The following is a 62,610-nucleotide window of genomic DNA, read 5'->3' as shown; positions in this document are numbered from 1 at the left end:
GTTCAATTTAAGTTAGAATTGAGTTCTTGCAGCTGGTTTAGGGTTGTGGTGTAGTGGATGCACAAGTTTGAGTTTGAAAACTCAAGCTTGGTTCATCCATGCCACTTTTTGATGTTGTGTGAATTTCTGGGTTTTATTGCTTAGAATTTGTAGTAAGTATTCTAGAAATTTTGGTGCGGTTTGGACACGTTTCGGACATGTTTTGGATTGCTTGGGGAAACCTGGTGCAATCTGGTTAACCGGTTTGCCAGGTCCTGTAAAATCGGTTTGCCAGGTCCTGTAAAACCAGTTTGCCAGGTCCTGTAAAACCGGTTCTGGGACAGGTTTCCCGAGCAATCCATTTTGTCAATTCGTGTTGTTTTCAGAGCCTTGGTTGGGTGATTCCTTGTTACTTAGGGTATTGTAGTTTTAGTAGTCAATAGCAGAACCTTTAGTTGAAGGTTTGAGTTTCCCGAATTAGGATTTTGGCATATTATTTACTCGATTATGTTATGTGATTAGGACATCCATCCAGCACGAGATTTTCTGTTCAGGTCGGCCAACTCACATGAATTTGGAAACAAGGTAAGAATAGCGTAGAACATATGATATATATGCGAATGTATGTATGTGTGATATATATATGCATGCTTGTTATGGTTAGTACACTACCAACACTTGTACGGAAGTGGTATAGAGTGCATTGGTGTAGTGTACAATGTTTAAAGAATACGTTATCGTGTTACCAACACAAGTACGGAAAAGTACAGGGTGTGTGTGGTACAACAGTTAGTGGTACTCAGGGTACGAAACAAACCTTACCAACACTCGTACAGTGTTGGTACGTAGTTTATATGGTACAGTGGTTGTACCCTAGTAAAGAACGTTCTTACTCATTTGTTAAGCCTTGTAAATAGGTGTATGGGCACATAGATACAAGTCGATATTATATTATTTGTTATATGCTTTTCTTACTGAGTTTGTTAACTCACAATTGCTATTTCTATGTGTAGGTAAAGGAAAGACAAAGGCTGAACATGAGTGGGCTTCGAGCTAGGATGGTGTTTGTACATGTCATGGCGACGCAACCTGAAATGTTCGATTTCGGGACATCTGGAGTTTTATTTTGTAGTCGCTGTGCGACTAAACTAAATATATTTTGATAATGTTGTAAAAGTTTAAATATGGGATCCCAACTTTTGTAAATAAATGTATAAGAAGTTTGTAAAATTTAGTAATTAAATATAAATTTTTAATTTGACACAATTTTCAAGAAAAATCCTTTGATTAGCAAAGGTGGCACTGTAATTGAAAAATCACTATAGCGCACCTAAGTATCAGGGTGTTACAAGTATCAGAGCCGCCAGGTTTGTTTATTAAAGATCGTCAAGACATGTACAATCATTATCAGAGACAAGCTCGGTTCACGGTTTAGTAAGCCTTTACTTGTTTAGTTGTGTATGTGATTAATAAAGCATGTTAGGAAGCATAGTAGTTTATAATTGTTTATTTTAATATGTTGTTGTTAGGCTATTTTTAGCCTACGTTTTTGGTCACTTTTTATAGTTGTTTTCCTTCTTTATTATTATATTTGGAATATAATTATGCTTGTTTTCTTTGGTTTCAGGTTTCACACTTGGAATATATCAATTGATCAAATTTCAGAAAACAACAATCTATAGAATAGAGAAAATTTTGCAAGAAAATAAATATGAAACTTCAAGCCTTAATTTGACTATGTTCTGATTATATTTTGGAAAAAGTCAAAACATAGAAGTTTTAGATTTCTTTTTTTTTTTTCTTTCCAACGCATCTTGAATCAACTCATTTAGAGTTCGTATGTGAAAGTTATGCATATTTTACTGAAAGATACTGAAGCTGTCGAATTTGCTTCAGTAGTCGCGACCAACATTTTCCATGGTCGCGACTAGGAGGCCAGGCAGCGAGCTTAATTTTTGTATTTTGCCTATGGTCACGACTAGGCTTTATTTAGTCACGACCAGGGGCAAAACACAAGATTTTTGGCCAGATTTTGACTTTCACCATTCAGAGTTAGAAGCCCTAATTCCTATATAAGGGTTGCGTGTTTTAGAGGCAATAGAGGCAGAAATTAAACCCTAGAGATGAAGGAGGAGGCAAAGGAAGCAATTGTGGCAGCCCGGAGGAAGATCACCAACTAGTTCTTTCTTCCCCTTTTTATGTCTTTATGTTAATTTCTATTTCAATTTTTATGGATGTGAACATGAGCTTTTTGAACTAAATTCCCAATTTAGGGATATGATGAATGTTAGATGATGTTTCTTTATTTCAGTTAATGTGATTATTAGTTTTTCTTCCCTATATCGTGTGATTTGTTCTTATTCATTTTAATTACATATTTCAGACTGGCCATCTTGAATGTGATTTATGATCCTAATATGAAATCTGAGAAGTGAATATTAGGAATGCTCTAATAGGACAAACATAAGTTTTGATGTAAAACGAGAGTATTTACATAGCTTATGTAATTTTTAGATTCTAAATTTAATGTAAGTTATATGTTAATTTACTTCAGAGATGCAAGTAGATAATATATGATTTAGGACCTTAATGATCTGAGAAGAGTTAGGGTTAATTTGATAATTTGTCATCACCAAAAGGGATAGAATTAAATAATTAACATTAACAATTGAGAAACTGAACTAACAAGATTCATATTCCTAAATACTCATCCATAATTAATTACACTTTTTATTATTATTTTCCTGCTTTTCAATTTTTAGTTATTTAATTATTCAACCTTATTATTGATTCTACCAAATAGAAACAAGAATTCAATTGATTGGTACTTAGCTACAGTCCTCGTGGGAACGATCTCACTTACCTGAGTATTACTTGTTAAAATGATATGTATACTTGTGTGTTGGATTTATCACAACAGTTGCCTTAAAATCCATAAGAGCGATATTAAGTCTTTATGATCGCTGTCTGACATGCCTGACTTATGGGTTCATAGGCTAAGTCCTACTAATGGACGCCTAGCAAAATACAAGGAGTCAGAGTAATAGGGTTGAGACCGGAGGTGGTCAGGGAAATGAAATTCCCAGAATCCCCGTGGACAAGGCAGAGGCAGTGGAAGATTTTAGGGTGGTTGACATGAAAACCCACCTCAAGATCCTCCGGACTGGAAGCAAAGATTCGTGGAAATGCAAGATCGTATTCGCTAACAAGATGAAGAAATTCAAAGGTTGAGGCAGCAGGGTCCTCCTACAGCGCCTCCACCACAAGTTCAGGCTGCTTTAATTCCTACGGTGCCAGCAGAACAACCTGTTGCTGGCAATCGTATGGAGCCACTGTATGAGAGGCTTTGCAAGCAAGCACCTCCAATTTTTCTGGGAGGTCCGGATGTAATAAAGGCTGGGGGTCATTAGAAATGACCGGGTGACTTGTGCTACTTTTTCAGTTCCAGAAAGATGCGCTCGTGTGGTGGAAATTAGTATCCCTCACCCGAGACGTCATTGTTATGACCTGGGAACAGTTTGAGACTTGTTTAATGCCAAGTATTACAATGAGGCAGTCCGCAGTGCTAAGTGAAAAGAATTTACCGAGTTGGTTCAGAGTGAGGGTATGTCAGTAACAGAGTACACAAAAAAATTTAATCGTCTGGCCAAGTTGGCTTCGGGTTTTGTGCCTACGGACTTCAGTAAGAAGGAGAAATATCTGACAAGTCTAAATGCAAAGATTAGACACGACCTGGTAATTACTACGAATGAAGCGACATCATATGTAGAAATGGTTGATAAGGCTCTGCGAGCCAAAGGTTCGGTAAAATTTCTTCAGGAGCCCTGAGAGACTCTAAGTGTTGGTGGAACCCCCACTCTTCCTACTCTTGCTTATGGTAGGGATAGTGGTGATTCCACTGCTGATTAGAAGAGAAAGGCTACCCAGCATCTGGTGGTTCGGGACAGAGCAAGCTATTCTGGGGGAACCAAGGTAGAGGTGGATGTTAGGGTTATTCTTACCCTAAGTGCCCACGTTGGAAGAAACATCATTCGGGAGAGTGCAACTGGAAGACATGCTTTTAGTGTGGCATGGGTGGGTATTTCAAGAAAGATTGCCCACATGCAAAGAAAGAAGAGTAGAAGCCAAAGGCAAAACCCGTACCTGCTCGGGTGTTTGCTATCACTCAAGCTGATGCTACAACCAGTCCTTCTGTGGTGACATGTCAGCTTTTTGTTAACAACTCCTATTTTATTGTGTTATTTGACTATGGGGCTACACACTCATATGTGGCAACATGGGTAATTAATCAATTGGGTAGGGCTTGTGACTTTATTGAAAGAGGGTTTGGAACCCTATTGCCTAGCGGGAAATTGGTTATCTCCAAAAGGCATTTTAGGTCTACGCCAGTTAGGGTTGAAGATAGGGAGTTGAGTGCTAACCTAGTAGAGCTGGAATTAGCAGAATTTGATATTATACTTGTTGGAATATATTTTACCAGGATCTAAATTTACTAACAAGTATGTTTTAACATCCTAAACATGAAATTTTAAAACGATATAAAATAAATACATAAAAGGTATGAGAAGCCTTACAGTGGTTACACCAGAATTAAATGACTCCTTCTGCTCAGATCTCTAACCGTTGTATCCTTTCTGTAGCAGAGTATCACCAAGATCTGAGCCTGATTCTCCTTCTCTTGAATTTGGTTTCTTCACAGCCTTACACACTATGATTGAGTACCACTTGATGTGTGTGGGCACTTACTCTATCACTATAGGGGTCGAAATTGAAGAGAGAAAGAGAGAGAGAAGGATTCAAAATTGGTAGAGAAGATGGCTCAAATTTTTGACTGAAGGAAAGTGTTTTCATCATCTTTTCTTCGAGGCCATCACTATCTATTTATAGGAATCCAACTAGGTTTAGGTTAGAATTCTTTGGCATTAAAATATTGAAAAAATAAATGGTAAATTAGCCCTTAAGTGGCCGGCCATGGATATGTGCCTCACTTTACAATTTTGCCATTTTTTTTCAACTATTTAGCTTATTTTCTCAAAAATGCTATTTTTCCAATTCAACCACTTAAATTCCAAAACTAATTATTGAATAATTATAAAAAATTAATTATTAAATAAAATTATCATTTAATATATTTATTAATTAGACTTAATAAAGTCTCTTAATTAACAAATAAACTCTAGAATCTCTTTTCTTCACAATTAAGCCCTAGCTTAGTGAAAATTCATAAACTAGACATAGTCTAATTTTAGAATTATAATTGATTAATTAAAATCAATTGACTGAGGCTTACAAGCAGTATTGTCTCAACTAGTATGGGGACCATGAGCCTATATAACCGAGCTTCCAATAAGCAGATTTAGAATTTACCAAGTAAATCTACTAACTTATTAATTTCTCATTGCATCCACCATAGAACTTGGAATTGCACTCTCAGTTACATAGAACGCTCTATATGTTCCACGATATAGATACGCTATTAATTATCCATTGTTATAATCCCAATAATCAATGATCCTCTATAGATGATCTACATTGCATAGGGATTAATTTACCGTTACACCTTTCAATGTAATTAGCCACTTATAAATGATATTTCAGTGAACTAATATAATCAGTGAAATGAGTACTTAACCATTTATCTCTATTTAGCCAAGCTCGAAGGAAATCATCGTTTCACTTCTATGTCCAGATAGAAGCTATAGATTCATATTTATGATTAGCGTTCTCACTCAATTGTAATACCATGTTCCCAAAATGTACGTATCACCCAGACCAAAAGGTAGGCTTAACTAACAAATCAAAGAACACAAATAACACTCTTGAGATCAAATCTAACCATGTCAGGATTAAGATTATTTGATCTAAGATCAACTAGGTGATATTGAATTGAATCGATATTACGGTAAATTTATCATATCTAATCCAAGTTCAATATCGATCCCTTCCAATGCATACTCCATGCATCCAACCCAAGCTTACTTTAACCAATGCCCTGGAAAAGACAAAGCACTTATCCAAGGTGCAAGTAAACTATGTTGTAGATTATCATATCAGTTAAACCCTGTGTACTGATAAATCTAGGAATACATTTAATCACATAATCTTGATTACTTTCCACTGTGCTGACGACACAATAAACAAGAATATCAATGTGATAAGGATTTGGATGAATTTATAAATCAAATAAACATATAGATGATCACATGAACCAAATGACATACTAAATAAGTGATGAAAATATTTTTGTATCTTTATTGATAATTGAATGACAAAGATTACATTGAAATAGAGTTTTATTTAGGTACAAAGCCCAACAATACTTGGGATGGATTTCATGTCCAAGTATTCGACCAGCATTGATTGTAAGTAGAAAATGGAAACTTTTTAGCTGAAGGGCAAAGATCCATTCGTCTATGTTAGATTTATTCAGGGGTCTCGAATCTCGATTATTTCAATCTTGAGGGCTAGAGATTTACTGCACAGTGGATGTGTAGGATTTTTAGCAGTTGTAATTGACTTCAGCAAACTTGAAACATTTGGGCCTGAGGTAGTCAGGGTTGTAAAAGAATTTCTCGAGGAGTTCCCTGGAATACCGCCACAACGGGAAATAGATTTTATGATTGAGTTGGCACCTGAAGTAGAACCTATTTTGAAAGCACCATATAGAATGGCTCCAGCAGAACTCAAGGAGCTAAAATACAACTTTAAGGGATGCTTGATTTAGGGTTTATTTGGCCCAGTATATTGCCTTGGGGAGCTTCGGTTCGATTTGTGAAAAAGAAGGATGGTTCCCTCAAAATGTGTATTGACTATCGGAAATTAAACAAGTTGACATTAAGAACAAGTATCTGTTGCCTAGAATTGATGATTTGTTTGATCAGCTTCAGGGAAAGACTGTGTTTTCAATGATTGACCTACGATTCGGTTATCATCAGCTCAAAATTCGAAAGATATACCAAAGACTGCGTTTCGAACAAGATATGGGTACTATGAGTTTTTGGTAATGTCATTCGGATTGACAAATGTTCGAGCAGATTTTATGGATCTCATGAACAGAGTATTTAAGGATTTACTCGATAACTGTGTGATAGTGTTTATCGACGACATCCTTGTGTACTCTCAGACTGAAGATGAGTATGAACAACATCTCCAATTGGTGTTACATCGACTCAGGGATCATAAGTTGTATGCAAAATTCAAAAAGTGTGAATTCTGGTTGTCAGAGGTGTCTTTTCTAGGGCATATTATCGGAAAAGATGGAATCATGGTTGACTCAGGAAAGATTGAATTAGTGAAAAATTGGCCGAGGCCAAAATCTGTGACGGAAGTAAGAAGTTTTCTCGGTTTAGCAGGGTATTATCGACGTTTTGTCGAAGGATTCTCTAAGATTTCTACGCTATTAACCGAGTTAACTAAGAAGAATCAACGGTTCGTATGGTCAGATAAGTATGAGGCAAGTTTTCAGGAGTTGAAACATCGATTTATAACAGCACCAGTTCTAGCTTTGCCATCAGATCGGGAAAAATTTGTTGTTTACTGTGATGCATCCAGACATGGTCTGGGATGTGATGTGATGCAAGCTGACAGAGTTATAGCATATGCCTCCCGTCAATTGAAGGATTATGAGCAACACTGTCGAACGCATAATTTAGAGTTTACCGCTGTAGTGTTTGCTCTAAAAATATGGCGACACTACCTTTATGGTGAAAAATACGAGTTTTATACTGATCATAAGAGCCTCAAGTACTTCTTCACTCAAAAGGATTTAAAAATGAGGCAAAGACGGTGGCTGAAATTGGTTAAAGATTACAATTGTGAGATTCTGTATCACCTCGGGAAAGCTAATGTTGTGGCAAATGCTTTAAGTAGAAGAAGTCTTAGGAAAGTTTTCAACACCGTGATGATAGCTCCTCAACTAGCTTCAGAAATGGTTAAGGCTGAAATTGAGTTTGTAGTTGGAAAGTTACACAACCTGACACTTCAATCAGATTTGTTAGAAAGAATCTGAAGGGTGCAGTTGGAAGATCCTGAGCTAGTCAAAATTCGAGATGAGGTATTGGCCGGTTGACCTAAGGACTTTTCAATCTTGAATAACATAATGTTACTATATAAAGCTCGAGTTTATGTTCCTGGAAATGGTGAGCTTAAGAAGGAAATCTTTGATGAAGCCCACAATACACCTTATTCGTTGCATCTGGGAACCACCAAAATGTATCAGAATCGAAAACCTTATTTTTGGTGGTATGGGATGAAAAGAGATGTGGTAGAGTACGTATCTAACTGTTTAACCTGCTAGCAAATCAAAGCTGAACATCAGAGACCGACAGGGTTATTGCAACCATTAGCCCTTCCTAAATGGAAGTGGGAGGATATTGTAATGGACTTCGTGGCTGGTTTATTTAGAACCACGAGAATGTATAATTCTGTATGGGTCATAGTAGACCGTTTCACAAAGTCAGCTCATTTTCTGCCAGTAAAGAGTTACTAATTATACAGTTACACTTTCACAAGTGTTTAATAACCATTTTCTTTCAATGGATTTAAACTGTATGAGTTTAGTATTCTGTGACCAGAACCCACTTGCACTATTCTAAGAACTCTTTGATGTAACTAAACCTAAGTCATCAAAAGATACAACCACATATTTTATAAATCTATGGCATTTGTATCTTGTTCATAGTGGTTTTGACAAGATCATTCTCTGCAAAGAGTTAATATGCCTATATCCACTGAAAGTAATTTCATCTCATTCGCAGATGGATGTACATTCAAGGGTGGATATGAGTTTTCGTTGTGTTCTTAAAACGATCACTCTAGATTTTACCTTATGCAAAAGAAATTTGAAATGTTTGAAAAATTTCATGAATTTCTAGCAATGGTGAAGGTAAGTGGTTAAAGATCTTGCGAACTGATAGGGGTGGAGAAAAAGTTAGTAGATATGCAGTTCAAAGATCATTAATTTGATTTTGAATAATATCCAAACTTACCTCCCCAGAAATTCGAGTTGCATATTGATGATTAGTTTCTAGTCGTTGCCTAAATCCTTCTATGGAAATAAAATTTCAGAATGATGTAATGGTTGTATACTTAATGCAAATCATTACTAGATTCATGGATGACCTAATCGAAATCTTAAGAAAAGCTAGAACTGCTAACCCTGGTTTGCATGTTTGTTAGCTATTCTAAGTGATTAGGGGTGGAGCATCCCATAGTCATTAGATAAGAAAGTGTTTGTTTAAACAAATACTAATTTTCTAAGAAAATGACTAAGTCTGAAAATAATGTAGCAAATAAAGGAGATATTTTTTCTTGATTCCAAAAGTGTTCTATCATCTTATTTTACCAGATGATCCCACTGCCTCTGTTGTCTTAACACAACTGAAGAGGTCTATACCATTTAGTTTTCTTAGACATATTTCACGGTACCTTGTCGTAGTGGGAGAGTTTCTAGGAACTCACTCTTCTTATGACTTGGAAGACACTAGTGATTAAAGTCCATTGTAAGTTTAAACAAGTAATGGATTGTCAAGATAAGAAACTAAGAAGAAAGCCAAGAGAACTATAGTTTGATCCATTCATATGGAGTAACCTAAAGTTTTCTGTTACAAGGACATGATAGGAAATTTCGTTCATAAGTCTATTCAATGGACTTAACAAAACTTCCTGTTCCTAGTATTGTAGGTTTGAGTTTATCTAAACCTATGGCTTGTGGTATACCTGGTAATTACTTACTCTAATGCAAGAAACTTCCTTTAGTAAGATGCTGGAGCATTTTCTTTCCAATGGCAATCTATAGAAGCTTCACAACTTCTTAGATATAGATTTTATTTATCTAAGGAAAAGTCTCAACTATTCCAGAGAAGATAAAGCCATGAAAGAATTTCTTAAATCAACAGTGAGAGGTCTCAGATATGCTTTAGTATGCCTTAGACCAGACACCTGCTGTTGAGTGGGAGTAATGAGTAAGTATCAGATTAATCCAGAAGAGGAACATTGAAAGACAATCAAGTAAATCTTAAGATTAAGAAGAGGAACTATATGTTAGTCAATAAGAGTGTTTGTTTAAAACTCTTAGACTACACCACATCAGATTTCAAGACTTGCCTTTGTGCTAGAAAGTCTGCTGATGAGATGGTGATTACTTTGGGGGTGGAGTAGTGATTTTGGAGAAGTGTAAAAGCCTATCTGAAATCTCTTGGTCTACCAGAAAGAGACTGAATGTTAAAAGTTGCAGGAAAGATACTTATTCAGTCTAAGGAAAGTTCTATACATTTGTGGCAGTGTTCCAACTTGCCTTAACTACTAGGGTTACTTCCTGTATAACAAAAGAGTAGTTGCCCAAAAGTATAGAATCCAGTATCCCAAAAGAGTAGACATATAGAGAGGCATTTCACATTATCAAGGATTTTGTGATTAAGGAAGAGTAATGGTGGAGAAGAGGTTGTGTTTAATTCAACCTGTCAGATCCCATTACGAGGAGTATACTACTATTACACTTGATTGGTATATCAAGGTGTTAATGATTATTTGAAATACACTTTTTGTTTTATATTAGTGCAAGTGGGAGTTTGTTGGGTTTTATGCCCTAAATAAAACTCATTTCATATAATCAGATTTACTTATTAATAAAGATCAGAAATAACATTTTATGTTGCATGGTTCACATGATTTATTTCATGATTATATGTGTATATAATGTATGAATTCTTTTTAAGTCCAGAACATATGAGTTGGTTAAAGATTATAGTGTTGTCAGCACAGTGGAATATAATCTTTATTATATGTTCAAAAGTAGATTCGCTGATTTGTCAGAACACTGGATTTAGACTGACATGGTATAATCAACGATAGGTATTCTTACACCTTGGAAAAGTGTTATGTCCTTTCCAGGACATTGGCAAAGTTTACCAGTATCGGATGCATGGAGTATGCATTGGAATGGACCGATATTGAACTTTGAATTAGAGTTTGAAACTTACCGTAAACATCTATTCAATTCAATATCATAAGTTGATCCTAGATCACATGATCGAAATCCTGATATGGTTAGGCTCAATTTCAAGAGTATTATTCGTGTTCTTTGATTTGTTAGTTAAGCCTAATCTTTAGTCTGGGCAATACGTACATTTTGGGAACACGGTAGTGCAATTGAGTGGGGGAGCGCTAACATAAATATGGAATCTATAGCTTTTATTTGGCAAATAGAAGTAAAGGATGATTTCCTTCGAGCTTAACCAAACGAAGATAAATGGTGGAGATCTCATTTCACTTAGGTGAAATATCATTTATACAGGGTTAAGTGTTTTAAGGATAAAATACATTGTAGGGTGTTACGGTAATTTAATTCCTGTACAGTGTAAATCATCTATATAGAGGATCATTGATCACATTAGGGTTATAACAATGGATAACTAATGACGTGTCTATATTGTGGATCATATAGAGCGTTTCTATATGACTGAGAGTGCAATTCCAAGTTCTAAGTGTGGATTCAATGAGGAATTAATAAGTTAGGGAATTTACTTGGTAAATTCGGTTCGACTTATTGGAAGCTCGGTTATATAGACCCATGGTCCCCATACTAGTTGAGGCCATACTGCTTGTAAGACTCAATTAATTGATTTTAATTAATCAATTATAATTCTAAAAGTTAGACTATGTCTACTTTATGAATTCTCACAGTTTAAGGATGAAATCGTAAATAAAAGGGTTTCTAGGTTTAATTATTAATTAAGAGACTTTGTATGTCTAATTAATAATTATTTTAAATGACAATATTATTTAATAATCTATTTTAGTTATTAAATAATTAGTTTTGGCATTTAAATGATTAGAATTGGAAAAATGGCATTTTTGGAGAAATTGAAATAAAATTGAGGAAACTGCAAAATCCAAGTGAGGCCCATATTCCCTCTATGGCCGAGCACTCCTTTGTGTTTCCCAATTATTATTTTTATTTTTTAATTGCCATGTAATTGCTAATCAAAGCCTAGCAAAAATAGGAAAGTGGTGGATCACACTAAATAAGGCAGTTGATTGATTACACAGTAATTAAGGAAACTGTTTTATTTGGAAAGTTGTGCTCTCCCTTCTCCCTATATATAGCAGCCCTTGTTTTCTTCTCTTGCACATCATATGGATGAAAAGCCACGAAATTAAGAGAGAAAAGAGAGAGAATTTTCGAAATTCTTGTGAGATGAGTAGTGCCCACACACATCAAGTGGTATCTCAATCATAGTATGGAAGACTATGGAATTTCTGCATCAAAGGAGGAGAAAAGAAGATCCAGGTTCAGATCTTGGTGATGCTCTGCTACAGAAAGGAATCAAGGGCTAGAGATCTGAACGGAAGGAGTCATATTATTCCGCTGCACCCACTGTAAGGTTTTCTAACTTTATATGTGTTTATTTTCATTGTTTTAGAATTCATATTAGGTTGTTAATCCAACATACTTGTTAGTAACTCTAGATCCTGGTAAAATAATTTCCAACAGTGGATCGGTATGCTGAACTGTATGTGAAGGAGATAGTTCGTCTGCATGGAGCTCCTAAATCCATTGTCTTAGATAGAGATCCAAAGTTACATCAAAATTCTGGGTAAGTCTTTAGAGAGCTATGGGCACAAAGCTAAAGTTCAGTACGACTTTTCACCTTCAGACTGATGGGCAATCGGAAAGAACAATTCAGATATTAGAAAACTTATTACAAGCTTGTGTCACGGACTTTGAAGGTTCATGGAGTAAGTACTTGCCTTTGATTGAATTCTCCTACAACAACAGCTACCAAAGTACAATAGGGATGGCTCCTTATGAGATGTTGTATGGTAGGAAATGTCGCTCCCTAATCCATTGGGATGAAACTGGAGAAAGAAAGTACTTGGGTTCGGAATTAGTTCAAAAGACCAATGAAGCTATAGACAAGATCAAGGCTTGGATGCTTGCTTCGCAAAGTAGGCAGAAAAGTTATGTTGATCCGAAATGCAAAGACATTAAATTTTAGGCAGGAGAACATGTTTTCCTGCGGATTTCTCCAGTGAAGGGTATTAGACGCTTTTAAAAGAGGGGCAAGTTAAGCCCTAGGTTCATTGGGCCATTTCAGATACTGGAGAAGGTCGGGCAGGTAGCATATCAGCTAGCCTTACCACCAGTGTTATTGACTGTCCATAATGTATTTCATATTTCAATGTTGAAGAAATATGTTTCAGACCCGACTCATGTCTTGAGTTACGACGCCCTTGAACTACAGTCAGACTTGTCCTATGAGGAACAATCAGTTCAGATCCTTAATAGGAAGGAAAAGATTCTTTGAAACAAGACCATAGCTTTGGTCAATGTGCTCTAGAGAAACATCAAGAAAGAGGAAGCCACCTGGGAATTAGAGTCTGACATGAGGACTTAATATCCAGAGCTATTTAGGTTAAATTTCAAGGACAAAATCCTTTTAACGGAGGGATAATTGTAATGACTGAGTTTATAGAATATGGATTAGTAAAGGCAATTAGCATTAATTATTAATATTTTTATAGTTATTCATGAATTTATTTAATTGTGGGTCCCATTGTTAAAAGTGGGCATTAGAGTTATAATTTCTCACATCTGGAGATTTTATTAAACTCTAGAGGTATTATTTGTGTTGTATGTGAATTATGTATTTTTTTATGATTTTTGATCAGCGACGACGAAAAATGTGATAGATAGCCATTTGAGTTACATGGGTAAGTCTAGAAGCTTTTTTTTTAGTAGGATAAACATCGGAGATGAGTAGAATACCGAGTTTGAACGGGGTTATGATTTTTGACTATTTTACCCCTAGGCTTGTATTTGCTTAAGTTTAAGCATCAAGGGTATTTTGATCATTTGGAATGTGGGTATAGGTCGCTGTTTTGGAGTTTGACAGTTGCCCGTGTTATTCCTTTTCTGAATATTGAGTTAAACTTTATTCATTTCAGAAAAAATAAAGAAAAAGAATAAAGAATTGCCCTTTCTCTTTCTTCCTTGCTCGACCATTACAAGAACCAGCCAAGACCTGAGATTTTTTTGGTGTTAATTGAAGTAGTGTTAGCTAAATTCAAGTGGTTTTAAGCGAAGGTAACCCTAGAATTCTAAACCTTGAGTTATTGAAGCTTTGATTTTGGTTTGAATATGCAAATTTGTGAATTTGGGGCTCTTAAGATTAGATTTGTTTATGATTTAGTTTGTAAGTTCAATTTAAGTTAGAATTAAGTTCTTGCAGTTGGTTTAGGGTTGTGGTGTGGTGGATGCACAAGTTTGAGTTTGAAAACTTAAGCTTGGTTCATCCATGGAACTTTTTGATTTTGTGTGAATTTCTGGGTTATATTGGTTAGAATTTGTTGTTGGATGTTGTAGTAGGTATTCTGGAAAGTTTGGTGAGGTTTGGACACGTTTTGGGTAGGTTTTGGATTGCTTGGGAAACCTGGTGCAAACTGGTTGACCGGTTTGCCAGGTCCTGTAAAATCGGTTAACCAGTTTTGGGACAGGTTTTCCGAGCAATCCATTGTGTCGATTCGTGTTGTTTTTAGAGACTTGGCTGGTTGAGAGAGAGAGAGAGAGAGAGAGAGAGAGAGAGAGAGAGAGAGAGAGAGAGAGAGAGAGAGAGAGAGAGAGAGAGAGAGAGAGAGAGAGAGAGAGAGAGAGAGAGAGAGAGAGAGAGAGAGTACGCCAAGAGTTATAACTGTCGACTATAAATTGTTACCTATACTTTAGTTGATGATTATAAATTGTCAAGGATTTTAATCTTATAGCAATTTCAAACTGACGGATATACTTGACGACTCTATAAAATCGATGGAAATTTTTATTATAGGTATTGGTTTTAAACACTCTTATACTTTAATTAGCGATAGTCCTTAAAAAAAGTTAATTTATGGATCGATGTGAATAATACTTTTTGTATAATTATGGTAAAAGTTGTTGAGTCGAGTTTGTTAGAATTTTGGATTCAACTCTTTTGTTGAGTAGATTCTTGCAAATGTATTTGAGTAAAATGGTTTGTGTGCTTAGGTGGCGATCCTATTACAATGACTTATTTCAACAATTTTCATGTGAGATTTATTAGATTATGTAATTGCAAATCTCGACACACACATATATATATATATATATATATTAAATTTTGTGTGATTGGATTGTCTCATCATTTTATAATATGTAGATATATAAAATATAGAGAAAGAAATTATGTGACATTTGCTTGTTGCATTTTACTTATTATATAATGTGACGTTTTTTTAAAGGAAAAAAAAAAGTAAATAGGAAGATCACTTGGTGTCAAAGAAAATGTGTAGGTGAATCTCAAATTCTCAATCATTATTTACATTATATAATTAGTATTTCCTTTTGAGAAAAATGAAGAAAAGTTTTCTTTTGATAAATGTTTGATTTGTTTTTCTTTTGTAAGATGTTTGATTGGTTAGAGTAGGGATATTTACTAATTAGTTTGGTATAAATTTTTAATTTTTTCAAAATAAATTAACATTATGATTTTTTAAAAATTTAAAATCAAATCAAACCAATTAAATGATCAAACCAAATCATAATTTATATATTTTGTAATTGTTGTAATTTTTTTTTCCAATAATTATTCATTCTTTTAGGACCTGTTTGGCACAAATTTTAGAAAAGTTAAAAGTTGCTTTTTAAAAAAGCTGTGACAAAAAGGTGTTTGGTAAGCAGTTAAAAAACAGTTTATTAAAGAATAAAAGGTAAAGCTGGTACAACTTAACTTTTAGAAAAAGTTGTTTTAATTAATAAACTCTATAATAAATTATTTTTTACTAAAAATTTATTTAATTATTTATTATATATTATAAAAAATAAAAATATTTTTTTAAAAGAAAAAATATTTAAAAATAAATAATATTTAAATTTTTATTTTATTTTAAAAAATATTTTATACTATATTTTTATTATTAACAAACAATATCAATTTATGTTTTTTATAAACTACAATAATATCTTTTACAAGTGATAAAAATATAATTTAAAAATATTAAAAATTATTTTTATCAAATGCATATAAATTTATACTATAGAAAAAAAATAATTAAAAATAAAAAAATTTATATAATATATTTTTTATAAATATTTGTGATTATAATGAACTAGATTAAAATTTTATCATTATTATAATAGAATCTTAACAACTTACAGCACTTAAAAAATTATAATTTACCAAATACTCAAATTTCGCCTTTTTTTCACAAGCTTCGTTTATCGCCGTTTTTTTCCCACAAAGATGTATACTGCTTTTTCTCACAAAGATGCCTATTCCAAACTGGCCCTTAGTAATTTTTTTTTTACTTTTAATAAGTTTATAAAATTATTTTTAAATATTAATATTTCTCCAAAATATATATATTAAGTATATATAAAATAATTACACAGATTGGTTTAGTTTGAACTACTACTAAGTTTTTTAAAATCAAAACCGAATTGACTAAATCATTCACACCAAATTTATTTGATTAGGCCTCAAATAGTTTGGTCCAAATTAGTTAGAGTTTGGAGATATTAGAGATTACATGAACACGTAGATAAGTAATCAACAGTTAAGATTAGACAAGAAAATGTGAGAGCGAGCGTCCCCACATGGAGAAAAAATTACAGTATTAGATGGGGAAAATTCCGTACGGGCAGAGGAGTAGGGGCAGTGAGGGAGTATGGCATGGGTGGGTGGTGGTGGTGGGGCTAAGACCCACGTGATTTCATACAATCTTTATAAGATTCCCATAATCCCTTTTTTCTCATCTCATCTCTCAACTACTTTTGAACATACGATGCCCCTTCCCACCCGGGTCTTGGTCAAGTCCCACACCACACACCACCAAATATTTCTTCCTTCCTTCTTCTTCTACTACGTGGCTTCAATCCTTACGCTCCATCGCTACATCACTCTTTACCCTTTCGTGGCTCACCTTCACTCTCCCACCCATCCCTCACAAACAACACAAATGTTTTTCTTTTTCTTTTTCTTATTCTTTTTTGGATTTATAATAAGTTCTCCTACTTTGGAAACGAAACCAACGAATTAATGTAGTTACACATCCATTTCAAACCTATGCACACTTTTGCTTTTTTCTTTTAATAAATGAAAAAAAAAAAGAGAAAGAAATGATCAGTTTAATGCCAAAATATTTATATACGGGTCCTGACCCCACTCTGGAATTGTAGACACCTGTAAGGATGTGACCTGTGCACCGTAATAATAATAAAAAAAATATCGTACGAGTAATTAGGGTGAGGTGTGGTGAGGTCCATGCTTAAATGGGTGGACGATATGAGTTGCATGTGTGTATTAGCAACCCAGGCGGAAATTAATGGGGCTATAAATGAAGGCTATACCCTTTGGCTTTTGGTTGACTATTATGATATCAGCACAACTCTCTCCTCTCTCTCATCACAATTGAGTCAGTTGTTACAAATCTATATACTTTGTAGCCAACGTTCAGATCGATCTCCGGCACCTAATTAAGCACTTGAATTTGATAAGAAGGAACCAGGTGGTGTGGTAGAGGTGGGTACTGCTAATCCAAACAATATATATATCTTTCTTTGATGGAAAAATTATTAATATAACTACACCAATACACTCACTACTCCAATCTAGTCTGCTTTATTTTGTTTATATTATGTATTTATATACTATCCTATATATCCTCTCCTAAAGCTCCCATGGGTAATCAACTATACATACATAATATACATATGTGTTGTAAAATTAATATGATATATATAGTTCTACGTACACATGCATGAACATAACATAAGCACTTGTATCATAGATCATCAAAACGACCTAGCTAGCTGGTACATATATGCATATATACATCATTTTTATCCACCTCTTTTTTTGTGTACACATTAATCTTACTAATAGTAGTAGTTCATATTAATCTTATTAATTAATGTGTGTGGATTAATATATAGGTAAACAATTATTAGTGTGGAAGCTCGATCGATGGATACTAGTGGGTTTGTAGAATTGGTATGGGAAAATGATGAGATCGTGAAACGACGTCCGTGTCCATCAAACTTCATATCAAGTCAAAGGTATAGTGATAATAACACTACTGAAGTTCCTCATGTTGTTGTTGGTGGTGGTGGTAATAAGAGAGCAGGCAATACTGCTACTGCTGTTCCCACAAGGAACGTGTTTGAGCTATTCTCATCGCCAAAGCAGTTACCTAATAAATCTAATGGCGCCTGTGGCCGTGGTGACTATGATGATGATGATGATAGTGATAATCATCATCGATCTAAGCCTAGGCCAGTACTTTTACTTAATAAGGACTACTTGAACAACAAATCTAGCGAGCGGGATCTACAACCACCGCCGGAACGTGTACTGATAATGAAGAATAATAATAATAAGCGGGTAGCTGTTGATGATGATAATTCTATGTGCTTGGTCCCTGATAATCATCAACCCCATGATCAATACGACTATCATGATTATGAGGACTACCCCAAAAACCAAGAAGAAGCTGCACTTGTTCCCTCTTTACATTCCATGGGAGCTTCAAATGATTATCATAATAATGGATTACCACTACTTCACACTACTACTACAGCTACTACTACTACTACTACTACTACTACTACAACTGCTACTACTTCTAATACTTCTACTACTTCTACTTCTCTTGAACAAGACCAAGACCAAGAACTACAACCTCTCCCAAGAAAAAGATCTGCAAAACTTCATAGTTTGTCCGAAAGGGTGAGTTTTTTTTCCTTTTTATTTATCATTTTTTTTTGTGCGTGTTTAAAGAGATGAGTGTTACTTTTTTTTTTTGAGGGTATGAGATGAGTATTAATATCCTGATGTTATCAGAGGCGAAGAGATAAGATCAACAAGAGGATACGCACCCTAAAAGCCTTAATACCCAATTGCAACAAGGTGAGTATATATATAATATCATTTATTTTAATTATTTTTATGTAGTATATGTATGTCAAGTATACTAATTAGCTGATGTTGCATCTGTGTGAAAGGTTGACAAAGCCTCCATACTCGAGGATGCCATAGATCATCTGAAGTCACTTCAGTTTCAATTACAGGTACAACTTAAATATAATATTACATGATTTTTGTCTAGTCAATTATACAAGTTTCTACAAATATTAAGAGGCTATGTGTTTATATTATAACAGATGATGATGTCGATGGGAACGGGACTTAATAATGTCATGAATCCAATGATGGCACAATATTTGATGAGTTATTTCTCTCCAATAATGGCAATGGCAATGGCATCATCATCATCACCGCTTGTTGGTTCTCGATTAGGAGGAGTGCATCAGATGTATGGGTTCCCCTTCCCCCAAGGTGTTTCATCTTCAGCTTCTCAGACATCACAGTCTTCACCTCCAATATTCACGAGGCCTTGGCATGTATCACCCTCTTCTTCTTCTTCTTCTCCTCAAATTCCACCATCATTTCCATTGTCCTACTACTACGCACCACAAAACAACTAACACTTAACCCACAATATTCACGAGACATGACCTTTCTTATTGTAACACCCAACCCATCGAAAGGGCCAAAACTAGTCGTGCTTACTTGTTCATATCTAATAGTTAATGCTTTGAATGTAAAATGTTCATATTTCTCATTTCAAGTCTTAGCAATCTGCTTTGTTTAAAAGGGAACCAAGAACTGGAGCAACTCCACATTTATTTTTCTGTTTGTGGGTACACTTCTGTAATTGCATGTTATAATGAAATAAAATGGCTCTTCTTCTTCTTTACTTTCAGACCAAATACAACATCCAAGAATATTTACATATTTGAAAAGTGTAGTCTAAATATACATGCATTGATTCAAGGCACTCAAACATTTGCCGTAAGAGAATTTGTTGGATTAGCTAGGCAGCTTCCAGTTCAAGGGTTTTTGTTTCTTTGGCAGCAACATTCTCATACGCTGCACTACTTGACGAGCCATCTGCAACCTTGAGATTTGAGAACAAATCAGTCAATGATTCAGTGGATTCCGAACCCTCCGTTTCTTCAACTGTACTGTTAGCCACCACCTTCGGAATCGGTTGATGAATGTCTTCTCCACCAAATTCCAGCTCTAATTTGCTAAACTCCTCTTCAATATCCTCATCCTCAACAGATGTATACAATGGCGTAGATTCTGCCATAGTCAAAGAGAAATTAAAAACACGAGCACAATTTGTAGTAAGCAAGACTTGAGATAAAAAAAGGGAAACTACCTAACGCATTTTCTACTTGCTTCTGTAAATCAATGCTCTCCTCAAGTTCTTCTAAACTATGTTGAACTTCTTCCACACTCATCTTATTTGATTTTATCACTTCAGCTCCAATTTGGATGGCTTCAGTAACCTGCACAGGAGCCAAAAAGAAAAGACAACCATATTCAATCTTGTTTCATTAACAAACGCCAACTTCTTAAACCATGAATCAAAACTGTGTAGTACAGCTGACTGTTAATTAATCGAAAAAGATTTTCTTCATGTCAATTTTACCTTTTTTGTGGATTCAGCATTTCCAATTACAGTAAGAACTTCTTCCACTCTATTCAGAAAGGTAGTGCATTTTTCCCTACTATCATTAGCAAGTTTTAGTGCCCTCATATGCCTCAAAGCCACATTCTTGTTTCCAGAATTCATTGAAGCTATTGCTGATTTTCTGGACCTGTAAAAAGAACAAGTTCAACTCCACATGGTCCCCGGCCCAGAAAAAAAAAAACAACAAAAAGTTTGAAGATCTACTACATTCATAGGATAAGACAGCGTTTAACAAAATATCTTTTCTTTTCCCTAAAATATAAACAAAAAAGTGAAAGAGACCAAACTAAACTAGCACGTTTACCCCTAACTTCACCAAACAGATAAACATATATCCAAGCTCCAACAGTCCTCTAATTTATATGCCTAATGTAATCTATATAAATAATTAAGATTTACTGGCAAGTGGTCTTAATTACTGCATAATAATGTTTTTGGGAAAGACAAATTTATATTTTTCTGCCAAATCCTTCTATTATTAAGAACGCCTGCTGCCATTTCAATGTGTGAGACTTTCCTACCAACTAGAATAAATCTCTATGTTCTCAAACAATTATATATCACAGAATCATCATCTCATTCAACATTCACAAGAATTAATTAACCTCCTTCTCCCAGTGTCGGTATTAATATAGAGGTAGTGTAACTCTTTCCAACACTCAACAAGGATCATCTTATTATCATTCATGATTTATCTGACAATCAAGATACACAAAAAGCTAATTACCTTTCACAACGTTGGTCAATCACAAGAAGTTGTTGCTCAAGCTTTTCTGTAGTCCAGATCAAGTGCAGAACATCATAGTCTAAACTTGAAATACTAGAAACAGGTGATTCTGAAAGGGAGACTTTAACGCCCTAATAAGAAAAAAATACAGTAACAATTTGACATCTTCAAAAAGAAAAAGTCAAAGGTACAGAATGTTTCAAGTATATTTAGGTATTGGGAACCAGAAAACACACTCACAATAGGCAAAAATATTATAACCTCGCATACATTGAGTTGTCTAAAATTTTGAAGACATGGTAAGTGACAGCCTTTCTTCTATTAGCTAAATTCTTTAAGCAAGTATTCGCAATGCACTCATTACTTCATGTTGTTAAGGAAAGTATATAAGAAACAGTATATAATGAAGTAGAACTAGATGTACCTGAATAATGTCCCCCCTCTTCACAGAAAGATGGCGTGCCTTTCCTTGGGATGAAAGGAAGCTTAAGAGAGCAGAAGACTCATCTGTTCTACCACCGCATATTTCTCGAAACTTCCCCATAGTTACAATACAAGAGCAGGTCCAGTGAGTTTGAGATAAAAGATTGACAACCTGGGTAGCTTTATCCTTCATCACTGACATGACAACGAAAACATCTTGGGCATTGATGGGTTGAGGAGTAGTGATGGGTCTAACAATCAAATTTCTTACTTTTCTGAAAATTTGAGAGAGTTGCCCTGTTGTAGGATCCACAAGTTGCTCGCTTGGTACAATATCACCTTCATTATACATTACAAGCTGAAGAAAAAGATTGAATGGAAAAGAGAAACCCATGTGTGTATTTCTTTCTCTCTTTTAAACCAAAAAAAAAAAAACGAAAATACATAAAGCAAGAAAGAAGGTGGATGGGATCAAAGTTAACTCACTCACCAATACATGGTCGAGGCATAATGGGGTCAACCCTCCTCGATTGAACCAATCCTTTACCTTCATCATCAGGGAAGCAAATATGGTGGAATGTCATCCAAAAACAGATATATTTAAGAAGAAGAAAGAAAAAAGAACAAGAAAGAAAAAAGCAGACCTGGGAAGGTCGGAGGAGGGGGAGGCGAAAGTGGCGAGCGATGTTGATGATCAAATCTCTCCAGAAAAGGAAAATGGGTTGCCAATCGGACCTTTGGCCACTGAAAGCCTTAAATCGAGCCCTGGCCAGCAGTTCGTCGTCCCAATCCGGCACTTCTTGGAGAATGAATTCTCTAATCGACATCGGAATCCCAAACCCGAATAAGATAATCCGATTCCTATCTCTAACCTCTGCTAAACCATTTTTCCACTTTCTTTTTCATTTTTTTTTTTTTATTTTTGATAACTAAACCATTTTTACTCTTATTATTAGTTGATTTAATTGTTAAAAAGTGTTTAAAAAAAATGTTAAAAAGTCTCCTGACCAAAAAAAATTGTTAAAAAGCTTAATTTTATTGTGGGTTTCTTCGGCTGGGCTGGGCTTTCTATTTCAGCCCATAATCATTATTTGAAAATGAGGAAATGGGATTGTATACCCATTTTTCTTTATCATTTCTATATTCATTGAGATATACCCACTTTTATATATGATGTTCTGTTATATTCTTTAGATTAATATAAATCATGTACTACACTTAAGTGAATGGGTAAGAGTATATTAGATAACTCAATCACAAAAGTGGATAGATTTTAATGAAATATAATATAAGGGTATTTTTGATTAATTGATACAAAAAAACGATATTTCTCAACTTATCTCTTAGAAACTAGGGACTAATCGGTGCCTCAGTGCAGTTTCAAAATAATTTTAATTTGGAGTTTTTTAAAAATAAAAAGCTACTATTTTTTTTTTTTTGTAAAAAACTTATATTTTTCCGTTTAAAGATTTTTTTTTTTAAATATATTTTTACTATTTTTCATAGAAACAACAAGAAAACTATATAAAAATAATATATAAATAATATCGAAACAATAATAAAAAAATAAAATACAGATAACAAAAAATCAACAACAAATTAATAAGAATACAACATAAAAAGACCGTATTTTCTGTAAATAAAATAAAAAAAAATTATAAAATTGTTCAAAATTCCGTGAAATCGTATCTCTACACTTTTCCCAAGTAAAAGGATGCCGATACATATCAAAGTCACATAAACCACATTGTTGAGTCACCTCTTGGAAGCCTTCTATAATAAGCCAAGTCGAATAAAGTTTACCCCCAACCTTTTTCCCTATTGTGAAGAACATTATTGAAATCACCCATGATACACCAAGGCTCTTTTGATCGTGCATACAAAATTCTTAAAAGATCCCAAGTCTTCCTCCTTAAGCTACGGTTTGGCTCTCCATACTTTAAAATGAACTAAGTTGTCAATGTGATTCGTAGAGAAAGAATCAATGTTGACCTCCTCTTGGTTTTTCCATAATAAAGCGAGACCCCTACTCCTATTATGGGCCTCAACAACAAAGTAACCTTCATATTCCAAATTTCTACAAAGTAACTCTACTTTCTCCTTATTACATAAAGTTTCACACAAAAATATTACTTTGGCCCTTTTTTGAGCAACGAGCTTTTTAAGGAACTAATATTTCGTGTAGGCTGGGCCCACGACAGTTCTAACTCAATATTTTCATCGCGAGCCCTATTGCCAAGGCCCGGAACGATGAGTTTCTTGGAAGTCTATTTCTACCTTGGGCATACGCGGACTAGGCCTGTGCTTAGGGCCCACCTAGCCAAGGGGCCCAATTTTTTTTTTCTCCTTTTAAAATTATATATTTTTTTTACTGACTTTAAAAAATATCACATTTTTTTTAATATAAGGGCCCAAAAATAATTTTTTTTTCTGTGGCCCACTTTGTTTCAGAGCCGGCCGTGGACACCACACCAACTTTTTTATAATTATGTATATAAGTATATTGATAGATAGATATATAAAACATAAATAGATAGATAGATCCATAAATCATTTGTTTATTATTGTTATTTTAGTTGAAAATAAACAAAAAAAATACGGAGAAACATTTCATAGATGAAGAGGTAGAAAAGGGTATAGTGTAATAAGTGCACGCTAAACTCAAATTTAAACTACTCACACATAGTTTATAATATGATATTTTTAAGCACAGTAAAATTCACTAATTAGAAAATGTTTGATATTGTAAATATGACTAAAAATTAATTTAACAATCAAGTTATTTTGGTATAATGTAAACATACTTATTAATTTGATTTATGATTGTGATAAATGAATTAAGATAATTTTGGTTGGAATTAATAAAATGGAAATGAAATTATTTTTATTTAATTTCTTTGTTTAGTAGTATTTTAAAATATTAGAATGTCATTGATTTGAAATGGAATGACTTTTTAACTATTTTGGTAAAATAACTATTTTATTATGAAACAAAGAAAAGACTATTTTAATGTAAGATAAAAATAATTTAATTATTTTTTTTAACCAAAGGCCACCTAAATAATTAAGGACAAAATGAGTTAATTTTGATCTAATATTTGAATTGCAGTTAACATTTTTTCCCAAAAAAATAAAAAAATACACTTGATTAGTTTTAATCTATTTTAATTTGCACATATGCGATATTCCAACTGGAGAATTATAAGGAGTGTCCAATTTCATATTGTTATCGGTGAAACTCGTACAGTTCCACCCTTATGTTGGATACTTTAAAATATCTAATGCAATGTACTTAGCTCTTACTATATAAAGATTCACACGCACTATTTCAAGCACTATAATGTATATGGACTTTTCGTTATAGAAGTCTGAATTAGTGGGAAATAGAATCTGTAATTTGATTTGATTTGACCCATAAAGTTAAGGTAATGTATGTATTAATTATGTAAAAGGAGAGAAAGCGGAAGATTCTTGTTCCAAACAGCTCATTCAAAAATAACAATATATTTGATTCATTTCATTCCTATGCTTACAATAATAATAATAATGAGGTATTATATATATATTCATAGCGTTCGTAATTCAAATCAAAGAAAAATTCTTCACTGTTGTTCCTCCTTCTTGGATGCGGTGGATTCTTCTCTATCCTCATTTTTGTATTCCTGAACCAGACAAAATTTTGAATATAAGAGATTCATATGTATAATACGAATTTGTTTGATTAGAAAGAAAAGAAAAAAAAAAAGAAATAAATTAAATTACCGAGATCTTCGCACGTTCCTTCTCTCTAAGAGATGGAATTGAAGAAAACCTCAAGGACTGAGAATGGAGCTGCTTCAGCCTATACAATCGATCAACTTCGTTCTCCATACTCTTCTGGATCTCTCCTCTCTTTTCTAGATCCTTCATCTCCGAATCCAAAACCGCATCCCTCTCCTTTAGAATCCTCTCCGTTCTCTCCCCATCTAATCTCAGCCGCTCCAGCCTCTTCCTCATCGCACTCAGCTCCTCTGCCAGAGACGCATCGAATGATCCGATCTTCGCCGGAGCTATAATCATCTGCTGAGCCTCTTTCTTCGTTGGAGGAGGAGGAGGCGGAGGTGAATGTTCCACCACCAACGCTGCCGCCGAAGAAGCATCCACATGGAGGCGTTCTTGTTGTTTTGGCTTGGGCTTGGCAGTACTGCATTGATCTAGTAGGGTCGCTGGGTTTTGGAGAAAGTTCCTCGGCTGGAGAGGCTTCCGGCCACTCTTGGCCCGGATTTTATGGTTTCCGATGGCTGGATAGTGAGCCGCGAGCATGTTGTTTGGATTGTGAGGTTTTGTTTTTGGAAGAGAAAAGAAAAGGGAATTAAGAGGGGATTTGTAAAGAGGTGAGCGGAGAGAAAATGGGAGATTTTGAATTTGAAAATAGAGAGGCGGTAACGGCTACTGACTGGGTTAGCTAGCTAGGTTTCTTTTACTTTATTAAATGAGTCGAGTCGGAAGATTCTCCGCAATGGCGTGAATTAATAAAGGAAGAGTGTTAGGAAATCTCTTTTGGTACTCTCTTTTATGACAAGTTAAATTTTTAAAATTATGTTAAAAATAATTACAATTATACTTTTATTTAGTTTACTTTTTTTTATTTTTTTAAAACTAATAATTAATTTATTTATTTTGACTGATAATTAAAATGTGTGATTCTATTTATTTATTTGTTTATTTGTCTCACAATAAAAAAACTTAATTAAATTATATATTTTTTTTATTGAAATTTCATTTTTTTTCAATTTAATAGATAATATGTACCACAATAAATTATTCTTGTAATTTCTTTTATAATAAATGTTGGTCGTTTACTTTTTAAAAAATGGAAAAATATTTTTTTTTCATAAATTTTGCACTAATATTTTAGAGGAATTACCCCATATATTATTTTTAATTTTTTTTAAATTTACGGTTTGGATTTCTAAAGTAGTTTCTATAGAAGTTTTTATGTGGGTTGTCATACGATTTTTGCTTGCGATTTAGATTACTCCACTAGTTGCAATATGTGTTTTTATGTAGAATTCCGTAAAAATACAAAATATATATATATATATCATTACAGGTCATGTCTTCTTCATTTCCCTTTTCCATTTTCACTTTTTTATTTATTTCTCAAGTGGTTCAGTTGATCTCTTACTAATTTTCTTTAGAAAATCTATCATTATTATGCGTCTCTAGATCATCATCACTACTCTCAAGTTGTTCATGTAAATTTTCAGTATCATTAAAAGGTTTTTCAAACTCAGATGGAATTATTCCAGATGAAGGTGTCCAAGTATACTCTCCTGTAGAAACAGTGTTCATAAAAGTTTTATCTTATTTTTTCTCTAATTCTGGTTTAATTCCCCGAATGCGAAACTTTGCAGCACCGAGATGAGTCTACAAAAAGAATTTTGTTAATTAAATGTACCATTCATAAAAAAGTCTTTTAGTTTCATATAAATATTTAAAAGATTATAATGTGTACTTGTAATTTACTATTCCACCAATCTTCAGTTGCATCAATTGTATTCTTTTGCATACTCTATCCTAAACCAGTTTCTTTCCCTTGAGTTGCTTCCAAAGCTTCCGTTCATTTTTCAATCCATCCCACTTATTTTTCAACTGAGCTCTAGTGTAATCTCTTTCAGTTATTTTTTTCATATTTGTAATCAAGTTTAGATATCTAATTTTATCTAAATAAGTAGTTGGACGACGACCATTATCAACCTCTTTGATACAGAATTCTAAGAAAAAATTCACTCTCATAATTCCATATTGCTTTACCTCGTGGTACTACTACATCTTTAGTATAAATATTTTTTTTTCTTTCTCCACCTAATTAAATTAAAATAATAAATTTTATTAAGAAGTAAAATGTAAAATAATGAGTTGTAAAGCTAAAGACTAATTTAACACGAAAAATACATAATAAGTATGATGAAAGCATGTATCATCATCATCCTATTCTACTTGGGTACCTAAAAATTGTAAAGAGTGACCAAAGTAATGTAAACACTTGATAGGATTTTTCGATATTTAAATATATAATATATATACATATATATGTTCTTTCATAGCTTTTTTGTTAGTACTTTAAAAATATAATAATCGTACTATAATTAACTGGTTATTATATAGATATGAGTAACACTATGATGCCAATTTTATTAAGGTCATAGTTTATCTTGTTTATGATAATAGTTAGCTTAATTACCTCGATTATATATATTATTTTTATATAGTTTTGATGTGATCGATCTCTTCATATATAATTTTCAACATATATATATATATATATATATATATATATGAGTTCATGGTAGAAATATCAATAGCTTTCTCAAACACATATAGTTTTTTTTATTTTGCCAAATACTTTTTAAGCAATATTTTTCTCAAAAAACACTTTTAATTTTTTAAAAAGCCACCCCAAACGGACCCTTAATATATATACAGTAGAACCTCTATCCAAGAATACACTTAGGACTAAGCAAATTATATTCTAATTAAGAGGTTATAACTAAATAGAGTTACACAAGAAAAAAAAATTAAATATAAAAAAATATCAATGTAACAACAATGACATTAAACAATCCTCAATATTATATCATAATAGAATTATTTTTGAGTAAATATAATATTTATACATGTATTACAATTTAGAATAAAATTACTAATTCTACATAAATAATTTTATAAAATATATGTATATATTTTATTAAGATGTAATTATTCTTATATAGAGGTATATTTTGTTAATACGGGACTTAGAAATAGTATAACTAATTACAATTTAGAGGTTATTCTTATTTATAATAGACTCAAATTGGGACTTGATTTTTTTATAACAAATTAGAGGTTATTCTGAAATAGAGGTTCTATTGTACTAAGTTATTGTTATGTGCGCGTTGCACGTATACTTAATTATATTTTTTAGTTTTTATTTTTGTTGTTTATTTTTAAAATTTTATAAATTAAAGGAAACTAATTAATTTTTATTTTTTTTAAAAAAAAAATATTAAAAGTTTTAAAAATTTTAAAAAAAATAAATATAAAGTTAAAGAATATTAAAATTAAAAATACTTCTAATATTAAAAATTATAATAAAAAATAATAATTTTATAAATAACATATAAATATATATATATTATATTTATAAGAAATAATAACTAATGAATGTTCTTTGAAGATCTGGTCAAATCTACGGACCTCTTTCTTCTATTCCCTAGTAGAGTGTACACGTACGAGGCAAAATCTTATGGTTTCATCATGTAATTTATATATATATATATATATATATATTTATATTGGATGGAAATTGGATTTAGACTTTTCGTAATAATGTATATGTAAATATTAATTTATAGAGTCGGCCTGAGATTTGCACCGTCCTTGAGAGTCCTTTGTTTAGTATATCATGATTATATTTATATATGGTTTTTATTATAGAGATATGTTCTCTGGGTTGGAGAGGAAGAAACTTTATTAATTAATCACAAAAACAAAAATGAGCAATATTACTTGTTAATTAATTGTCCATTTTACTTATTTATAAGATAAATGGAATCAAGTCAAGCCCTGGTGTTGGCTGGCATGAAAATTATATATATAAATAGTAGTTCGCACGTGCAGTCGCATACATACATACATATATATGGGTCACTCATATAAATATTTGTATATGTGTGCATGGGCGGACTCAAACTGAGGGAAGGTGAAAAAAAATAAATAAATAATAAGACTTGAACCCTTACCAATATTTGTATTTTTGTTTTCAATATTTACAGTTAATTTTTCTTTACAAAGAAAAAAAATGGTTCAAGAATTTGAACTCTTGCTAATATAGATTTGTATTGGTGAAAGTATTCACATTTCAAGCTAAATATTTTATATTATTTATTTATTTTAAATTATACTTTATACTATAAAAATATAAATTTAAATTTTAACATATTATAAATTTTTTAGAAAAAAAGAATAAGCCTTTCCTTCTTTTAAAAAATAAAAATACATCTCTCTCAAATTAAATTCTGGGGCTACCACACTAATAGTTTCTTATATATACTTTTGCTCTTAGCTAGGGTAGCTTAGCTAAGGTGGATGCTAATTACATCAACTAATTATTAATTTTTATTAAATATAGACTAATAATAATAATAATAATCTCATCTTTCTCACCCTATTTCGTACCTTCCTGGCTTTTATTTACATAATGTATATTTATTTACGCGTACGTAGTCAAGTGTCAAGGCACCTTTCTTTTGTGGTGTAGTGGACCTATAGTAGTGTAAATTAATGGTAGCTAGGTAGGCCTTTACATTTATTTACTGTTGTAGTAGTAAAAAAGTTTTTATTGGCCTCCATTCTTACTTTTGAGTCAAATATTCTATTCTTACCCTGCCGTTTATTGTGAGAGATTATAATGTTTGGTTCTTGAAAGTTAATTTTTTGTGGCGGACTATCTTTGGAAGGGAAACTCTCATAAATTGTGATAGCGATGATTTAATTAAGACAAGAAGATATATAAGTCTTTAGAATTGTTAAAGCATTGAAAGAATAGAGAAAGAATCAGCAACAAGTAATTTTTTTTTTTCATATAAAAAAACACTTTTCTTTTCAATCTTTTGGCTTATAGTGGAGCCAGTTTCTTTGTTCTTTCCTATATATATTTTAACTAGTTAATTCTTTCCTATATTCATTTATATTGGCTTAGAGTTAGCTACCTAAGTAACAATATATATGAATTAGAAAAGTATTCGTTTTCTCAAAGTACGTAATTATATGAGCCAATATTTTGACTGCTTAGCGCGCTAGAGTACGTTAAACCATTAATTATAAAGAAGAAGAAAAGAAATTAAAAATAAAAGGGGCACAACTACAATGTTGCCACGTTCTATTCTTGTTTATAATCAAAACAATAGGTTAATTAATTGATTTTATAAAGTCCAATTTTCTTTCTTCATATTATAATAAATATATTAATTAGTCTCCTTCCTATATATGATTATATAGCGATACGTGGTCTAATTAAATTCATTCGATACCCCTTCCAGTCTATAAAATATTTATCTATGTAAAAAGGTCGGTAACAGCTGCAGCACCTTTATATTAATAATATACATATGTTTCTCTTTAGCTAATTATAATTATAAAATCAATAATTATTCATTTTGATAGGGTCTCAACACATTTTGATCTATGCTATATTATTTAATATTAAAATAGATAAAGCTTAATATTTGATTGTATTAATCAATATGTTAAAATATCGATGATAGGCGCTATAATATGAATTGAAAATTTGATACTTAATTGTTTCAACTTATTTTATACTGTTAAAACACTATAAGTATTGCTTTAATAACTTCTTTTTTCCTTTTTTTATTTTTGTTAATAAACTTAGAACCTCCTCTTTATATATGATAAAGATTATACTACATTATGTATATCAGCATATTGTCAAGCACACATGTGATTTCACATCTTTTATTTTAAACTAAAATATGTGGCTAATACTAAACTGACCAATATATAATATCATACTATAAGCAGTATATTGGATGGATATATGATTAATTTCATGTAACACAGCACCATTTTATTTAATTAAATAATGTCAACCATAGATCAAACTGAAATTTAATATATATATTGAACGTGTGAACCCTAAACATAGAATTGATACGAGTTAACAATAGAGAATTTATTGGTATAACTAACTACGGCTAATAACTGATTTTATTCAGTGTAATGTCATAATGTTCTAGTACCCTAATACTCCAAAATGTTAAAAGACATATATAAAAGAAAATTATTAAAAGAATAATTAGAATTTTTGTCCAACTATGTATTAATTATGTATTATTATGCTTCCATTTTTTTAGCTTGTTTAAAAAATCATTAATTAAGTATTATCATTTGGTGCCCCACTATATGTGATATTTATTATTTAGTTTTTAAAAAATCATGCAATTTTTTAAATAGTAATTAGTTAAAATAATAGTCTGCAATTCAATTGAAGCATCTCCCTATTAAAAATAAGATCATGATTAGAATTAGAAAAACAAATCTAATCGACTATTTGATTTTTAGATCATTTGACAAAAATAAATATATAAATGGATAGAACTTTACTAGAGGTTCCAATTATAGGAAAGCAAAACGTAACAAGCTCATGTTCTTAAATTTTTGAATGATTAACCGATCTAATTTGGCATTAAAAATATGTTAGTGATTGATGTGGGAAGAAAGATTGCAGCAACACAGATAACTTTAAGAATACATATGTTTAGTTTCCTCCACCGCTCAAAAAATACAAAAGTAAAAGTTGATACAACAGGTTCGTTCAACCCCTTAAGTACTCAACTATTGTGCAAGGTACGTAAATGGACCATTAATAACTCCTTCAGCCAAAGAGAATTTGTTATTCCCAACCACTAATAATGATTTGGAAATATTAACCTCGTTTCTAGTCAACGACGCAGAGTCAATAAAACGATAATATGTGTTATCCTAATTTTTGCCCATCCACATGGTCAAAAGCAGAAGACACGTGGAGAGTAGTTCATCACTAACCGGACAGGGTAGTGCTGTATGGTTCCTCAACCCTCAAGATATTAAGATCACGAGAAGGAATCAAACAAGAAGAACCAGGCAAGTCTTTCAAGACCCTAGTTGGTCGATCAAGAATAACAGTATGTGTCGAATAGCCTTCAAATAAGGTTGGCCAGCTAAAAAGTATACTAAATTTTGGACAACATGAATGGGTTGTGGTTTCTTTCATGGGCATTCTAGAAGACTTCGAAGTGCTCCAACAACTTCAGAACAATTCAAAATGCCCACGAAAATAGGGATTCTTCATCAACAAATAACAACTTTATTCTTTAGGGATATTTATTTATCCTTTTTGTATTTGAAATATAAGATGTAATTTCTTATTTTGAAGGGATATTTTCCTATTTGACATATGTAACAACTTGTAGCCCAACACTATATAAAGGGCAAGATACACACATGAAAGGGAGCTCTCCTAATTGAATCCTCACGCACTGAAGAGTTTAAGATGCTAGTTCTCTTTATTCTTGCCTAGAGTATCACATCACCTAATGAGGTGAGCTTGTACCTATGATTGGTACTCATATGTCACTGACGCCCGTACCTGCGCCCAGTACGTTGCCAAGAGTATCACCTAATTAGGTGAGCCTATACTTACGCTCGGTACTCATATGTCATTGACGCCCGAACGCCTCTGGTATGTCGCCAGGATTATCGTATCACCTAATCAGGTGAACCTGTATTCATAGTATAACCCTAAACATATCATCATTTTATTTAATTAAATAATGTCAACCATAGATCAAACTGAAATTTAATATATTGAACGTGTGAACCCTAAACATAGATTAATTGATACGAAGTAACATAATAGAGAATTTATTGGTATAACTAACTACGGCTAATAATAATGAACTGATTTTAATTAGTGTAATTAATGTAATAATGTTCCAGTACCCTAATACTCCAAAATGTTAAAGACATATATAAAAAAAAATTATTAAAACATTAATTAAGATTTTTGTCCCACTAGCTATATATTAATTATGTATTATCATGCTTCGATTTTTTTAGCTTGTTTAAAAAATCATTAATTAAGTATTATCAATTGGTGCCCCACTATATGTGATATTTATTATTTAATTTTTAAAAAATCATGCAATTTTTTTTTTAAAGATAATTAGCTAAAATAATAGTTTGCAATCCAATTGAAGTATCTTCCTATTAAAAATAAGATCGGGATTAAAATTAGAAAAACGAGTCAACTAATCGACTATTTAATTCTTCTATCATTTCACAAAAATAAATATATAATTATAAATGGGTAGAGCCTTAGTACTAGAGGTTCCAATCAGGCCCAGCTATGGCATAAGCGGGCTAGGCCTGTGCCTAGGACCCACCTAGCTCAGGCGCCCAAAAATTATTTTTTTCCTTTTAAAATTATATATTTTTTTTACTGATTTTGAAAAATATCACTTTTTTCTAACATAAGGGCCCAAAATAATTTTTTTTCCTGTGACCCACTTTGTTTCAGGGCCGGCCCTAGTTCCAATTATAGGGAAGAAAAAACTAATAAGCTCATGTTCTTAAATTTTTGAATGATTAACCGATCTAATTTGACATTAAAAACATGTTACTGATTGATGTGGGAAGAAAGATTGCAGCATCACAGTTAACCTTAAGAATACATATATTCAGTTTCCTCCACCGCTCAAAAAATACAAAAGTAAAAGTTGATACAACAGGTTCGTTCAACCCCTTGAGCACTCAACTATTGTGCAAGGTACGTAAATGGACCATTAATAACTCCTTCAGCCACAGAGAACAGTTCGAAAAGTCCATTGGAAAAATTGGAGAATGGTGTGTCAATCAAAATTTGTTGGTGGTCTTGGTTTCAAATCCTTAGCCCATTTTAACCAAGCTATGTTGGCTAAGCAAGCTTGGAGAATACTTAAATATCCTAATCCTCTTCTTAGCTCAATCCTCAAAGCTCGTTACTTCTCTCATACTTCTATCCTCGATGTTGGCCCTGGTCATAGCCCTTCATACTCTTGGCGCAGTATTCTTTGGGGAAGAGACTTGATGAAGCAAGGTCTTATTTGGAAGGTGGGTAATGGTAATACTGTTCGCACCATTGAAGATCATTGGCTTCCTGATTTTAGAATTAAGTCATATTCCTCTCCTCCTCCATCTGAGTCTACTCATTCTTTATTTATTTCCCCATCTAGGGCATAAGATTCCCTTAAGCTTCACCAGTTTTTTGATGATCAACTTGTTGATAGCATTCTTAATGTCCCAATCTCTGGTAATAACTGTCAAGATGATCTTTTTTGGAGCAGAAATAATTCTGGTCTTTTCAGTGTCAAAACTGCCTATCGCCTAACTCTTACTTCTAGGGATATTCCTTCTTCATCATCTTTTCGCCAAAGCAAACATTTTTGGTCTAGGATCTGGTCTTCCTCTGCTCCCCCGAAAGTTAGACATCTGGTGTGGCGTGTGCTGTCTAGTTCTATCCCTGTAGCCTCTTCTCTATTTCATAGACGCATCATACCTTCCCCCATTTGTCCTATCTGTCATATGAAGTGGGAAACTGTGGAACATACTATACTTGAATGCTCAGGTGCTAAAAAAGCTTGGAAACATTCTCAATTTTTTGACTTTTATGTTCGTAATAAAAGATTAAATATTTATGATTTTATTGTTCAAGCTATTGATCTCTATGACAAATATAATGTAGCTGTTTATTCTGCCTAGTTTTGTTGATATGGAATCAGAGGAATAATCTCCTTCATAATAAAAAAATCATTGCCTTCTTGGCAACTTTTTGATCAAGCCTCTAATTATTTATGGGAATATGAACATGCTTCTCACTCTAGTTTTAAGACAGATATTTGTGCTTGAAGATGTGATGAACAGGTTTATTCTCCCCCGACTGGATGCTGGAAAATCAACACCGATGCTGGTATTAGAAACACTGCAAAAAAACATAGTCTGGGAATAGTGGTCAGGGATGACTGTGACAATATAAAGGCTGGTTTGATTGTTCCCATTGTGGGTTTAGTTCCCCCTGAAGTTGCTGAAGCTAAAGCCATTTTGACTGCTCTTTCCTGGTTGCAGGCCACCAAGCTTCCTGTCACAGTTCTTTAATCGGATTGTAAGAGTGTTGTTGATAAAATTTATGTAACTAATTGTTATAATTCTGTTCTTAGTGACATTATTAATTGTATTAAGGATTTATTGTTGTTCAGTCTTAATTTGCTCATTGTTCATGTACCTCGTGAGTTAAATAAAATTGATCATGCTTGTGCTAAGGCAAGTCTTGGATTAGATAGTGAATATATTTAAAATGAGTCTTTACCTTCCTTCTTCATAACCTGAAAACTTTATATTTCTTTTTTCTTTTCAATAAAGTTTTAGGTTTTGTCAAAAAAAAAAAAAAATGTCAAAATAGAGACTATTATAAATTAGTTAAGAGGGTAAAAGTTGATAATAAGTATATTTCTAAGTACTTATACAAAAATATATATATATATATATATTTCTAAGTATATAATAAATCTTCGTAAAAAAAACGTACATATAAAATTTTACCAAAAATAGCTAAAAATAGTGTATGTATTATATATTTGTATGTACATATAATAGGTGACCCCATCACCGCTTAAAATTTTGTACTTTAGTTGTATGTGTGATTCTGTTCTCTGACATTATGTATGATGATGAGATGTGGCCATCCAACTCATCATTCATTACATGCCACGCATCCATTATTCTCTGTAACTGTTAACTAAAACCCATCCCCTCCATCATCATCACCATCGCCACCTGGTACACCATACACCTTTCCTTTTTATTTTTCTCTAACTATTCCATAAATTTAATACTATAAAAAGACAAATGCTAAAATACTACCCACCACTCCTTAAGTTGCTTCTACATAATTTACATTTTATTGTAATAATTTTTATAAAATTGATATATATTTTTAATGGTATTTTTTTTTATTTTTTAACTAAAATAAAGAGTTACTTTTATTGTTGTTGCTTTTATTATTTTTTTTTATTATAATTAGTATTTAATTATTTGAATGATATTTTATAATTTACATTGATTAAATATAAATTTTTATAAAATAATAAAAAAGTAATAGTGTTCTTAATTTAAATACTATTAAAAAATTTATCAAAAAATTATGAAGCTTCCTTTAGAGAATATAGTTGGAGATGCCCTAAGTAAGATTAAGCACCAGCAATACTCAGAAGATACAATATTATTTAGTACTCACTTAAGATATTATATTACTATTAATTAAACATTAAGTTTTATATAATATAATTCTTTACTTACTTGTATAATTTAATTTAATTATTTATAAATATTACTTATTTATTTATAAGGAGTTGTCTTAAAATAATGCTAAGCATCACTAAGATTATCTCGATAAATAGTATAAATTTTATGTTAAATATAGCTTAAAAATAAATTAATATTATATTTATTAATTTATAATTGTGCTATGGTACACTAGTAGTAAAATAATTTTCTTTTTTTAATAAATACGTGTAAAAGATTTAACAAAAATATTAAAATTTTATTCAAACTATATAAAAACCATATTAAATATATAAATAAAAATATAATAAACTATTGGGTGATTCTACAATGCACCCTCTTAAAATGGATGTACTGATTACCCTTAACTTGTTTCAGCATCTAGAAGAATTTTTTAATCTAATTTTTTTTCATATTCATGTACGTTATAGCTATTTAAGATATCCTACAAAATTTTGAAAAATTCGAAATAATTTACAATATAGAAAGCAATGTTCAAAACAAATTTCATTTTACACGCGTATAAAATAAAATAGTCACGCGTGTAACACACTGTTTGAACATAATTTTCGGCGTGTTAAACTTTTCCAAAATTTTTAAAATTTTGCAGGATGTCTTAAATAACTATAACGTACATGACCATAAGAAAAAATTTGACTAAAAAATTATTTCTGGATGCTTTAAAACAGATAAAAAATAAGATCAATATATCTATTTTAAAAGGGTGCATTGTAGAATTTTTCTAAACTATTTATTATATTAATGAGTAGTAAAAAGAGTAAATAAAAATAATAATATTTATTGTTGTATAAAATTTAATTTATGTTAAATTTAACACAATTTTTAATATATTTAAAATTTAAACTGAATTATAGTTTTAATTTTATGAATATTAAAAAATATATACAAGCACTTTTCAAACTAAAAAACATGAAAAGGAAAATTATGAGAAAACACAATCACACACGTGATAATGCATGTGACCTGTATGAAAGAAGACGACAAAAGAGCTGTATAGTAAATATCTGAAAAATTATAAGAAAGAAGAAAAGAATACGAATAGAATGATTAGAAATGAAAGAGTTGACACGTGTCATGACTCTTAGTAGGAGATGAGTTTTTTTAAAATTTTATTATTTCAGTGTTCAAAACGCGTTTCACATTACATCAGCAAATGTCTATGGTCGGATAGCTGGGCCCACTCTCCATCTCTTTGTTGCCACGTATACCAAACCAAACCAAACCAAATGCAGTCAAACCAACCAAACCTTTCCTTAATACAATATTAATGATTTCTTAGCCCAAACAAATATATATAATATATTAATAATAAATAAAATTCAATTTTAAAAAATAAATAAATGAATAAAGATATATTTCAAACTGTTACAAACATGTTTGTGATGAAAAGGGTTCATCTTTATCCTCTTCCGTTTTAGTTTTGGATAACCTTACACATACACAAACACACACCAATAAAGAAAAAAACTCCTCATTTTGGATTTCATCACCACATTTACTATTCTTACAGTTAACAGTTAACTCGGTTACCATACACTACTATCTCTAGTAGTGTTGTCATATTTTTCCTAGTTCTTTCAACTTATAACTTTCACTATTGGATATTCACAACAAAAATAAGCTCAACCATACCAATTAATATATTACTTTTCCTTTTTACCAAATTGTGACACAATTACACGCTCCATTACTCTACTCTTTAATTCAAAACCATTTCTCTTCTCACCAAAAAGTGGGGGCCATCGTGATTTGACCATGACAAGGAGAAAAAAGAGAAAAAGTGGAGTAATAAAGGTAGATGAGGAAAGGGCATATAAGGAAATTTCTTGAATGATTTGAATGAATATTAAAAAGCAAAGGATGGAGCTATAAATAGTGGAAGGTGTTTAGGGGGATGAAAATCTTATTACCTTTAACTACCTTATCATCATCAGTAGAATAGAATCGAATGACACACAAAAGCTCAAACGCCACTACTCTCACATTTGACACTCCTCAACATCATAAATAGCATCAAACACTCATTCACTCACTCTTCCTCTTCTCCTTCTTGTCCCTATTCTTATTCTTATTCTTTACCAATGGCTTCAGATGAGAGTATGACAATTCGCTCATTTATTTCTATGCAAGAAGATGACTTATTGGAAGCTGATGCTGATGTTGAATTCGATGATCCTCATCATCTTCTTCATCAAAACCCAAACCAAAACTTCTCCAGGCTTTCCATCTGTACCAGCAGCTCAATCTATGGTCCTGATGATGATGATGATAACGATGGTGATATTGATATTGATATGGGCCCGTACATGTCACGCTTGTCCATTGAAAGCTTCGATGGCGACGTGGAAGATGGATTCTCCGATATTGGGAATAAACCACTTCCACTTCCTATGAACAAAGGACTACTATCTTCCGACTCAGACAAAGACGCATCCCCTGCCGGCTGCTACTCACTCCCGGCAACCCCACCGAGGCGGAGGACGCGGGGGCCTACCACGCCGATCCCAGCTGTGGTTCTAGGCTACAAAGAGTGTGCCAGCGAGACTGAGGCGGCGGACGATATGAAGAGCAGCAGAAGGCGGCGGAGGATGAGGATGAGGAGGAGAATCATGAGAGAGAGATTGCTGCGTGACAGTGTGTTTTGGGAGATGAAAGACTATTTGGTGGATAGTCATAGTCGGATGGTGAGTAGTGATGATCATCAGCCGATTGAGGAGCCGCAGGAGCCACTGCCTGTTCTCATAACCAGGCCAAAGGGAGGGCAGAGATCTCTGCGAATGGATTTGGACGAAGTCAAGGCTTGTAAAGAGCTGGGATTTGAGTTGGAGTTGGATACTGTTGTCCCCTCTAATATTATTATCCCTTCGACCTTTGACACTGCCAGTTCTACTAGCGGTGGCAATTCTCCTAGTTGGCGTATCTCTAGCCCAGGTATATATCCATAATACATATACATATATCTACTTCAAATATTGGTGTTTGTTTAGTAGTGTTGTTATTGTTGTTCTAATTTCTCTGTTGTACACGAATTGTGGCACTCCAGGCGACGACCCTCGAGATGTCAAGGCTCGTCTCAAGGTTTGGGCACAAGCAGTGGCACTGGCATCCACATCTCGACACGCAACTTCTTGACTCGGTACTTGATTTTGGTTTAGTTTAGCCATTTTTAATTAGTCTTCGTGTTTTTCTCTCTGTTTTTTTTTTGGCGGCATATACCGGTGTTCTTTTTCTTTCATTTGATTTGTTATATGAACTTTTGATACAATTTGAGTGGGGATAGGAGTGGGGGTGAGACCATGAGAAGAATGTCGATCCCAATGTAAATACACAGTTGTAGGAAGGGGAATGAATACAGTTATTAGTTTACTTTCAACATATTTATTTGTTTGGCTTTTGAGGTTATTTGTTGTGAGTGCTTGCTCTGGCTACTTATGCTCTGTACATCTTCTCCTACTTTGTAAATACTAATACACAAAAACATGGCCTTTTATTGCCTAGTTTTGGGTGTAGAGGAATAATGTCATTTGCTCACATTTTTGTACTCGTGTGATTTTCAATAATTACTACAATGGATATGCATTACCAACACATGTTACACTGATCCAACATAGTAAACCCTCTATCTAAATTTTACGTTAAGAATGCATTACCAAGACATGTTACACTGATCGAACAAAGTTACAAATTAAGTGCGTTTTACAAAAATCATGCTCTGGACTGCAGGAAATTGTATGAAAATAAAATCAATGCGAGGCCATAGGACAATAGCATTGATTTACTCATCCGAAAACCCTGACAACATAATAGAATGATGCAATGAAAACATATTAGAGGCGTCATGGAAGCCAAAGATGACAGATTTTGGGGGATAAATGTTGTTAATCTTGTGGACTTAGATTCATAGACCATGAGATTGGGAATGGGGGATGAATCTTCATTGCTGCAATGATAAATATGCATTTCAGTTTCTCTCACAAATCAGGATTGACATGGAGAGAAAAAAAAATCTAATATCTAGGGTGTTAGAAAGTCAAGTTCACGGAATTGTTAAAACGAATATACTAATATCCAGGCAGGAGAGCATTGGATTAGAGTTTTATGTTCTTCTTTGGTTAAGAGATCAAAATCAACTGAAATGAATGGTACAGTTATGCAAGCAAAACATTGAATGTTTTATTTATATAAAAATGATTGATACAATTTCTTCAATTGATATTTCAATGGTAGGTAGTACTAGTAGGTGACAACTAAGGAATGAATGGTTAGTTTAAGTACTCACTTAAACACAAGATTGTGGCAGGTGTTGTCACATGGATATGGACAATCAATTTCTTTAACCTTTTCTCTATCGAAGTACCAGTCTCCAACAGACACCGCAATTGCCTGAGAATGGGAATGTGACCAAAGTCAATTAGCTACCCTTCATTTCAACAGACAAAAACATAAATTTTTTAGTTTATTATTATTACATGGCACCCCAACTGTTTGCTATGGTAAAATATTAATCTATTCAGTGTACTCTTAGGCCTTCCAGGTTGCTTCTTAAAGCATCTGCCTGTAGGACATCACTCTTAGCAGCAATCTCATACTTATACCTTATAGTATGCCTACCAACTTAATTAAAAGGAATCTTACTGCCATTGATATGAAAAATTAGGTAATAAGAGATTTAGGTAGAGCTTGCCTTGTTTCCGAGAACAGGGGAATTGTCCGCAAACCATGTATCTTGTCTCTCAGATTGGCAGTGGGCAAAACAGGAATTTATGAATAATCCATTTTGACTGGACAATGAGAAACCTTTAATGGCACTAATCATTTCATTTCTGAAGTCTGCTTAATTCAGATAGAAGAAATGGAAACATTAAGCTAATGTGGGTGAATATAATATGCTTAAAGAAAATAAAAACATGTTAGAAAAGATCACCTTGAAGAAACTGGATTTGGGATGCATTACAATGTGCATGATTTAATTTACATTCGTTCCATGAACCGCTAGGATCAGCTGATGGGGGAGCTAAACTAGCTTGGAGCTGTTGGTCGACACATGAAATGTAACACTTAGCTAAGGAAAAACGAAAAGAAAAGAAAAGAGAGGGAGAGATAGAATGTTGTTGTAGCCAAAATCTGAAAAGATTAAACTTGACAATGCTAGACTATATGTTTACAGTAAACTCGGTAAGCATCCCAAGTAATGACTGTAAATTCCTCTCCATGTGTTTGGAAGAGGGGTAAAGAAAATGCTATTAGAATGAAGGTCCCTGATACAATAATGCATATAGTTATGAATAATAAAAAGTATGAAAATAGAACATTACCTGCCATGCATCATAAGCAGCATTTAATAGAAACATTGGAGTCTGGATATTTGCAACCAAATTTTGAGGGAAGAAACACTGAGAGAGAAAAAGACAATTTATCAATTCCCAGCAGAAACTTGTGCAATTATAACACAATCAAGAAAAGACAGAAGCTCACCGAGGTGGGATCCAGGTGGTTGGTACAGCTTCCTGACAAATTCTTTTGTATTCCCTGGAAAAATATTTTGTCAGCATAAAAACAAAAAAGAAGTTTATCAAGCACAAATGTTTCTGAAAGCCATAATTTACTATTATTCGACCAAGCCTTATTCCGAAATTGTTTGTTACAACAATAGAACACATTGATGAACTTAGGGAACTTTGGATCGAATCAGCAAAGACCCAACAGTAGCTTTATAAATTCACACTACCTGCAAGGAAACCACGCCTTTATACAAATTTCTCATGGTGTGCCCACCAGATACATCAGTTCTGCACAGTTAAATAAACAAACTATCATATTGACAGTGCTTGTCGTTTGCATCCTCAATATTGTGTTTTCCACAGTGACATAAACCACAAGAATAATAAAGATTTATAGAAGCTAAAAGAGTGGCTTATTACGCATCTAGGAAGAATCCAGCATCACTTAAACATTTCACTTTGGTAGTTTTGGGGAAGAAGCTCCGGAACTCGTCACAATGTAGTATGGAGGCCAGACCCCCAGCAGAGCATCCAGATAGAAGAGTCTAAAATGCAATGGCATGGATAATAGCTAAAGAGCATCAATCAAAGCCAAATAAATTTCAAAGAAACACAATGAAATTGGCTGTAAAGAGCATCAATCAAAACCTGTTGAGCATTCTTCATCCCTTTTGAGAATAACTCTTGAATGGCAGCCAACCATATCCTTTGTCCTCTGAAATTAAGTTGAGAAGCCTGAGAGAAGAATCCAAATCATTCTAGAAATCAATACAACTAATGAAAAGGAAAAGACTAAACACGTTTTTATCAAAGGGGTAGGTAGCAGTAAGTATGATTAATCATGATATTGTTTAAACCTCATTCTTTGAGTCTCCACTAAAAGATGCCCCATCACAGTAACGTAGCTTGACTCGGTTCCAGTTAAAAAAATCTGTGAGCGTATAGTGTAAGCTCGTTAAATCAATGTACACTGCAAACTAAGCATACTTAAACAGTATATCGTTAAATAAATATGAGACCAGGATTTTCTTCAGGTTTATTGCTCAATATTCCGGTGAAAGGCAGTTGTTTTTCCATAAATTTTGATGAACCACGGCGAGTAGTTTTACGATAAACACAACTTCGGATTGTATTACACCACCCTCCTCCCTATTAGAGAATAGAATAGAAACCAAATTAAAAGTAAAAGCTCAAGTTAGAGAATGGATCCACATGAATGAGTTGAGATAGTGAAATGAGATGAGTGAGTGAGTGAGTGAGATAGCACCTCCAACTGAATGAGCCAGCTGTTTGCTCCCGATCCGGAGCCTGGGTGAATATGGTAACCGGGCAGTGTTCCATCCAAGCACACTGTCGTTTTGATATTCAAAATTCAAAAAAGTGATACTGAATATGTGAGTGAGAGAGGACCCAACTTGGGTTTTCCAAACAAGTGTGTGTTCTTACGAAAAGCAAGGAACTTTAGGAATGTAAAATAAAGGTGAAACATGTTTAAGAGTTTGAAGAGATCTATGGCTAAAAAGAAGAGAGTGAGAGAGATCAAACCAGCTCCAGTAGAAGCAGCAGAGGAGATAAGAGTGAGGGGAACCATGAGAGGCTGAGGCTGTTGTTGAGCTGCGGCGGAGGAGCCATCCTCGTCAAACAGAGAAAAGACTCTTTCTTGGTGTGATTCAGTGAGAGCAGAGGCATTCCCAGCCGCAGAGAGTGCCAACAGTGCTGCAATCGACACCATCATCATCATCATCTTCAGCTGAGCTTCCATCTGTTTTTCTCTTTACTCTTCTTCGCTTGAGGCTTGAGGAGCAGTCCAGACCAGACCAAACGTGAACATAAATACAATTTTAATAACAGTAATATTGAGTTAGCCAAAAAAAAAAAAAAAAAAAAGACAGTAATGCTATCTCCTCAGATTCTCATGCGCATGTTTTCTTTTCTTTTCATTTTTTTTTAAATAAAAAATAGAAACATAATAATTAATAATTAGTGTAATTTTTAGTAATAATGTAATATTGTAGGTTTGTTTTATTTTTTGCTGAATAATATATCTTAGATTTGGAATTGAAAAGCGTGTCTTTATTTGTATGTCTTTTTTTATCATTTGATGTCCCAACCAAATCGGGGAGCCGTGTTTCTTGTTCTTGCTAAGATAAGGAGAGATTACATGTTTTTATGTTATTGGTTTAACACAACACATTTGAGCGTAAACGATCATGCTTTGAGCACTTAAGACTACAAATTCAATCCGTAAGGTTTGTTTGAAACAAAAGAAGGAATAATTAAATCTATGTGAGTGAATATGCGGTTAGTTTAGAGAATAGACCATAAATGATATGTAGCTTTCTTGGATAATAGACGTAGCAGGTAGGTAGACAATGACAATCACTGTTACCAAAAGGAACTCCTTACTTAAAGCTAGAAATCTAGTCCACACTCTGTAGTATAGGCTAGAAAGATAGAAAAGAAGTTGAAACTCACGCTCTATTTTATTGAGTTTTATTAGAGAGCTATTGCATAGCAACTACCACATAATGTCCACCGACAGCCTTATTAGTTCTCATTACAACAACCAATCACAACATAGACAGAACATGCATTATATAGATAAACATCAATTACATCATATGATTTTCCATTATTTTTTACATATATATTATTATTGAATATTATTACATAAAAGTAAAGCACACAAGAAATCATGTAAATAAATCTAATGTCTCCTCTCTACCAAAAATTTGAAACACAAGTCCTTTACACTTCTCTGTGATAAAAGGAATTTCTATCAATGCAACTGCATCCATCCAAATGGCATGCCCCGTAAATTAGACTCTCTCTCTCTCTCTCTCTCTCTCTCTCTCTCTCTCTCTCTCTCTCTCTCTCTCTCTCTCTCTCTCTCTCTCTCATATTTAAAGAATTGAATTTTCTGTAGTCTGATTTGAATTATAGCTTCATTATGTCTCACTCTGACATTTTATCAAGACCTGGCAACTCAACTTTGGGACCTTAGATGGCAGATTTGCATCCGCCAATTATTACTTAATACCTACTAAAAAACCATCAGTGTAGAGGTATAGTTATCTATTCAAAAACTCTTATCAAGATATAATGCCACTTGATAGTTTCTCATCACCTTCTTCACCAAACTGATAATGCTCGTATATTTCGAGTAATAATTCCCTGCATGGTACAACAGCCCCAAGCTTGATACAAGCCAAAAAAGCACCAGAAAGCTTGCGATGTAGACTGTACGCCTCATCAGGTGGTGGTGTGAGTCTGTGTTTCAGCATTGTCGCACCGAGGTTTGAAAGGCTTTGTGTGATATTGGCAGACCGAAAGTCATATCCACCGGGTCTCGAGAAAGGCAACCCCACAACAAAACCAGCTTGGACATGAGTCTCTAGCATTATCTCTGACTCCATTCCTGAGAGGAATCCAAGCCTCTTCGACATCTCAATGACCATATTTTTATCTCCATTTGCACATGCGAAAACCTAATAAAAGATGACATCGGAAGATCATCAGAGACATGCAGCTTGTAACGTATAAGTCCTCATTGGCATGATGCCAAGAGGCCAAAGCAAAAGTGCTACTTTAAAAACAGTCACTAGTAATGATAGCTTCGTAATTATAAAGCCTTTCACTATAGATAATCTACTCTATCAATAAGGCATGCGGCAAGTTAAGAACATTCATCCAACACAGGATCTTAAATAGAGTTAAGGAAGCAACTAGACCTCACCATTCTTAGATAGTCATCAACAAAATGTTTTGGGTAATCACGAGCTGCTCCAAAGTCAATTAGATTGATTGTTTTTGTCTCCTCATCATACAAGAAATTACTCCAGTTAGGATCGGTCTGCATCACATTAAACATGATAGAAGAAAGTCAAGATGGGAGCCTGAAATTATGAAAAATCTGAACAAATCATGAAGGATATTATTCACTTCCAAATTATAGAACATGCCTGCATGAACTGAAAAACAAATAACTCCATTAAAGTGAGTTCCAGCAGCCTCTTGCCCACATAGTTGCGAGTTTCCTGGGATAACAATGCCACCTTATCAATTGGGATCCCTGTAGCAATAAAAAGTTAATCTTGTGACAAAAATATGTACTGGTAAAGGATAAATTCTCATAATAATGACCTAGCATCATTCCATGCTTTCATTACAAAGATGTTTAGTTAACAATGGAAAATTACGCCAGAATTATAATGACAAAATAAAACAAAATGTCTCATGACTAATGCAGTCATGGAAGAAATGTCACAATAATGTAACCTTTCTATCTACAAGGCTTTTTAAGATTTGTAATATAATTCTACTAGTGACTGTGACCTCTTTTTACACAAAACAATATAACTTGGCAAGGAAGGAAAACATACTTATAAGTGTGAATAATTATGTTCTTATCTACCAAAATCAGAGGTAAATAAATTTGAATTATTCACAAGCATTCATAAGACTTCCAGATCATATCCGATCATAAATCAATAGAGCAGATAAATAACATCTATACCCACCTCTAACTAACTCTGTAGTTAACACTCTTTTGCTTGATATATCATCCACAACCATAGGGACATAGAAACCTTGTTTATTGGACATCAGTTCTCGAAACCGTTTTTGATTTGTTGCTTCCAACACATAGTCGCATTCGCGAGATAACTCTTCTTTTGCAACCTAGAAATACAAAGATTAATTTGAATTCCGAAACAGCCAAAGGGAAATATTTCTCAACTTCATAGGCACTAGTAAATAGCTCAATATGGATAAACATTAAGTTATCCTGTGTAGAAGGATTTCCAGGCTCTTGAACTAGTCATTCTTAGGGAGATATAACTGATATACAAACAAGACAAGATGTTTGTATACGTCTAAAAGGAAGTAAATACAAGATGAATCTGTTACACATAATTTGGAACTAGAAAAACCAAATGATCCTTAGTGATAGATAACATGATTCCACAAGATTTATTGAATATCAATAAAGCATATAAAACAAAGACAATCATACCTTAATTGCTCTGTCAAGGTAAAGTCCTTTTGGAATGAGATTTGTATAATCTAACAGAAGTTTCACATTATCAATATCACTTTCAATACTATCTGCGACACCAGGGTATTGTATTTTCATTGCGACATCCATACCATCCTTTGTAACAGCTCGGTGCACCTAAACGATTAAGAAGATACAGATACACGAGTTCAGTTAAATTTACATTACAACAAGAAAAGCATAATAGTAGGTGGTGTTTGGTTGAAGGTAATGAAATGGAATTGAAACAAATTTGATTTCATTTTTTTTTTTGTTTAGTTGCATTTTAAAGCATTGGAATGTCATTCTAATAGAATAATTTTTCCTGGTTTTGAAAATGATGGAAATACCATTACAGCATAAGAAAAAATTTAATAATTTTTGCATTTTAAATTTGATTCTATTCCATTTTTTCTTATTCATATTCATGTTCCCATTCCTATTTCTATTCCAATGTTTTCATTCTTCTAACAAAACGTCACCTAAGTCTAAGTGTATGTTAGTAGTTGTTGTCAATTGTCATACTTGGCCAATGCTTGCGGCAGCCATTGGTTCAAAATCAAAGCTTTTCAATTTCGAGGACCATTGAGAACCCAATTCAGCGTCCAAAACTTGACTGAGCTGGTTTTTGGGCATCACATCTGCACCTTGTCGCACAATATCCAGAGCAGCCAATATCTAAAAGAGGAAACAACTGATGATAATATATAAATATTTGAGAAAAGCATTATAATTTAGATAGAAGTGCGAGTAGTACCGGAGCAGGGACAAGAGACTCGTCCTGTATACTCAACATCTGGCCGATTTTGAGTGCTGCACCACGCATCCTACAGAGCGCGAGAGCCAAACGTTCTGCGTTTTTTTCAGAGAGAAATGGTGAAAGAGCTGATTTGTCTTTTTCCGTATCACCTCTGCCGTAAACGAGCCTCTTCGCAGACTCCTCGACAGTGCCCCATGCAAGCCCAGCTCCCAGACCAGCAAACCTATCAAAATCTATTCAGTCACACTCATTCATCCACTCACTCACACCTAATCAAGCAAACAAATTCATCGTAAAACACAAATTAGAACCCGAGTGCTCTGGAGAACGGTGTTGAAGGAACTCGTCTCTCCCTGGGCTTCCGCCTCTTCGATAATGGCGCTACAGTTGGAGCTTCGGAAGCTGTAACTGTATCAACAGGATCGTCATTGAAGCCAGTAACGTCCGTTGATGAGAAACTTGCGGATGGAGATGGCGGAGGTTGAACTCCATCATCATTGAGATCTTGATGTGATTGTGATTGTGATTGTGATTGTGGTTGTGGTTCAGGTTGATGAGAAGACTCAGAGGTAAGAATAGGGATGGGGTTGGGTTTAGAAAAGGAGCGGACCTTGCCTCGGGTGAGGCCGGAGGAGAGCAGAGCTTTCTTGAGGATGGACTGAGGATCGTGTCTGGCCAATTCTCGGGCAACTAGAGAAAGCCCATTCAATAGCCTGCTTACGTCTTTCAAAGAATTCGAACTCATGGCCGGCGCCGGCAATCGCAGTCGTCGTCGTCGCGTCCTCCACCTATTCTTCTCGTATGTTTTGGTAGTTCAAGGCTGAAGCTTATGGTTATGGTTGACGACACAGATCTATTGAATCTTCCCAAGCCCAGCGCAAGCCCAGGCCCAAGTAAGCCCAAATCCAAAACTTCAGGGGAAGAATGGCACACGTCGACTCCTCCTAACTCACTGACGTGTCTCGTGTCTGCGTCTTGAGTTTCCTTCCTATTTTCAGTTAGGGACACTTTCATTTTCATTTATTACAATGAAAATAAAAATACTCTGAGACGATGTCGTCTGATTGTCACTGAACATGACGGGTTAGTCGAGTTTCGGGTTTAAAAAATTGTATTCGGATCTGACTCGTGAAATTTTTTTGTAGTGTATAAGAGTATCTTATCCTTTTTTTTTTTTTTTTAGAATAAAACTTGTTATTATAAATTAAACAAAGAAGTCATTTACAATAACAGAGTTTAGAGATGGAGGGAAAGAATTCATCCAAAAGCAAGCTTCATCCAACCCTAAAGCATATCTAGCTAAATAATGAGCAGCTTTGTTAGCTGTTCGTTTAGCATGTACAACAGATACACCCGGGAAAAAGGAAAGTAAGCAAGATACATCATTAATAAGATCATGAAAAGTAGAAATACAATTAGATCGGCCATATAAAGCATTAGTAACCATCATAGCATTTGTTTCAATTTGGCCTAGCTGTAATTCCAACTGATTAGCCCAAAGCAAGCTGTGAAATACTGCCTTGGCCTCAATTTCATGTGAAGCAAAGTTACCGAGGAGAGGCTTCGAGAAAGCAGCGATTACAGCCCCCTGGCAGTTTCGAATAACAGCACTAATGCCCATTTGGTTAGTCGATGCATTAATGGCAGCATCCACATTCATTTTGAGGCTGCCAGGATCAGGTGGTCGCCAAGGAGAATCTGGAACTGGTGCTGGTGGAGGGTTCTGGTTTGCAGCAGCTTCAGGAGGACGATACTTGGCTTGAGCATGGTGATAGTTGGACAAATAATTAGTAGCAAAAGATGCCAACATAACAGCAGACTTAGCTTTATGACCGTGAATAATCCGATTTCTCTCTGTCCAAATGGACCATAAAATGCAGATAATGCTTTCCATTTCAAGCTTGGAATGAATGGTAGACAAGTATACTAAATAATCACCCTTGTTCATTTGTACAGCAGCATTCCAATCAAAATGAAAACCTGTAGCTCGCCAGACAGCCTTCGCATACTTGCAACCAAAGAGAGCATGGCCAATGGATTCCCATGCTTGTCGACATACAGAACAGGTGGAATCAGTGATAATATGTCTTCTTACCAGAGATGTAGCAACTGGTAAAGCATCATGAAATACTCTCCAAGCGAATATTTTTATTTTCTGTGGCAGCTGGAGTTTCCAGAAATATTTCCACCAGTTTGTAGAAGAATTAGAGGTGAAGGAGAGATCTGAATCTTCAAGAGAAGCAGCATGATGGTATCCGGAGTGAACATTATAGATCCCTGAAGAATGATAGTGCCAGATGAAGTGATCATTTGCTGAAAAATAGCTCAGTGGGATGGTTAGTATACGATCCACATCAATACTTGAGAAAAACTCATCTAGCAGCTGCTTGTTCCATTGGCGATCTTTTGCGATCAAGTTGGCAACAACAGCGTTTGGTGGCCCCGCATAATGAATTGGTTGAAATTTTGTGTGGCCAGGAATCCATGGATCGGTTGCACAATTGATGTCCCTACCTTCCCCAACTTTCCATCGTAAACCAGATTGTAAGAGCTCTCTGCCGTGAAGGATACCTTGCCATGTGAGGGAAGGGGAGTGACCATGTGGAGCCTCTAAGAATGAATTGTGTGGGAAGTATCGGCTTTTCAAAAGTCTACTCAAAAGTGATGAGGGATTGTCAAGAAGTCTCCATGCTTGCTTGGCAATGAGCGCTTGGTTGTAGTGTATGAAGGACCGAAAGCCCATACCACCATCAAGTTTGGCTTTACACAAAAGTTTCCAACTTTGCCAATGGATTTTTGTACCATTTTCATTAGATCCCCACAAAAAATTTGACATCATTGTCTCAAGTTGATTGCAGAGAGTAATCGGCAATTTGAAGCAACTCATTAAATAAGTAGGGATAGATTGTACCATAGCTTTTAGTAGGATTTCTTTGCCTCCAATGGAAAAGAGCTTGTCATTCCAAGTTCTCATAAGACGCCATACTTTTTCCTTGATTTCACTGAACAGCTTCTGCTTATCTCTATCAGTATATGCAGGTAATCCAAGGTATTTTTCGTGGCATTCACTGATAGGCATAGAAAGCACTCTATGAAATTGAACTTGAACCGCCAAAGTGGTGTTTGGAGAGAAAGAAAGGACAGATTTATCAGGATTCAACACTTGGCCAGAAGCTTGATGGTATATATCCAGACAACGCTTAATAGCCAAACAAGAGCTCTCTGTAGCAATACAAAATAGCAAGCTATCGTCCGCACTCTCCCAAAGTCTTCTACCAGTACTCTCCCAAAGTCTTCTAATCTCTCCACTACTACCAACCTAAACCATATATTTATCCCTGATATTGGCTCTTCACTCACTCCTCATATCCCCTATGCCACCTATCCTCCCACTACCCTGTCAAACACACCTCCTCCTCAACCCCAAATGCATGCTATTGTAACCACAACACCATCTCTCATCTCCTCTATACCAGCACCGACTTTGTTCCCTAATTCTAATTCTCAAAGCAGTAAAGAAAACCTTCATCCAAATCGCATGTTTAAAAGGCAAACTGATGCGCCTACCATGAGGCAAATGCTTAAAAGATGTCGTAATCAACATCACACAGCTGTACCCTCTCTCTCGTCAAAAGGGGATTGCTCACACCAGAATGTTTCCTCAACTTCTAAGGATTCTGATGGTGACTCAGACGATTCAGCGGAGATTTCTTTGCAATCCCGCAAGGGATTATGAAAATCTTAAGTTGGAACGCGCGGGGATTGGGGAACCCGAAAGCGTTAAGACAATTACGATTGCTTGTTCGCCAGCAATCTCCCCATGTTCTTTTCCTTATGGAAACTAGACAACAATAACTCTCTTGATCGTTTTAAACAACTCTTGAAATTTTCTCATGGTTTGGAAGCGCCTCGGGTAGGACTTAGTGGCGGTCTTATGCTGCTATGGACTGATGATATTGTTCTTCAACTCAATACTTTTGGTCCCTGTTACTTTGATTCATGGTTAAGTGATGCTAGTGATACCAAGTTTCATTTCACTGCCTTCTATGGAGCCCCTGCTGTAAGAAATAGAATGGATTCTTGGATTCTTCTCCGTCGGCTTTATGACATTGCTCCAATGCAACCGTGGCTAATCATTGGAGATTTCAATGAAATAATTTCGAATGCGAACAAATCCGGGGGATCTCTGCGTAGTGAATCACAAATGACATCCTTCCGCAATGCTCTCGATCACTGTCATCTTCACGACCCTCCTTTCCACGGGGACAGTTTTACTTGGGCTAAGGATAGAACAGCTCCTGGCACTTTAAGAGAGCGACTGGACTGGTGTTTTGTTAATGATATATGGTCCTCTAACTTTCAGCAACCAACAGTATCTCACTTGGATTTCTTTCATTCGGACCATAGAGCCATTACAGCAGAAACTCTCACTCAAGCTACTGGCCAGCAACACAGACGACACAGTCGTTTTCGCTTTGAGAAATTATGGTTATCCGATTCTAACAGTAAGTCCATTATCTCTAATAATTGGTTAACTAATTGTTCTATGGATCCCATCAGAAATGTGCTGCATAATTTAGAATCTTGTGCGACATCACTTCAGCATTGGCATATTCAAAAGTATGGGCGCATGAAAAAAAATATTGCTGATGCTCAATTGAAAGTGGATTCTCTAAATAACTCTCCCATTCTCACTCATGACACTGCTGCTGCTATCAAGCATCATGAATCGGTCCTTGACGAACTTTTAGAACAAGAGGAGATGTATTGGCAACAACGTTCGCGTATAGATTGGATGCAATTGGGTGACAAAAATACCAAGTTCTTTCACTCTAAAGCCTCAGCTAGAAGATCAAATAATAAAATTACCTCACTCAAAACTGAAGATGGCAGCACTTACACATCCAAAGCTGATATGAGTAATGTTATTCAGGATTATTTTGCTACTCTATTTCAGACTTCTCACACCGATTGCACTGCCCTTGATGCAACTCTCTCTACAATACCTGAGTCAGTTACAGCAGACATGAATGCCATGCTTCTCAAACCTTTTTCCAAAGATGATGTTCAGTTAGCCCTTCACTCTATGGGGCCTGATAAAAGCCCAGGTATCGATGGAATGTCAGCTATGTTTTATCAACAAAACTGGGATATTGTTGGTAATTTGGTCACGGAGGCTGTACTGAGTGTCTTAAATAATGGAGCTGACCCTTCACCCTTGAATGCCACTATTATCACACTCATCCCGAAGGTCAAAAAAGCTAAGTTTATGAAAGATTTCAGACCAATCAGCCTGTGCAATGTTGTCTCCAAGCTCATCACCAAAATTCTAGTTGTTCGATTTAAGGAAGTACTTCCCCATGTCATCTCCGAGACTCAAAGTGCTTTCCTTCCAAGCCGCCTCATCACAGACAACATTTTGGTTGCTTTTGAACTTATCCATGGTATTAAACATAAAACAAATGGTAGGAAAGGGGTGGCTGCTATGAAGTTGGATATGAGCAAAGCGTTTGATCGAGTTGAATGGTACTTCATCAAAGCTGTGATGGACCGAATGGGATTTGCCAATGAATGGACCTCTCTTATTATGACATGCTTGACAACAAACACTTTTACTTTCCTTTTAAATGGAGAATTAACTGGCTCATTCACACCTTCCAGAGGGCTTCGGCAAGGCTGTCCTTTGTCTCCATATTTGTTTCTCATCTGCTCAGAGGGTCTCTCTTGCTTGTTGCAGCACGAAGAGTATCTTACCCTTGTCTATGTTGGAAGACCATATTCTTTTGTAAAATTGTTACCAAGACTATTGCATGTCTCTGGGATGGTTTATAACATATATTTTTTGGTTGTCAGGTTTTATTATGGGTTACTTTGTCCACTTTTGTCCACATATAATAAAATATTTTGTTTGTTTGTACCAGTGAATTTATTAATAATTGCTGCTAATTATGCGAAAGTTAGATGTGTAAAGGTAAAAAAATAACAGTGTGGCGGGAATAATAAATTTGGTTTACACAATTGGAGGGTAAAATTTGTTTTCCACAAGTTGAATTACTGAGTTTATAAAGTTAAATGAAAATTAGAAATGGAATTGTTTAGTGAAATTGTTAAGTCTTGTTTGGTGACAGAGATGTTTATCCAACACCGCAGTATTGCCTAATTAGTTGGAGATGCCTGATATAAACCACAAAGGATGACAATATTTATTTGAATATTAATTATTCACCTTTCGCGGAGGTCTCAATTGGATTATAAAAAGATTTATTTTGTTGCATCGATTCTTTATGGAAAACCAATAGTGTAGTTGTGGTGCAAGGGGTAGATGAATCCCATTAAAATGACTTCTTGGTGATATAATTGAAGAATGTAAATGGTATTTAGGTGATTAGGCTTATGTTACCTTTTTTTTTTTGTTAAACAATGTGCAAATGTACTGGCTCAAAGTTTTGGTAGAGGTTATCGCCTTTATCGTCATATGATTTTTTAATTATGACACCTATTTTATAATTATTATTAAAGTAACGACTTTGTTTCAAATGTGTATTTTTTCACACCATTCGTGAATTAGGTATACATGAGAAACATTAAAAAAAAAATTAACAAATTAAAAATGAATTTATATGTGCCATTTGTACAATTTGAATTATCAATTTGTATAATTATTTTGTCTTAATCATAAGGTATTATAACAGTTGTTTAAAAAAATAATAGCATTTATAAAAATGTCTCAAAATAATGTGAGTTAAAACACTTTCTTATAACAACAAAAGTCACAATACTTTTAATCAATATGACTAAACTTTTCTAATAAATAAATAAAGTAATGTTAGTAAAAAAAATTTATAAAATAATAATATTCCATTTTACCATTTAAAAAAAAATAATAATACAAGTTAGACGAGGTCGTTCCACGATTTTTGTCTGTGACCACGTGGTATCTCTTTTGAACGACGTTGGAGCTTTTTTTTTTTTATTCATCGGCGGTACAATCCCACACCACCAAGAGATTCATCGGTCCCGAAAACCTGTAATCCCTTGCTCTCCCTCTCCCTGAAGCTTTTCTTTCTCTCTCGTTATAACGTTCTCTGGTCGTGACAACCCATCTCCGACGGATAACTTTTAGCCATTGACGGCGCAGGCGAACCACACATGAAGCTATTAGTTAGGCTGTTTATCTTCTTTTCTCTTTCTGATAAGTTAGTTATGTAACAGGTTTGACAGCTAGTTATATTGTTACACTATTTGATCTTGTATATATACTGAGATATTGCTCACTCTGTAGATAATGAGAATGCAGATTTGATTCTTGTCTTTTTTTTTTCCTTCGTTCTCTTCTTTCCGACACAAGCTTCCTTCTACTTCTCTTTGTCTGTACTATGGCTCTGTCTCTTTCTATCTCCCGATCTTCTCTCTCTCAATGGGTAAGTCTATCTCTTTATTGTTTTCTCTGTTCTCACTATAGGATATATCTTATATTTTTAATAAATGTCACTAATATTACTAAAAGTAATCGGTAATAACTTTTTAAATGTCAGTACAACGCAAATAATAATAATATAGAGCTTGAAGTTGTAAGATAGGTTGTGAGACGAATATATAAAACACTAATTTACTAACAACTTAATTAAGGACTGCCACTACTCTTGTCATACAATAATATAGGAGATTTTGATGATGGCTTGGGTTACATGTCTTCACAACACTTTAACACTTATAATACTACATAAACTTGAAATGACTTAGACACAACACAACATATAATAGAAGTACAGAAATTTAAGATAACATGGTACTTATTAGTCCCATGACAGTGGATTAAATAGTAGGAAAATATAGTAAATAAACAGTGAAGAGACTCCCATGCCACTTTATTCTTTACTACCTTACTCTTTCCACTTGTATTTGTATTGGCGAACCATGTATTTGCAAGAGATCACCGCCATGCGCACTGCGTGATGCATGTCTTTTAACTTTTCAACAGACATTACATGTAACTCGATATTTTCTCGTAGTACCGAAAATGACCTCATCCATTTGTCCTCGTCACGAAGGAGACTCAGGTCATATGAGTCACACCGTGATCGGAACGTCAGAATTCTTGAAACACCCGTTGTATTCCTTAAATTAGGAATGTCCCACTCAGGCGATGAACTCAGCACTGTAACATCTTCAGTAGGGTTATCTGCCGAGATAGTTGGTGAAGATATGTGTTAAAATAAAATCTCATATTACCTGTACACTGTAAAAATTAGAATATTACAAAGAGATTTACATGCTGTAAAAATAAAACCTAGGTGGCCTTTGGCCTCTAAACACCTAAGACAGATCAGAAACATATAAGAGAGAAAATCAAAATAGAGCAACAATAGAACCAGATCTGAATATATCTCTAGATCAAAACCGAAACAACACAAATCAGTACAAAAATAAACACCAGAGCAGATTGAGTTCTTTTGGAGGAAGCTTACAGTGGGGAAGCTTTAGAACCCTACGGTTAGGGTTCATATGTCCAAAATCTCAGGGAGATTGTTAATGCAAAAGAGAGGAGAAAAAGTCAGTACTGATTTAGTAATAAACAGAGAGAAAGAGAGAGTTTTCAAAAACTATAAATAATTATAGATTACCAATCGTACTCGTGATTTGGAGTAATCTTTTGATCTTTGAAAATCTATAGTGGAAACGAGCAATTTGAGGCGAGCTCGAAGAAGATGTACCCAACAACAATTTATGGGGAACCTCTATAAAATCGGTGCACTCTTTCCTTTATTTTCTTTTCTGCATTTTCAAATAATTGCTTGTAGTGTTGTATTTTTCTGGGTATTTTTATGTTGGTGTTCTTCGTGTTTTTCAGAGAAGAACCACGAAGAAGAAGGTTCGGTTTAAGGGGGTTTGTTCGAACTGGGATTGGGTTGTTTTCTTGATTTAATTTCTAGTTTTTCTGGGCTGATATTGGTGCTGTTGTCTTCATGTTCTTCAGAGAAGAACATCGAAGACGAAGGCAACTCTAGGGTTCTCTGCTAGGGTTTTTAAAGTTGAGGCTGTGTGTTTGAATGAAAAGAAGCTTATATATGTCTAAAGGTGTTTTAGGGTTTATGAACAATAAATAAACAACTTGTAGCTCATAGAAGGGAGCTGTCGTTTTTTTTTTTGGGTTATAATATCAGAAAGTCAAAAGATTTCTTTGACTGGGTAAATGGTGAGATTTGACCTTGGGGATTTGATTAATCACTTTGTTGTGTGTAGGGCAAAGAAAGAATAAAATTCCTACAATATCACTGGCTTCTTATTCACCACAATTTCATCTACTGCTCCCACTGTAGGCACTTCTACCTCCAAAAGATTCATGTTCAGTGGCAAGCCTTCAGCATTTGGGAGAAGGTCCTCTTGCATGGCTGACAAGTTATGAGACATTGGTTTCAATATTCAGAGAAAAAGAGGTAGTTTTTGGATGTGAGAGATAACAATTTTTGTAGTAGAAAGTGTTTTGGTAGGAGATCAAGCAAATCACAAGCTATATTTATACAGTTTTACTTGTGACTAAGAGAATGTAAAAAGTTTAATACAATTTTTTTAACTTGTTCAGCTTTTGGATTAAAGGTCCTCCATTGGCCATTTTTCTTAGTTTTGATAAATGCTGACATTTTTTATTTCAATACGCATGCCTTTTTATTACTAAAGTTGCAGTTTGCATTTATTTTTTTATTTTTTTATTCAATGTTTTTGCATCCGAGTCCCTTCAGTTACTTAAACATGATAAGATATATATATTTTTTTAAAAGAAATTTCTTTTACTAATCTCTGCCATGATCCATAAAAGTATCTTTTCATAAGATAGTAGTCTACTAAGCTATAAAATGCTTCATTGGAACCATAAAAGTGCCTTTTCATTTTTTCCAAAATTTTGCAAAAAACAAAAAAAAAAAAAAAAAAAAAAAAAAAAGAGAGAAAAAGTTAAATTAAAAATATTACAATACGAAGTTAAGTCTTTTTTTTTTTTGTTTAAAATTAATTTCATGTTTCTTGAAATTCTGCTGCTACTATATTATATAAAAAAGATTTAACTATTAGGGTCTGTTTGGTACGCATGACTGGATTGGATAACACAGATTAATTTGTCTAATCCAGTGTTTGGGAATGTTAGAAGTCTGGATAACTATTACAGCTAATCTAATATGTCTGGAATTATTTATCCCATCTAGCAAGGTGGGGTAAATAATACCCACTAATCTTGTCCAGTCCAGTCTAATCCTGCGTACCAAACTGACCCTAAATGTTAAAAGTATTTTTTAAAATTGTAAAAATAAAATATAAGTGGATAAGGAAAAAAAATGATTTGGAGTATGAATCTTTTTTGAGCAAAGCATAAAAAATTAAACTAGCATGGTGGTTACTCAATCTAATCTTAGTTAAAATAAACTCATATGGTGATTGTTCATGGAAAAGAGAGGAGAAAAAGTCAGTATTGATTTAGTAATAAACAGAGAGAAAGAGAGAGTTTTCAAACACTCTAAATAATTATAGATTACCAATCGTACCCGTGATTTGGTGTAATCTTTTGATCTTTGAAGGTCTATAATGGAAACGAGCAATCTGAGGCGAGCTCGAAGAGGATGTACCCAACAACAATTTTTAGGGAACCTCTATAAAATCGGTGCACTCTTTCCATTATTTTCTTTTTGCATTTCAAATAATTGCTTGCGGTGTTGTATTTTTCTGGGTATTTTTATGTCGGTGTTCTTCGTGGTCTTCAGAGAAGAACCATGAAGAAGAAGGTTCGGTTTAAGGGGGTTTGTTCGAACTGGGATTGGGTTGTTTTCTGGATTTGATTTTTGATTTTTCTGGGCTGATATTGGTGCTGCTGTTTTCGTGTTCTTCAGAGAAGAACATCGAAGACGAAGGCAGCTATAGGGTTCTCTGCTAAAGTTTTTAAAGTGGAGGCTGTGTGTTTGAATGAAAAGAAGCTTATATATGTCTAAAGGTGTTTTAGGGTTTATGAAAAATAAATAAACGACTTGTAGCTCATAGAAGGGAGCTGTCGTTTTTTTTTTGGGGTTATAATATCAGAAAGTCAAAAGCTTACTTTGACTGGGTAAATGGTCAGATTTGACCTTGGGGATTTGATTAATCACTTTGTTGTGTGTAGGGCAAAGAAAGAATAAAATTCCTACAATATCACTGGCTTCTTATCCACCACACTTTCATCTACTGCTCCCACTGTAGGCACTTCTACCTCAGAAAGATTCATGTTCAGTGGCAAGCCTTCAGCATTTGGGAGAAGGTCCTCTTGCATGGCTGACAAGTTATGGGACATTGGCTTTAATATTCAAAGAAAAAGGGGTAGTTTTTGGATGTGAGAGATAACAATTTTTGTAGTAGAAAGTGTTTTGGTAGGAGTTCAAGCAAATCACAAGCTATATTTATACAGTTTTACTTGTGACTAAGAGAATGTAAAAAGTTTAATACAATTTTTTTAACTTGTTCAGATTTTGGATTAAAGGTCCTCCATTGGCTATTTTTCTTAGTTTTCATAAATGCTGACATTTTTTATTACAATACGCATGCCTTTTTATTACTAAAGTTGCAGTATGCATTTATTTTTTTATTTTTTTATTCAATGTTTTTGCATCCGAGTCCCTTCAGTTACTTAAACATGATAAGATATATATTTTTTTAAAAGAAATTTCTTTTACTAATCTCTGCCACGATCCATAAAAGTATCTTTTCATAAGATAGTAGTCTACTAAGCTATAAAATGCTTCATTGGAATCATAAAAGTGCTTTTTCATTTTTTCCAAAATTTTGCAAAAAACAAAAAAAAAGAGAGAGAGAGATCTTTTTTTTGTTTAAAATTAATTTCATGTTTCTTGAAATTCTGCTGCTACTATATTATATAAAAAAGATTTAACTATTAGGGTATGTTTGGTACGCGTGACTGGATTGGATAACACAGATTAATTTGTCTAATCCAGTGTTTGGGAATGTTAGAAGTCTGGATAACTATTACAACTAATCTAATATGTCTGGAATTATTTATCCCATCTAGCAGGGTGGGGTAAATAATTCCAACTAATCTTGTCCAGTCCAGTCTAATCCTGCGTACCAAACTGACCCTAAATGTTAAGTGTATTTTTTAAAATTGTAAAAATAAAATATAAGTGGATAAGGAAAAAAAAAATATTTGGAGTATGAATCTTTTTTGAGCAGAGCATAAAAAATTAAACTAGCATGGTGGTTACTCAATCTTATCTCAGTGAAAATAAACTCATATGGTGATTGTTCATGGAAAAGAGAGGAGAAAAAGTCAGTATTGATTTAGTAATAAACAGAGAGAAAGAGAGAGTTTTCAAACACTCTAAATAATTGTAGATTACCAATCGTACCCGTGATTTGGTGTAATCTTTTTATCTTTGAAGGTCTATAATGGAAACGAGCAATCTAAGGCGAGCTCGAAGAGGATGTACCCAACAATAATTTTTGGGGAACCTCTATAAAATCGGTGCACTCTTTCCTTTATTTTCTTTTTTGCATTTCAAATAACTGCTTGCGGTGTTGTATTTTTCCGGGTATTTTTATGTCGGTGTTCTTCGTGTTCTTCAGAGAAGAACCACGAAGAAGAAGGTTCGGTTTAAGGGGGTTTGTTCGAACTGGGATTAGGTTGTTTTTTGATTTAATTTCTGGTTTTTCTGGGCTGATATTGGTGCTGCTGTCTTCGTGTTCTTCAGAGAGGAACATCGAAGACGAAGGTAGCTATAGGGTTCTCTGCTAGGGTTTTTAAAGTGGAGGCTGTGTGTTTGAATGAAAAGAAGCTTATATATGTCTAGAGGTGTTTTAGGGTTTCTGAACAATAAATTACTGACTTGTAGGTCATAGAAGGGAGCTGTCGTTTTTTTTTTTTTTTTTGGGTTATAATATCAGAAAGAAAAAAGCTTTCTTTGACTGGGTAAACTGTCAGATTTGACCTTGGGGCTTTGATTAATCACTTTGTTGTGTGAAGGGCAAAGAAAGAATAAAATTCCTACAATATCACTCGTTTCTTATCCAGCACACTTTCATCTACTGCTCCCACTGTAGGCACTTCTACCTCAGAAAGATTCATGTTCAGTGGCAAGCCTTCAACATTTTGGAGAAGGTCCTCTTGCATGGCTGACAAGTTATGGGACATTGGTTTCAATATTCAGAGAAAAAGGGGTACTTTTTGGATGTGAGAGATAACAATTTTTGTAGTAGAAAGCGTTTTGGTAGGAGATCAAGCAAATCACAAGCTATATTTATACAGTTTTACTTGTGACTAAGGGAATGTAAACAGTTTAATACAATTTTTTTAACTTGTTCAGCTTCTGGATTAATGGTCCTCCAATATTGGCTGTTTTTCTTAGTTTTGATAAATGCTGACATTTTTTATTCCAACACGCATGCCTTTTTATTACTAAAGTTGCAGTATGCATTTAGTTTTTTTATTTTTTTATTCAATGTTTTTGCATCCGAGTCCCTTGAGTTACTGAAACATGAGAAGATATATTTTTTTTTTTAAAAAAAAAAGAAATTTCTTTTACTAATCTCTGCCAAGATCCATAAAAGTATCTTTTCATAAGATATTAATCTACTAAGCTATAAAATGCTTCCTTGGAACCATAAAAGTGCCTTTTAATTTTTCCAAAATATTTGCAAAAAAAAAAAAACAAAAAAAGAGAGAAAAAGTTAAATTAAAAATATTACAATACGAAGTTAAGTCTTTTTTTTTTTGTTTAAAATTAATTTCATGTTTCTTGAAATTCTGCAGCTACTATATTATATCAAAAAGATTTAACTATTAGGGTCTGTTTGGTACGCATGACTGGATTGGATAACACATATTAATTTGTCTAATCCAGTGGTTGGGAATGTTAGAAGTCTGGATAACTATTACAACTAATCTAATATGTCTGGTATTATTTATCCCATCTAGCAGGGTGCGGTAAATAATTCCATCTAATCTTGTCCAGTCCAATCTAATCGTACGTACAAAACTGACCCTTAAATGTTAAGTGTATTTTTTAAAATTGTAAAAATAAAATATAAGTGGATAAGGAAAAAAATGATTTGGAGTATGAATCTGTTTTGGAGCAGAGCATAAAAAATTAAACTAGCATGGTGGTTAGTCAATCTTATCTTAGTGAAAATAAACTCAGATATTGATTGTTCATGGAAAAGAGAGCAGAAAAAGTCAGTATTGATTTAGTAAGAAACAGAGAGAAAGAGAGAGTTTTCAAACACAGTAAATAATTACAGATTACCAATCGTAATTGTGATTTGGTGTAATGTTTTGACCTTTGAAGGTCTATAATAAAAACGAGCAATCTGAGGCGAGCTCGAAGAGGATGTACCCAACAATAATTTTTTGGGGAACCTCTATAAAATTGGTGCACTCCTTCCTTTATTTTCTTTTCTTCATTTCAAATAATTGCTTGCGGTGCTGTATTTTTCTAGGTATTTTTATGTTGGTGTTCTTCGTGTTCTTCAGAGAAGAACCACGGAGAAGAAGGTTCGGTTTAAAGGGGTTTGTTCGAACTGGGATTGGGTTGTTTTTTGGATTTAATTTCTGGTTTTTCTGGGCTGATATTGGTGCTGATGTCTTCGTGTTCTTCAGAGTTGAACATCGAAGACGAGGGCATCTCTAGGGTTTTCTGCTAGGGTTTTTAAAGTGGAGGCTGTCTGTTTGAATGAAAAGAAACTTATA

At 34.0% G+C, this 62,610-nt stretch overlaps 7 protein-coding genes across 9 annotated transcripts; 3 read left to right on the top strand and 4 right to left on the bottom strand.

The window, feature by feature from the left end:
* The first annotated feature begins 16,752 nt into the window (after nt 1–16,752).
* On the top strand, nt 16,753–19,746 carry LOC115714581 (transcription factor PIF4). Of its 2 annotated transcripts, none has more exons than XM_030643356.2 (5): nt 16,753–17,510; nt 17,924–18,716; nt 18,831–18,896; nt 18,992–19,057; nt 19,151–19,746. In XM_030643356.2, exons 2-5 carry the CDS (start codon nt 17,955–17,957, stop codon nt 19,472–19,474), a joined length of 1,218 nt encoding a protein of 405 aa, XP_030499216.2. In that variant the 5' UTR covers nt 16,753–17,510; nt 17,924–17,954; the 3' UTR covers nt 19,475–19,746. The 2 variants fall into 2 exon arrangements, with proteins under 2 accessions (XP_030499216.2, XP_060963920.1); XM_061107937.1 differs by having other exon boundaries at nt 17,277–17,504.
* Nucleotides 19,718–22,679, bottom strand: LOC115714437 (uncharacterized). The gene is made up of 7 exons (XM_030643185.2): nt 22,324–22,679; nt 22,170–22,226; nt 21,681–22,037; nt 21,257–21,387; nt 20,488–20,656; nt 20,215–20,344; nt 19,718–20,135 (listed from the first exon to the last, which is right to left on the bottom strand). The coding sequence occupies exons 1-7, from the start codon at nt 22,504–22,506 to the stop codon at nt 19,864–19,866; spliced, it is 1,299 nt and encodes a 432-aa protein (XP_030499045.2). The 5' UTR covers nt 22,507–22,679; the 3' UTR covers nt 19,718–19,863.
* A 2,488-nt stretch (nt 22,680–25,167) lies between these two features.
* LOC115703155 (high mobility group B protein 6) lies at nt 25,168–26,173 on the bottom strand. The gene is made up of 2 exons (XM_030630663.2): nt 25,442–26,173; nt 25,168–25,341 (listed from the first exon to the last, which is right to left on the bottom strand). Exons 1-2 carry the CDS (start codon nt 25,979–25,981, stop codon nt 25,282–25,284), a joined length of 600 nt encoding a protein of 199 aa, XP_030486523.2. The 5' UTR covers nt 25,982–26,173; the 3' UTR covers nt 25,168–25,281.
* Nucleotides 26,174–34,102: 7,929 nt separating this feature from the next.
* Nucleotides 34,103–35,392, top strand: LOC133033262 (uncharacterized). The gene is made up of 3 exons (XM_061107956.1): nt 34,103–34,440; nt 34,528–34,978; nt 35,162–35,392. Exons 1-3 carry the CDS (start codon nt 34,103–34,105, stop codon nt 35,390–35,392), a joined length of 1,020 nt encoding a protein of 339 aa, XP_060963939.1.
* Nucleotides 35,393–38,458: 3,066 nt separating this feature from the next.
* LOC133033312 (uncharacterized) lies at nt 38,459–40,139 on the top strand. The gene is made up of 2 exons (XM_061108039.1): nt 38,459–39,529; nt 39,642–40,139. The coding sequence occupies exons 1-2, from the start codon at nt 38,680–38,682 to the stop codon at nt 39,728–39,730; spliced, it is 939 nt and encodes a 312-aa protein (XP_060964022.1). The 5' UTR covers nt 38,459–38,679; the 3' UTR covers nt 39,731–40,139.
* Nucleotides 40,140–40,206: 67 nt separating this feature from the next.
* LOC133033311 (pectin acetylesterase 3-like) lies at nt 40,207–44,577 on the bottom strand. Of its 2 annotated transcripts, XM_061108037.1 has the most exons (13): nt 43,645–44,577; nt 43,367–43,449; nt 43,119–43,248; nt 42,957–43,030; nt 42,748–42,834; nt 42,520–42,644; nt 42,327–42,387; nt 42,074–42,127; nt 41,914–41,991; nt 41,523–41,628; nt 41,283–41,428; nt 40,878–40,981; nt 40,207–40,538 (listed from the first exon to the last, which is right to left on the bottom strand). In XM_061108037.1, exons 1-13 carry the CDS (start codon nt 43,859–43,861, stop codon nt 40,304–40,306), a joined length of 1,500 nt encoding a protein of 499 aa, XP_060964020.1. In that variant the 5' UTR covers nt 43,862–44,577; the 3' UTR covers nt 40,207–40,303. The 2 variants fall into 2 exon arrangements, with proteins under 2 accessions (XP_060964020.1, XP_060964021.1); XM_061108038.1 differs by lacking the exon at nt 40,207–40,538 and having other exon boundaries at nt 40,750–41,018.
* A 100-nt stretch (nt 44,578–44,677) lies between these two features.
* LOC115714673 (protein ABC transporter 1, mitochondrial) lies at nt 44,678–48,879 on the bottom strand. Its single transcript, XM_030643457.2, has 8 exons — nt 48,206–48,879; nt 47,892–48,117; nt 47,660–47,812; nt 47,114–47,272; nt 46,620–46,779; nt 46,062–46,171; nt 45,836–45,952; nt 44,678–45,587 (listed from the first exon to the last, which is right to left on the bottom strand). Exons 1-8 carry the CDS (start codon nt 48,637–48,639, stop codon nt 45,192–45,194), a joined length of 1,755 nt encoding a protein of 584 aa, XP_030499317.2. The 5' UTR covers nt 48,640–48,879; the 3' UTR covers nt 44,678–45,191.
* Nucleotides 48,880–62,610: the final 13,731 nt, after the last annotated feature.

The sequence above is a fragment of the Cannabis sativa genome, unplaced genomic scaffold, assembly GCF_029168945.1.
Source record: "Cannabis sativa cultivar Pink pepper isolate KNU-18-1 unplaced genomic scaffold, ASM2916894v1 Contig3, whole genome shotgun sequence".
Classification (NCBI taxonomy): Eukaryota; Viridiplantae; Streptophyta; class Magnoliopsida; order Rosales; family Cannabaceae; genus Cannabis; species Cannabis sativa.
This window is presented reverse-complemented; position numbering and strand designations above follow the sequence as displayed.

Excerpts from the sequence above, each read along its gene's own strand:
- LOC115714581 (XM_030643356.2), top strand. The coding sequence starts at position 17,955 with ATGGATACTAGTGGGTTTGTAGAATTGGTATGGGAAAATGATGAGATC. Across the intron at positions 18,717-18,830 it reads TTCATAGTTTGTCCGAAAGG|AGGCGAAGAGATAAGATCAA; the intron begins GTGAGTTTTTTT and ends TGATGTTATCAG. Across the intron at positions 18,897-18,991 it reads TAATACCCAATTGCAACAAG|GTTGACAAAGCCTCCATACT; the intron begins GTGAGTATATAT and ends TCTGTGTGAAAG.
- LOC115714437 (XM_030643185.2), bottom strand. The coding sequence starts at position 22,506 with ATGTCGATTAGAGAATTCATTCTCCAAGAAGTGCCGGATTGGGACGAC. Across the intron at positions 22,227-22,323 it reads CCCTCCTCCGACCTTCCCAG|GTAAAGGATTGGTTCAATCG; the intron begins GTCTGCTTTTTT and ends CTGATGATGAAG. Across the intron at positions 20,345-20,487 it reads ATGCTGAATCCACAAAAAAG|GTTACTGAAGCCATCCAAAT; the intron begins GTAAAATTGACA and ends GCTCCTGTGCAG.
- LOC115703155 (XM_030630663.2), bottom strand. The coding sequence starts at position 25,981 with ATGCTCGCGGCTCACTATCCAGCCATCGGAAACCATAAAATCCGGGCC. Across the intron at positions 25,342-25,441 it reads AGGAACGTGCGAAGATCTCG|GAATACAAAAATGAGGATAG; the intron begins GTAATTTAATTT and ends TGTCTGGTTCAG.
- LOC133033262 (XM_061107956.1), top strand. The coding sequence starts at position 34,103 with ATGGTGTGTCAATCAAAATTTGTTGGTGGTCTTGGTTTCAAATCCTTA. Across the intron at positions 34,441-34,527 it reads TCCTCTCCTCCTCCATCTGA|CATTCTTAATGTCCCAATCT; the intron begins GTCTACTCATTC and ends ACTTGTTGATAG. Across the intron at positions 34,979-35,161 it reads ATCTCTATGACAAATATAAT|GTTTATTCTCCCCCGACTGG; the intron begins GTAGCTGTTTAT and ends TGTGATGAACAG.
- LOC133033312 (XM_061108039.1), top strand. The coding sequence starts at position 38,680 with ATGGCTTCAGATGAGAGTATGACAATTCGCTCATTTATTTCTATGCAA. Across the intron at positions 39,530-39,641 it reads TTGGCGTATCTCTAGCCCAG|GCGACGACCCTCGAGATGTC; the intron begins GTATATATCCAT and ends GTGGCACTCCAG.
- LOC133033311 (XM_061108037.1), bottom strand. The coding sequence starts at position 43,861 with ATGGAAGCTCAGCTGAAGATGATGATGATGATGGTGTCGATTGCAGCA. Across the intron at positions 41,629-41,913 it reads CTGCTTATGATGCATGGCAG|CTCCAAGCTAGTTTAGCTCC; the intron begins GTAATGTTCTAT and ends GTCGACCAACAG. Across the intron at positions 40,982-41,282 it reads CCCCTGTTCTCGGAAACAAG|GCAATTGCGGTGTCTGTTGG; the intron begins GCAAGCTCTACC and ends TCCCATTCTCAG.
- LOC115714673 (XM_030643457.2), bottom strand. The coding sequence starts at position 48,639 with ATGAGTTCGAATTCTTTGAAAGACGTAAGCAGGCTATTGAATGGGCTT. Across the intron at positions 48,118-48,205 it reads CCGTTCTCCAGAGCACTCGG|GTTTGCTGGTCTGGGAGCTG; the intron begins GTTCTAATTTGT and ends AGATTTTGATAG. Across the intron at positions 46,172-46,619 it reads AACTACAGAGTTAGTTAGAG|GGATCCCAATTGATAAGGTG; the intron begins GTGGGTATAGAT and ends TTATTGCTACAG.